The sequence below is a fragment of the Physcomitrium patens genome, chromosome 4 (assembly GCF_059467195.1).
Source record: "Physcomitrium patens ecotype Gransden chromosome 4, ASM5946719v1, whole genome shotgun sequence".
NCBI lineage: Eukaryota > Viridiplantae > Streptophyta > Bryopsida > Funariales > Funariaceae > Physcomitrium > Physcomitrium patens.
In genome coordinates, this window is record NC_143413.1 from 10,912,165 (window position 1) to 10,965,390 (window position 53,226).

A 53,226-nucleotide genomic window follows, 5' to 3' on the forward strand; every position below is an offset into this window, starting at 1 on the left:
AAAGAAAGCCCAACATGTGCTTTTCTTATAATTTCTTGCAAAAATAACCTAAGTTCATCATCTGTCACCTCTTCTACTCTTCTTTTTACAATTCTTGTAATTTTTTTGTAGAAGACCTTTGCAAAGAGCATCCTCAACAAGACCCTTCTTCCATGAATTCCCTCTCTTCATCACTTCTTGAATTCTTGTCTTTCCTATCTCCAAAGCCTTTGCAATTCTTTCATAACTCCAATGTGCTACATTGTGAAGGACGTAAAACATCTTGTTCAATTCTTCTCTTGCTTCTTTCTAGTTATGTGAGGGCACCATTGCAAAGACAATTAGCTACATTGACTCTATCAAGTGTGATACAAAGACTTATTCCACATGATTGTACAATAAGAAAAAAAAATCATAAGAATGATAATAATTTTTTTTAAAGTTTCACAAATCAAAAACTTAAAAATAAATAACAATCTTTATTTTATATTTAATACAATATAAAAATCTATTTTTACATATATTTTATCCTCATTATGATAATGTACATATTTGTCTTTTAAATCAATTCAAGAAGCCACATTCCATTTGAGATTTTCAATGCATATTATAAATCTTTGTCACATTATGTAAAGAAGTTTGTGTAGGTTAGATTTCAACTTCACTATAAATTATCTTTTTCATATGCCCTCAGCTAATTCCCTCCACTTGTGAAATTCCATGCATAATACAGCTTGAGGAAGAATTAATAGGAGTAATTTTGTGTAACAAATGAGAAGCAAGAGTAGCAAAATTTTGCACTACAATGAAAAAATGAATGGGAAGAAAAAAGAAAAGAAAAGAAAGAAAATAAATAAATAAATAAATAAAAATCTATTACATCATGTTGAGTACAAGAAATCTATTACAAAAGATGATATGTTATTAATGTCAAATATTGTAATTTTATAAATTTCTGATAAAATATATACAAAATTGATAAAAATAAATAAAAGAAAATCGTAGCATAAGCATTAAGAGCAGTCTGTGTACTCAAAGAAGAGCCTCTACAATCTGCAACGCAGCTTTGACGTTAGCCATGTCACCTTCTACCAAGACTTATTTCACTAGAAATTATCCTCTTCTTATGCCCTCAGCTGGTTCATTCCACTTGTGAAATTCCATGCAAAATTCCACAATTGGATTTCACAAGTGGAATTACCACTGAATGAACAGAGAAAATTACCACTGATACCTTGAGTTTAATGCACAGCAGCCTCCCATCCTACGTTGTTTCAGCCTTGACTATCAATTTTAACTCGCAGTAATATTCTATTGAAGAAGCAACACTCCATGCTGGTGAAGACAATTAGCGAGAGCTACTGCTTAGTTAGTGGAAGACACTGTACCCATTTACGAAACAGGGGCTACGAATACATTTGAATCCGTTAGAAATGATTTGATATGAATCAATGAACTATGCATGCTGTCATCTGAACTCAAGACCATGTCCTGCAATGAAACAGCATGAAGCCCACGAGTTCAGCTATTTTCTGTTGCAACTGATTGATAAAATAGGACGACTTCACATTGCTTTGGCTTTCTAAGTTGATGTGCTCCATAACTCCAGGAATTAAGAGAGTCAACTGTACTGAGAACAATTAGAAGGATTTCAATTGATATCCACGGACATCTCATTCTTAACCGTTTAACACACACAAATAACTGATTAAAGAAACAAACATATATACATGAGCCACATGCATGTGAATGCAAGAGAGCAATCTACCGCCAGTTGAGAGTTGCGCTTTGCATTATGACCTAAGTGGCCCTTAGGCCTTCCATGCGATCAGCACTCACAGTGATTATTGGCCACATGAAACTCTTGCTAGCTTGTTTGTACACGTACACCCGTCACCAACCACAGCGGCAGGGGCATAACAGCAGTATTTGAATCCATAATCTGGTGTTGGAAAGACATCCTGTGAGAATATCTTGCGCAGGACCGTACTCACAGTGAACTTCAACAACAATGATGAAAGCTGCACCGTCACACTTGCTTCTCATCCGGAATGGGCAGACCAAAACGCAGAATAATAAGGAGACAAGCGCAATTGAAAGGAAGTGAGCGCCGCGGCAACCTCGACTCAAAGTTACACCGCACTCATGGCTGATTAACTGCATCTACTTACTGCTTGTGCAACACAAGTAACCCTAGCATGGAAGAAATGTGCTTGAAATTTAGTACCAAGGGATTCATCACATGGACAGCCAGCGACTATCCCATGACACGTGAAGTTGATTGAAACGATTGCCAAACGGAGGGAATGGTGGGAGGACGGCTGTTTCATCCAAGGACATTACTCCTGGCCTGTGTGAACGCAAAGCCACGGTTCTAGGACGTTTCCGATTAGGATAAAGAAGCGGAATACTCAAGCATGCATTCTCATGTGCGCAAAAGAGTTCTAAGATCCATTACTATACTAGAAAGTGATATGTTTGAATCAGAGAATCAGCCTCTGCATGGATGAAAGAGAAGTTGTAATAGACTCGGAGCACAACACGTCTTTAGGTCTACGAGGGTCTAAGACGAAACATAGCTTGGTCGCAGCAGAAACACCCCACACCACAAGCGTTGTTTAAGAGCAGAATTCTTTCTCAGACCAACTCACACTGAAACATGAAATATGCGCACCGCACCAAAATAGTGTCGAAGTGACTAGAATTTAAATCTCATACACGAATACATTAAGCAACTCAACCCCAACATTCACATAATTTCGAGAAGTTCAACTGATCCATCCACACAAACATAGTAAACGACACGCTAAGCAAAAGAAACTGCTCATTGCCTCATGACAGACCTTAATCATATTCTTGGGATGTTACAAACACTACTGCGGAGAAGCATAGCACTACTTGTGTCAGGCCAAGTACGAAAGACACGAACCCAACAATAAGGAGAAAAACTACACCGTGGCCGCCCAAAATCTTTCCTTAGCCAGCCAACAAACAAACGACGGCGTAGCTCAACTGCAACCGAAACCCTCCTCTGCTTCAATTCCGCCTCCCCAAGTCCTATAAGCCCGAGAATCCTACGACTGCTCCGTAGGCATGGAACGGATAATATCAGAGTCACCGGGGTCGGTGATGCTCAAGGTACAAACCCTAAAGTATTTCCCGCAAGCCGTGCCCAAATCTACATTGTTTCCACTGTAGTGATGCACACCGGTCTTGGAGAGCATGGCGTAATACTCAATCTCGGACTTCCTGAGAGGAGGGCAATTGTTGGCGATGATGACAAGCTTGCCTTTGCCGCCCCGGAGAGACTTCAGCGTCGTGGTGTAGCCCAGGGTGTACTTCCCGGACTTCATCACCAGCGCCAGCCGGTTGTTGATCGACTCCTGAGCCTTCTTGGTTTTCTTGGCGGCCACCATTGTTGACGGGGCTGTGGAAGAAGACTCGCGCTTGTGAGGCACTCCGGGCTATGGCGAGACAGCAAAAAGGACCACTGTGACGAGGTTCCTGCAACTTAACCAAACCCTAAACCTCGCGAATTGCTTCTCCCTGAAACCCTATTAGGCCCCTACCCGTGTTCCGCGGTTATTGAAAATGCTTTCTTATACCCGTGAGGGTATCGAAAGGGCGGGTATACTATTGGAGGGTATATTGTGGAAGGGTATAAGATTGGAAGTTCCAAGTTACAAACTGTTTTTTTTTTCCGAAAAGAAAAGAAAAGAAATTCTTGTTTTAAAACCCTCTCATATCTTTACTACCATAGTTTTTAACTAAAAAGATATGACATTCAGTGAGAATAGTGACGATGGCATATTCAAGGTTTGAACTTATAGATTAACGGAAGAACAGAATAAGTGAAATTGAAAAACCATGTATTTTACAAATAATAATGAAACTAAACAGGCATTATCATTTTTTTTGTTGAAACACTTTTGAATTAAATATTGTGAATGATAACATATAAAACTAGGATAATTTATTTAATTTAAAAAGCATGTTTTTTTAAGAAAAAAAGAAAAAAAATCTTTTGGAATTTAAAAAATATATATTTTATGTGCTTGGATCAAATATTTCAAAATAAAAAACATTCAATTATACAAGTAAGAAATCCGAAATTGAATAAATCATTCTTTTACATTGAATAAATCAATTCTATTTGTGTCTTCAGAATTTGTTACCTATAAATAGCATAGGGAAATTTGTAATTATATACATTACCAAATTTTATATCTATTGATTTTCTTGAAAATAGTACTGTAGTAAATGGTATTCAAACACCATGTTTGCAAGGTGTTCGAAACTTTTCAACACCAATAATTCTCAAGATATCACACCATAATCCAATTAATAAACATTACCAAATTACTTATAAATGCTAATATTAATTAAGAAGGTTTCATCAACTATCTAAATATGAATGGCAAACTGGAATCTCTTGAATGATTAAAAAAATAAGCACTCAGCATAGTTTATTTTATTTTATTTTAATTTTTAGTGTTTGAGTGAATGAAAAAAAAAAAAAAAAAACAAAACAAAACAAAACAAAAAACAAAAAAGAGAGAGAAGTATGCATTAAAAAGTGTGAATTCGAATTTATTTGATATAGTCTTTAAATCTTAAGTAAACCCACGTATCAAGAGGCAAACACATACAATCACACGCACTTTTTATTATAAATATAATAAAAAATTGCTATTGATTGGATTCAACCGGTCCACTTGGATTCACATAATGAACGCCAGACCCCCTTTCCAAGGCGACCAAAAGACCGGCCCACCCAAAACCCGCAAGAGCCTCCTCTCCCCGACCACAGGGGATGGAGTCACCGTCCGATGGACGCCGCACAGCGGACACAACCACACGCACGAGAGAGCGCATCTGTCACGTTCGATGTTTGCTTTGCTGTTGTTGCTGCTACGCTGGCATTCGGTCTCGTGGAATGGCATTCTAGAATCGGAGCTGTGTCTCCTCGAATCGACCGCTTCTTTCGATGCTCAGAAGAAGGGACTTGATTGTTGCCATTTTGCGTCCGCACCCACTTTGAATTTCACACTCGTTTTTTTTTTTTTTTTTTTTTTTTTTTCTCTCTCTCTCTGTTTAATATATATGTAGATATAAACACACAGGTCGAGGATATGGACATGAGTCGCAGCAGGGGTGGTCCGTGCAGTTGAGAAGGCATGGTTATCGGCGATCGGGCCATCCCTTGTGCGGTGCCGCTACGAAAGATAGTGCTATAGCCGATGCGCCCTTTCTTTATCCTTGCGATGCGGAAATACTTTCTCTGTGCTGGGGCGTGCACGTGAGCGCTACGGATGCGGGACTCACTCCGCCACATGAGTTGGGAAGTTTGCAGTTTATAAAAGGCGACGGGAGGGAGGGTGGTTGTTCGGAGATGAAATTTGTGGGCAGCTTTGCTCAACGCTGCCGACTTGCATCAGCTGCTGCGTTGAACTCCGGCCCCTGCTGTTCCTCAAGGTTTGTCTCTGCTCGTCCGTCTTTCCTTTGATCCCGTTTCCGCATTTCCTTTTGTTTTGCTTTTTGTTTATTGTTTTGTTTTGTTTTGTTTTTTGGTTTTTTCTTCTTCTTCCTCCCAATCCTGCTGCTGCGTGCTGCTGCTGCTGCAAGACTCGAGCGTCGTCGTGGGTTTTCTGTCTTGGTCGAGATGGGAATCCAAGGTATTTGGTTTGGCTTCTTAATTGCTTGGGTTGTTCACAGGGCACGTGTCCGAGCTTGAGCCTCTCGCTGCGTTCCTCTGTTTTTGTTTTTGTTTTCTTTTTTGGTTTTTTAAGCATGAGTTTTACGTGGTAGGATGTGGTGGCTTGCATGCATCGTACGCTGTTTTCAGTTTGGTGGTGCTTCCAATTGGGCGCGGTGTGGGAGTAGTTGGATTGCGATGGGATGGATCTGTAGAAGATATGCAACAAGTAATTAAGTGGAACCTTTGTATTGTTGGAGCAGTGTGGGTTCAGTTGGGTTCCGTCGTTGAGCTGCCGCCTATCGCCTTTGTCTTAATTGCTGATTCTTTATATTGGAATGAGCTGATCACAAAACTTCTACATTGCATTATGCTTGAGTTTGATTTGATGCGCAATTCGTACACTTGTGACGATGAATATGCCTTAGAATCTTCTAACTAACCAATTGTTCCGAGGTTTCCTGACCAAGGCTTTTAATTTCTGTTGCTGTTGCAAAGAAGTGTGTAAGGGAGTAAGTAGCTCACAACACTGAGTTTAACACTGATTTTCCTTTTGTGTTTTGAATTGCTAAGAACGTGTTACCGTTTTTAGGTCTGGTTCAAGAGATTACTGAAGTGGTTATCTGATACTTGCATCCAACATGAGTATCTGATTGCGGCTGCGTCGGTGCTGGAAGTTGAGAAGAGGGAATAGAGCAGCATGGCCGGGTTAGCGCGTTTTAGGAAGGGGGCCATTAGCGCAGCCCTGGCTACAACTGCCGTAGCCACGGTCGCATGGGCAGGATCGCAGGTTAGCAGCAGCGATGCAGTGGTGCCACGGAGCGAGGCGGCTGCCGCGGTGGTCCAGCGAATGGAGGCGGCCGACTGGAAAGCTCCTCATCGGAGTGTGCAGGAGGCGAGTTTGCGCGGTTGTACTGCGGCCAATCCATTGGATATACTCGTAATTGGAGGTGGTGCCACAGGTTGTGGAGTGGCGTTGGATGCAGTTACTCGAGGTTTGCGAGTTGGATTGGTAGAGCGTGACGACTTTGCCGCTGGGACATCGTCAAGGTCCACTAAGCTCGTGCACGGAGGAGTTCGGTATTTGGAGAAGGCGTTCTGGAAACTGGATTATGGACAGCTGAAGCTCGTGTTCCATGCTCTGGAAGAACGGGCGCAGATTTTACAAAATGCGCCCCATCTCTGCAAACCATTACCAACCATGACCCCCTGCTATGAATGGTGGGAGCTTCCTTATTATTGGGTTGGCCTTAAGGCGTACGATCTGGTAGCTGGGCGTCGGATGCTTCACCTCTCTCGTTACTTTTCTAAGCAAGAATCGATGGAGGCTTTCCCAACGCTTGCTCTCCAGAACAGCCACAACAAGACACTCAAGGGGACGGTGGTGTATTACGATGGCCAGATGAACGACTCTCGTTTGAATGTAGCAATTGCGTGCACTGCAGCGTTGGCGGGTGCGGCCATGATGAACCATGCCGAGGCAGTTAGCCTTAAAAAAGACCCCAAGTCGGGGAAAATCATAGGTGCCCGGATTCGGAACAACCTAACCAACAAGGAGTTCGACGTTTATGCCAACGTCGTCGTCAATGCAGCAGGCCCCTTTTGTGACGAAGTGAGAGGGCTAGCTGATGGCAAAGCTTCACACATTATATCTCCGTCCAGCGGGGTTCACATTGTACTTCCTGATTATTACTCCCCCGACAACATGGGGCTGATTGTGCCCAAGACAAAAGACGGCCGAGTGGTATTCATGCTGCCTTGGCTTGGTCGCACAGTGGCTGGCACTACTGACTCTGCTGCTACTTTGACAATGAGCCCCGAGCCACATGAAGAAGAAATACAGTTCATCTTGGACGCCATCAGCGACTACCTCACAGTGAAGGTTCGGAGGTCAGATGTCATGTCGGCGTGGAGTGGAATCCGCCCCTTGGCTACAGACCCAAATGTCAAAGACACCGACACAGCTTCCATATCCCGGGACCATGTCGTCTGCGTGGACCCCGATGGCTTGGTCACCGTCACTGGTGGCAAATGGACAACTTACAGAAGCATGGCAGAGGATGCTGTGAACGCTGCCATCAAAAGCGGATCACTACGACCTGGTCAAGACTGTTTGACTCACCAATTACCATTGATGGGTGCATACGGATGGGATCCTGCCTCCTTTACTGTGCTTTCTCAAACTTATTTGCGTATGAAGAGAAGCTACGGTGGTAAGATTGTACCTGGAGCTATGGACTCTGCTGCTGCCAAGCATCTCGTAGACTCCTATGGGGGCTTGGCTGCACGGGTGGCACACATAGCTCAGGCTGAAGGGCTAGGCAAGCGGCTGGCGCACGGTTACCCCTACTTAGAAGCTGAGGTAGCGTACTGTGCTCGCCATGAGTATTGTGAGTCTGTTGTCGATTTCATTTCAAGGCGTGCGCGGCTTGCGTTTCTCGACACCAACGCTGCAACACGCGCGCTGCCTCGAGTGATTGAAATCCTAGCAGCGGAACATGGGTGGGACCGTCACAAGAAGAAGATGGAGTTGGAAGCTGCCAAGGCTTTCTTGGAGACATTCAAGGCTGCTAAGAATGCACAATTCGATGATGGCAAGCATTCTAAAATGCACGCTTGATTGATTTGCAGATTGTAGATACGTCAAGCTTCGCATGTTTGATTGTGCGAGATCTCACTTGTACAGAAATAGCTCCCTCCTAATACTTTATAATCTGTTCGGACCTGATTCTGTCTCAAAAGTGTAACACCACGATTTATTGCTACATATTGTCATGTAGTGTAGCTTTGTAATGCGAAGGTCATTGGAAGGAATGTATCTGGCCTGTGAGAACTGCTCGTCTTCTGGACGAGGAATTGAAGAATTGAATCATAAAGTTGCATTAGGTTTTGCATACGTACTGGAAAACAATTCCCTTCTTTAAAAATCATCGCATTTGATCCCAAATCTAAGCGGGTTATCTCTGAAGTAAAACCGTGGAATTCATGATTAAGGAACGTTAAGCAAATACATACTGTGGCACATGACATGGACAATAAATACCAGGACAGTGAATCTTATACGCACTAATGAAAACCCCGAGGTTTGATTCCGCGAATGTTACACTTAGGTTGTACACATAATGCCGAAACTTGGATAGCTTGTTGCAATGCACATGATTTACAGCGCTACAGTTCTCTTCATTTAAAACCGACTGTACTTCTACCATGACCTATATTCCAAGTATGCGGGGAATACTGAATTCAATATCTGAACTGTCATTAGTTACCATCTGAACCTTCAGCCGAGGTTTGCATTGCAGCACGTCCGCCAGCCATTCTCTCAGCCTTCAGCCCTCGCTCTCCTGCTCAAAATTATCCCACGACCGACACGCGCAGATAATGAGTATTGGTGATAACAACCATCACTTGATCTTTATGAGGTCAACAATTACTTCATCAATCAGTCTAGACCTAAGTTATCCAAGGCAAACGATACCAAGGAAATGCGAAAAGGAAGTGACAAGAGTTCTGACACGTACCTGTCCGAATACGTATAATGTCCGATACAGGCGACACTGTCACAATCAAAGAGAAGGCAGAGCTGACATAGGTGAGGGAAAGGTATACTTCCAATACGGATTAGATGAACACGAACCCACTTCATCTATGGAAAGGGTTAGTCATAAACATGGCTCTCTTGAGCATCCTTTATTTCTGACCCTTCACAAAATTATCGATAAACAGAGATTATTTGGATTCCATTTCTTCAAACTCGATTAATCTCCGCAAACTCTTCCGAGCTTTGTGAAGCTTCATAAGAATGCCACATATCACACGCTAGAAGCTAAAGTGGGGCCTTGTAACTGCTTAAGAATGTTGCGAGGCAACTGAGATAAATCTCAAATAGCCTGCAAGAACAAGAATGAGCTTATTCTATACAAAAATGAACGTCAAAATAGTGCAGCCTTACGTACCAAATATTTTGCCATCTCCTATTTCACCAGTTCTGGCTTGGTCGATTATTGTATCAATTACCGCCTCCACCTATGTAAGATACGGTGGTATTGATTTCAGTCATGTAGACCATCATTAACATCAAATGTAGTGTTCATGACCCCGCCATTTAAAGAACATGCCGAATACCTATTAAGTGAAATAACTTACACAGAAAAAATACCTGGTCTTTCGATACGACGATTTCTAGCTTAACTTTTTTGAGGTAACTGTCACCGGCATATTCTGTGCCTAAAAATACAAAAGGCAACACGGCTCTTTAAGCACTAACTATTCGATCGTTAGGAAATTAAAAAGATATGAGGGTGATATAAGATAGCTCTCAAATGCACACAGTTGTATATCAGCAGACATGAGACAATAAGGGATCACATAGGTGAAACTCTCCAAAATCAGAATCCCTCAAGTACTGAAGGAACAAGACATTACCAGCTTGTCGCTCGCGGGATCCGCCCTGAGCTCCAAATCCTCGTACGTCTGTTACCGTGACACCTCTAATTCCCATTTTTAAAAGGGCCTGCAGACAAATAATAACAGTCAGCAAAAATTTACTTCGTCAACGTCGAAGTACAACTAGTTTAGCTCGCTGTGATCTAGAACATTATGCAGGAATTTAAATATTGTCGCATCAAATCTACAAGATGCAGGGTTCGAGGTGACCACATCAGTCCATTACTAAACTTGCCATCATACTGTCTATTGCACATGTTATTTGAAAAGCAGCACATGCAATACTATACTTAATCTACACTTAAATGTGTGAAGGTTAAGTTTCTGCTAAGGAGCTAATGAGACATTCGGGAAAAAAAGATTTGAAGGTGTACGGCGCATACAGATGAAACAGGAGAAAGCCGCCAAGGTCTTCAATATGTTTACCCGAAGTAAGATAACAGCCACACGTGTATATGCGCAGATACACAAAGAAATGGTTTTAAGTCTCATCTGTGACATTAGTGCAGATGTAGACATTGATTCATAATGCTTAGTGCAATCTAAATGGCCATAACTACGAATTTATTAACCTCAACTATTTCGACATAAAACAAATACAGTAAGGTCCTCAATCTTCGTGATAAATCTACTACAATCGAAATAAAGAAGTTATATCATGAATCACTTATCCCAGTTTACGTTCATTAACTCACTTAAGAAATATCTTAAAATCTGTGAAATGCTAAAAAGATAGACAAATCGCAAAGAAATTGGTTAGTCTAAGATGAGACCTTAATACTGCTTCGACTTTGTAGAAGTCCACACTTGGTTGATAATCTACGCATTCACAGCAATAGATGGAAGTCAGCAGCAACGAGCTAATAATTCTCAAACTTTCCGCCCTGGTAATTTTTCTCAGACATGTTAGGTTCAACTTGCATCTACAGAATCAAGACGCAGTTGCTTCTTTGTCCCTTTTCAACACATTGCCGGCCACTCGAGAAAACCTGCAACTCCGAATTTTATTCAATAACTTTTACCTTTCGATTGATCATCGAAGTCATACTCTTCTAAATGCACTTGTACCACACCGGAGACTCTCTTCCTCCAATTCGGGCTCTTTGGATCTGCACATGATATAAGAATCAAGAACTCAAAAACATGATTCCAAATTTCTTCATTAAAAATCAGGACTTTTCCTGCGTAACAAGGTCGAGCAGAATGAGAGAGAACATGTGCAACTTGAACAAGACTAAGTAGGAACAGTCTAAAACGCAAAACATCTCCAAGTGCCAAGGCGGTTCTGTAAAAACACTAACACCAAGACAACTGCACTTACATATCAGATATTAACAGACTAAGAACAGTTGAAGTTTACCAAGAATCCAATATCAAAATAAGAAATGGTCAAGACAGATTCACGTGAGGCACGAGAAGTACATGACAGAAATTACGACGCATGTCACAGGTGTCATTTTGATAAGCCTACTACATTAAGTTCAAAGGAGAGTTCAATTGTTGTGCATGTTTCTTTAAGCTAGAGAGAAAATGGCAAATGCTGCCAATCGTTAGATACATAATTAGATTGAATAGTTTCGTCGCTACCCGATGCAGCACCGGTTCACAGAACAAAGTAAACGTAAGAGTGCGCATTGCATAATTTTGAATTAAGCAGAACACGATACCATTCCGACATTAATGACAGTTGTTCTCAGACTTTTCACTCCCATTCCTACATTCAACATGTTCTTAAAAAACGCAGCACACAACATCCGAGTATTGAACACTGAAAATTGTGAACCTACTTACAGACGTTTCAACAAAGAAAATAAAATCACTCGACCCACGATTCACAACGATTCGAATGATACGAGAGCAGAAGTTGAAAAGAACGTAGGTACAAGTTAATGGCCCTGATTTCACAATTAAATGCATCCTCCAAATTTCTTAAACGGAAGAGCCACGCAGAGCTGCAAAACCAACCAGATGCAGAAGCAACCCTGGCTCCGAAGAACGGAAGACGTTTCGAACTGGACGAAGCTCCATTCCAGCAGGGAATTCGAACGCATGCATCCGACGAAGCACTAATCGAAGCAGACGCAGGGACTGCAAAAGCGCATGCATCCACCGATCGCCCGCGGAGACAGCTAAGCGAGAGTCGCGGCTGCAGAGCCATGGTTCTATACAACTAGCCAAATCCTCGTCTCTGTGTTCGTAGTTATGGTGGTCTAAAGATTCCTATCCCCCGGCATCTTAACTTATCATTACCAAACATTCACCTCGTCTCCTTCGTGGCAGCCCCGGACTGCCTGCATGCATCCAACTCCGAGTCACAGCTCTGGCGACTCCCTCTAAAACCCGAGGAAGAGACAGAGAGCGAATTCGGAAACGGGAACCCAAGGCCTTGGGCGCTGTTCCGCTAAATCTTCACGTCGACGAAGTTTTCATCGACATGACCTCACGTCCCACACCGAGAGATCCTCGAGTTTCAACGACTTAGGGCTTTGTGACGAGGCAACTTGATGAAAGCTGACGTTGAAGAAAACGTTCTGATCTGTATAGGTAATTCCTATTGGCTCAGGAACGCGCAAAGCAGAGATGCCATTTGGCGGGGCAAGCATTGAGGGTGTTCTATGGTCCTCCCTCTTTAAATGTGGATCGTAAATTAGCCCAGAATATCGAGGCCATTAAACAAGTTAGGAAATTAAACAACCCCTCCGGGATAATGTATGTTGCAACTTAAGGCTCGTCAGGGTTGGATTTAAAACTTCTCAAGGACTGATGTTTGTTGGTTTGAAATTGGAGAGGTTTGCACTTCAGAAAAAAAAGTATTGTTCTTTGTGCGTAGAATTTTTTTAAATATACAATTTTTTTCGATAGAAATATAGAATTTACTCCTTATTTGATTTTAAATTAATTTTTGGTAATATATATGTGTATTACTTTTTCATAATGTGTGGTGAAAATTTAAAACAAATTCATGGCATTCCAATTATTAACAAGGTCTAATTTAAACCATTCTTTTTTTTTCAGTTAGATATGTGCACATGTGTAAATAAATAAGAATGTATATATATATATATATATATATATACACATTTACTTACTCCCCTACATACTACTACAAAACAAAAAGCAATATGTTAAAAAATTATAATCAATTAATCTATTTAAAAGTAACATTCTACTATTGAATTTGTACAAAAAATCACAACAGGATACAACTTTTTGTACATTTAATCTTTGAGTTTGTTTTAGTTTCAAATAAGAAATAAAACTATGATTGATAAAATGTTTTTTAGCAATCATCAATACATCTACAAATTGATGCAATTTTCATGAAAAAGCACAGCATATCATCACAATACATGTAAATAACTGAAATATACGTATATATATACATATATATATATATACATATATATATATATATATACATATATATATAAACTAAAAAAACCCCCACGTTGGAAAACTGGCAAACCACAGAAAACAAATCATACCTTGAATACACTAAATATTCAAGTATTTTAGTAAAAAAGAAAAACAGAAGCGCCAAAAGGATCACTTGTATGGGGAATCAACAAGCATAATTACTACATACTAGTGGAAACTCATGTAGTTAGGCATGGAAAAGCTGTAAAAGCTTCTAGGAGCAATCTCTTCTGGACTATGGGGCCTCTGAAAACCATGTATTCATGTGCTCCCACATTCCTTGCATTCCTCACTTTCCCTTCTTCCCAGCCACTGAAAAGGCTTCTTCGTCTCATACCCAAACTGTTGTATGTAATAGATTTTAATCATGTAAAGTTAAAATATTAAACTTGAAGTTTATATTTATTATCATCACAGAACTCAATTAGAGCTGATCTTTCAATCTTCCACTTAATTTTTATGTCAAAGTATACAAATTAAGTAACCATTAAACAATTGTAATTGTTAAAAATTGGACATGCTTAACATCACAACTTGAATTTATTTTTATTTTTATTTTTTGTAAAAATATAAAACCTGCAATAGATTAAAACACAGTAAAAAAAATTATCTGTGTACACTCCAACATAAGAAAAGAACATTGTGAAGCAGAAGTTGAAGTTTCTCAAAATAAAGTGTAACCACACACCTATAATATCTAATGTAACACACATGATATGACAGTCTTGAACTAAATGCTTGATTTTTTGTAAGAATAATGGAGGTTGACACTAGATTGAGACCATAACAATGCATTTGTACTTGTATTTATATTTTTATAAAAAGTTTGTATGACAACAAAATCATTTATTAGTTAGTGATACACATTTTGATCCAGTTTTGATGAATGTATATCACTTAAAAAATATGTAAATACATTAAAAATAACAATAAAAGAACAAAAAAAATATAATAAATTATTATGTTATAATTATGTCAGAAACTAGTTTATCATAGAATTTGTTGCCAACAGTTTGATTGTTTGGTACTAAATTTATACATTTCAATATATTTTAATACTTTTTTATAGTATTTTTAATACTTTTTTTTGAGGTGTGTGTAAAGAAAGAGAAATAGATTCTCTCTCTCTCTCTCTCTCTCTATATATATATATATGATGTTGCAAAAACATGTGCTTTTGGACAAAATTCTCTTCATTAGAATTAGATAGTATTAATTGACCATCTTTACAACGCTGGTTAATCTTCTGGATTTTATTTTCAAAGATCCATTTAACTTCATGTCTTGTTTCCACACACACATCCAAACAGACTAAAACTTGTCTCTTGAAGTTAAATAATACTATGCTAACAATTGAGAAAACCACCCAAGTTTCGAGAGGCTAAAAATATGGAAAAGAAAAAAACAGAGAAAGAAAGTTGAAAATTGGAGGAATCAAGAACAAAAAGGAGAAGCAGGTAACGGAGGCGGTGCGGAAAGGCCATCCCATCCAAGTGATAACATAAAGGCGGTGTGAACAGGCTCTGGAACAGACTCATGAGAGAGGCGGTGGACACAGAGCAGGCCAATGCTGTGAGAGCAGCAGAGGCAGCAGAGCCCACTCAGGAGGTGGAGCTGAAGCAGCCGCATCGTTTTCATCCAATTTACGAACGAATAAAGCAACACGAGATGGATGGATGATCGGAAGCCGCCCTCGGCTCTTGGCGTTGCCTTTTTAACCATGAAAGTAAAAGGCAGGAGGTCAGAGTGTAAATATTGAGCTTCTCCCGAAGAATACATAGCAAACGAAGAGGACGCGTTGCATGCGGTAGAGCGGGGAGGGTGGGGCAGAGCTTGTGGTGGGATAGCATAGCATAGTATAGCATCGCAGCTAAGCAGGGGAGGGCAGGGCAGGACAGGAGGAGGGCAGGAGGAGGGCAGGAGGAGGGCAGGAGGAGGGCAGGGGAAAGGGAAGGGGAAGGGAGAGCACAGAGAGAAAGGGAGTGTGCGGGAGGGAGGGACAGAGGGAGACAAGCAGTGCGGCATTCATCGACGAGAGAGGGAGGAGGTCGGGGACGATGGGGTGCTAGAAGGGGGTGATTGGAAATGTGGAGTGAGGACGGGAGCGTTGTGGTGCAGGAGGAGCGGAGGAGGGGAATTTGAAGGGGGAGCGAGTGATTGTGGGATCTTTTAGGGTTTTGGAAACCCTCATGGAGGAAGTTGCAACATGGTGCGGATGGCTCAGCAAGAGTGGCAGCAGCAAGGGGCCAGCAACGCGCGGCGTCGAAGCTTGGAGACGGCCATGAAGGAGCAACAGGCTCGCACCAAGGTGGCCGTGCGCCATCTGCCGCCGAGCTTGAGTGAGGCCGTGTTTCAGGACCAGATTGCGGGGAAGTATGCAGGGGCGTATACTTGGTGGTCTTATCATCCGGGGAAGAACAGGTGGGATGCAGCATTGGCCAATGTGCTGTGTTGTGTATGAGGAGTCTTGTGTGTCCCGCGTGTGTGTCCGTAGCAGTTCGAAGCGATGTGTTTACTCTGTATTGCATCCTGCCCTCATTGAATTCGGGCAGAGATCAGGGCAGAAATGGTCTGTCAGTTCGCGTGGCGTTTGTGACGGACGTTTTTTCGTAGAGAATTAGCGGATACCACCAGGGTTGTGGTTTTGTGCAGGTCGAGCAGAAAAAGGCGACAGTATGTAGCACATAATCCGCGCAACCAATTTGTGAGTAAATAGTGTTCTCTTTTAGAGAGTCGTGCTTTGTCTTCGCGTGGATGGGACTTGGACGGACCGTTTCGGTGTAGTTAGTACTCGCAGCATCGAATCCTGCACAGTCCCTTAAGGGTATAGGTTAGATTTCTTCATGCCTACGATGGTTCCCTTGAAAAGACTCGATTGTTGACTTTCTGGTGCGTGTATCTCCCCGTAGTCTTTTGCAGATGAAGCGGGCAGTGATTAGCTGTGCAGAGTTTATTTTCAGGCTAGAGGTTGTGTTCTCTTTGTTTTTTCTTCATGAGCTCTGTCCCGCCGCCTGAGGTCCATTCCCTCGAAATCATTGTAATCCTAGGTGGGGAAATTCGTGAACGTTGCGTTTTTTTATTCGAAAGTTTCTAGTTGTATTGGTTTCGCGATTCCGCAGGTTCTACTTCCTGCCGTCCTCGAGATAAACAAATTTTTCTGAATGGGTTATTAAAGTGAATATTGCTGACCGGGGTAGGATGCTGTGGGTGCTATTGCTTGCAGCCACAAGCGCCAGGTATATTCGCGTGCGTATATCAATTTCAAGAAGCCGGAGGATGTAATCGACTTCTACGAAGACTTTAATGGACATGTGTTTGTGAACGAAAGAGGTGTGTTAGTCTCACTCTGGCTTGAATACGTGGTTGTCCGTGCAGTGATGGATTTTTGTAAACACTGGAATGAAGGGATTTTCCATTTTTTCTGTGTTGGCCATCACAAGTTGGAGGTGGAAAGTGGATGCGATTATACGCTTGTGTCGCGGTTTTTAATGCTTGGAGATTCATCAAGAACTGAGAGATTAGAGGAGTGTGGTATGCTAGATGCCTGGAGTGTGTTCGTGGTGGTCTTGTCTGTGGCTGATTGGCTATACTTGCGAATGAACAGGGGCTCAGTACAAGGCCTTGGTCGAGTATGCTCCTTATCAGCGTGTTCCCAAACCTCGATCGAAGAAGGATGTCCGGGAAGGGACCATATTTAAAGGTGCGACAATGATTGTTATTACGACTGTACTAATTAATGCCCCCACGATCCCGACAGAGCCGTTTGATTTCTCTGTGCCCCAGGAAGCATTCCGACTCGAGAATCTGAATCATTACAGTGAGGTGGGGAATAGGAGCTGTAGTAGTATCCTAATAGGGCTCTGTCCTGGTTGTGCAGATCCAGAGTATTTGGCTTTCGTGGAGCAGCTCGCTAAACCAGCGGAGTATTTGCCGAGTGCTGAGATTCAACTTGAGCGCAGAGAGGCTGAAAAGGCTGCCTCCTTGGGTAAAGCAGCCAAGGGCACTTTCTCGTAGTTTTGTTAGCTGTGTCGAGGATTACTAGTTAAAATCAGTGGCCTAGTGCTGTTAGGGAAACTTTGTGATGGCCATGCTTCAGTATTCCGTCTCGTTTATCCGAGCTACTCTAGATTTGCAGTTGTGGATTTAGTCTGAACTCTGGAGGAGGATAAGCTTGGTTTGGTTTGGTTGGGAGAGGACGATAAGCTCTCTGGGAGTCCCTCAGCTGGTATTGGTGCGAGGGTGCTGATTTTCTGCTTTTCTGTCTGTTTGCAGTTTCTGGTACGAGTAAGGATGCCGTAGTAGTGACCCCTTTGATGGAGTTTGTGCGATCGCGCAGAGCTGCAAAATCTATACCTCAGGTAATATTGCCGTCTTCTGTTAGCCTGTTTGGCATGGCCATGGGGGATCTGGAAGGTTAGTTGAACGTTCGTGGCAAAAAGAAATACAGGGAGTGAACAGTGTTTGTAATGAAATGCCGGATCTGCTGTCTTGATGTTCAGTGGGCGTTGTTCCTTTGCGGTGGTCTTTGTATGATTAGGCCGATAAGCTACTAAAGGTAAATATGTTTGTGTCGGTTCGACTCAAGACTGATGCATTGCGCTTGGATTGATAGAGGGGGATGGCATCAAGCGCGAAGTTGGCTGCTCGTTCTGCAGGTGTATCAGCCAGTGCATATAGTCTTGCTTCGCAGAAGCGCTCTTCTGAGAAAGGCCGGTCTGGGTCGAGTTCGGTAAGTGGTGCATGGTGCTCTCTGCAAGGAGTGTTGGAGGTCAGCTTGTTATTTGGTGTGCATATATTTTGTAGCGAAAGGGTCATATTCTCATCATGATGCCTTGTTGTTGAATGGCGTGCTGTGTCTATTCGAGCCTCTGATGTTGTGGAGATAGAAGCGAGTTGCGTGTATGTGTTGTGATGAGATTTTCATGTTCGCAGTACGCGAGTGACAATGCGTCGACCAGTAAGGAGTCTGCTAGTCACGGGCCTGCTCCTCGAGATGAGCTACAGCGGAAAGAAAGAGAGACTTTGATTGAACGAAAGAGGAAAGAAGCAGGTGAAGGGAAAGAGAAGAAGTCGGTGCGTGAGGCCGTTGCAGCTGCTATCAGAGCAAATTCTGGTAGTCACCGGGGCGAAGCTAGTAAGGAGAAGTCAATCCTTTTGAACAAGGACTTATCCGAGGCATCATCTGGTACGCGCATGTTGAAGTGGCATTATGCCCTGAATCTGTGCTCGACTTGGACTGCCTTGATTTACGATCGTGGTTGAATGTGAGAGTATGATGGTTCTTGTAGGTCATCTGAGCATATTTGGACTAGCACCTTGTCGCTGGTCTTGGGAGGAATTGCTGTAATTCATTCCCATGCCAATGTATATAGTTTATGGCTTATGAGCAGTATGAGGGAAGAGGTTGTTCGTAATAGTCTGCATGGTTTTGGACTTGCAGAGGGGAGACCTCTGCGAATCTTGTCGGGTAGTGGGGAATCTGGATCAAGGACACATACAGCTGGCAAGGTTTCCGCTGTGAACGGGTCGGGCGAGAATACAACGGTAGCAGACTCTAGGGAAGGCCACAAGCGGGAGTACAAACGGAAACAATTGCTGATTGCTAGGGAAAAGGACAAAGAACCGGCAGTTGTGAGTATAAACGGAACATCGAAGGCTATGTTGTTTGTTTGATACTTGTGTAGTAAAGTCAGAGGACGAGTGGGTCATGCATCATTCACTCGGTTGTTTAAGGGCATTTAGCATTTTGAGGTTCCTAGATGCTTTTGGGCATCTGGGATCGATTTAACGAAAATGGAGAGTACATTTCAGAGATCACACTGGATGGCGGTTCATGAGATTCTGTGTCTGTTGTATAATGTGATCAGGAGTCTGGGCAAGCGGCTCCGGCTGCGAATGGTGTGTCAGGGAATAATCAGCGTCATCGGTCGTCTGGGTCTACAAAAGTGGCAGCAGGAGCTGTGCAGCAGGCGCAGTCGGTCACCGCGTACCGTGCAACATCTCCTGGAAAGTCCGGTTCCTCCGGTAAGCAGAACCATAGACAAGAGTCTGGAGGGAGGATCTCTCCGCGTGGTTCCTTACCGCAAGGCAGTTCATCACCAGGGGCAGGTTCGGATCATCAAGCACAATCTCATGCGAGCGGCACGCAGGTGGAAAGAGTTGGAAAGCGACCTCCACGTCCTCAGGCGATACGGTTGGCTGGAAAAGACCAGGCTGTTTCTTTGTTGTCGTCTGCGGAGGCGGAGGGTCAAGGAGGCAACGGAGAGGAGTGGTCTGTGAAGCATGTTGGGAGTGATGGAGTTGCGGTGACGCCATCGTCATCAGAAAAGCAGGACGCGAGACGGTTGAGGAACAAGGACAGGCCTGACAGGCCTGTGTGGACCCCTCGTCGTCGCGAAGGTGTGACGGGCAAGGCTGATGGTGCAGCGTCTACAAATGGCGTGACCTCTGCATCTGGTGGTTCATCAACAGACGGTGCACCGCCGACTGCCCAGTCTGGGACGGACGTGGGTTTTAAGAATGATAGAACGGAGCGATCAAGCGGGCGGCAGAACGGGAAATCAGGATCCGAAGTGCGCAGTTCAGTCTCCCATCAAACATCAGGTGAGAGATTAGATAGCAGAGAATTGCCGATTGTGCACACATGGCGAATGGATTGTTTGTCAATGATATCAGTCAAAGTTTATGTCTGAGCGGGTGCCTGTCCTTGTTCTTTTCTGATAAACTATTGGTGTTCGGCTGTTCCATTTTTTTTTCGAGTGTTTGAGTTTGTTGCTGGGAAGGTCCCTTGGCACCGCGTAACCTTTTAATTTCACGATGCAGGTGGCAGCGGGAATGGTACATCCGGCAAGTTGCGCTATGTAGAGACAGGGGGTGGCATCGTGCGTAGTGGGCGAGGAAGTTCAGCATTAGGATCTCAGGATGGACAAAGTGGTAGCCAGGGGGATGCAAAAAGCGATGGCGCAAGCGGCGACGGCAAAAATCAGGATGGGAAGGAGGCTCGGGAGAACGGGGAACCGCTTATGCAGAGCCAGGAAGGGCGCCAGCAGGTGGTGGCGGATGATAGGAAGAAGCAGGATGGTGCTCTTTGGAGTGAATCTGGTAAAAGCTGTTGCCTAGCATGTAATTGACTAAAGAAAGTTTCTAATTTAGTGACGGTAGTCGTTTATGTGAGGGAGTTAGACACGGCTGAGTACAGGTGGCTTTGGAAATGAGTGAAGTAGAGATTGGCTTTGTCTAGTTGAGGTTGATATTTGTGAAGCTAGATGTCTATCGAGTCTGTAGTAGATGAGAAATTGCATTGTCGATGTAGGGTGGTCGTGGAGCATTGACGTTAATCAAGTTACCATATGATGTGGCATGGGGAGTTGACTTGAGATGAGAGGAATTCATGTGTAGCGCATCATTGGTCGTAAAGCAGGTGGGAATCATAGACAAGGAGGCAGGCGTGATAGAAATGGGCAACAAGGAGCAAAAGAAGGAGATGGTGGTGCTCCGGGAGCGGATGTGATAAGCAAATTGGTGAAGAGAGGTCGAGGTCCTCCAGCATTGGGAAGCAACGAGGTACACTGGAAGTCATTTTCTGGATTTTGTATGAATCATATGGACTAACTGGGGTCTGCTGGTTGGCGTAGAAGGATGAGATTGCAGAGGTTCTTGACGATGTCAGCTGAATGATACACGATGTCAGCAGAGAGCTTGGGGTATGAAACACGATACGTAACGTGGCGATGTGAACAACTATAAGCTCGATTTTTTTCAATTCGTGTAACAATTCACATACCGCATGGTGGTGTAAGGGCTGGGTTCGTACGAAGGCCAGTTGGTTTAATTTTTTTTAGATTGTAGTCTTGGAGTTGAAGGATGACTTGATAGATTAATTAGGTGTGTGAAGCGAAAGAGGCCTGGAGCGCACTGCAGGACTTAACAACATCAGAATGTTGTGGTGGAATGCCGAAGGTTATAGATAGAGCCTACGAGGCATATTTTGGTTTCATATGAAGGCAGTTGCACGAAAGTCTCGTTTGGGAATACAGTAGTCGAATCATAGGACTTGGGTTATGAAAATGAAGGGGTCGGTTGTTTGCAATTAGCAGGAAATGGAAGAGGTTGGATTTTTTGAACACATTACTGCCAGTGGCTTAGCAGGTGTTTTTGTTGCTTTGACACAGAAGCAAGTTCAAGTATGGGTTGCCGTTCAAAAGACAGTTTCGGGATGATAGTCTTATGTCTACATCTGGTAAGTATAGCAATTTCATCCACCTTTTACTGTGTAGATTTTACGGTTGAGTTTAAGAGCTTTTCTGCATCGTTGATTGATTGCGAAAGTTCTTGACTGTTGCTGATGGGTTGTCTGCAGCATGGATGCGGAACAAATTGGACATTATGGACGGCACGGTGATGCTAGCGCAGAAAGAATAGCTTCACCTGGGTGCGAGAGAACAGTACTATTGGCTCACGGACAGTGATCCCGAGAACATCAGGACGCGTATGTCGCAGAAGTGGTAGGAACCTCAACACAAGACAATTCAGTGATGGAGGTTGTTTGGGCGTGGAAGTTTTCACAAGACAATAATTTGTGGCAATTTGTCTACTGCACAGCTTGAATTAGCCAGTGTGTAGACACTTGAAAAATTCACCTAGTTTTGCACTCCTTTCCCGATTTTGGCGAAACTAGGAATACTCATCATCCCCAGTTCTTGGGACTTCACGGATAAGCTTATCTTCTGGGGCTAGATTTTAACGTGTGACGTTAATAGAGCCCATCGGGATGAAGCAAACGACTGGTTTGGCCTTTGCTAATGGAGGGTTCGAAAGTTGCCCAGGGACGTGAGCACTTCGGATATTCAGAAAGTACTCCCTGGAGGTTGCACTCAGCGTCATATGAAGTTTGATAACTTTCTTCCTGTAAGTTAGTTTGGCTTTATTTCAGAGGAAAGTTGTATTCGATAGGAGCGCGGAGGCACTGGAGTATTTTCGAAAGCTTTTCCTGCATATATGGATTAGTTTTGAACAACCGTATGCAAGATAAATGGTGTAACTTGCAAGTATCTGCAATACAAATGTTATGTTCTTTGAACTGTAGGATAGATAGCTAACACCGAAAAGTACAGTTCATCACCTTGACTCGTGGGAAGATCATATTCTTATACCACTCTTGTTTGAAATGTGTTATGCCTAATAAAAGTATGTTACGATCAATGTGAGATTTAGTGTTACTACTTCTCAATTGTGTTTTGAACTCGTGTACGGGATGTTTAGGATTTACGCTTTTGGTACTAGCAGCAGTGCATTGAGGGTCACCACCACCGCATCGAGTGATCATTATCAATTTGGGAGCTGGTTTGATTCACTTGAAATATAATGAATGAATATGTCATGGCATCACTGATTGCCGTTGACACCGGATTTTGGCTTCCAGGTCAATTTTGTTAAGATCTCAATGTAACATTCATATGTGATTAAATTACTGTATTCAAGGCTGCAGCCAATAGTGATTTTTTTGTAAAACTATTTTGCTGCTATCAGGAAATCTGCAAGTCTATCATATGTAAACCTTGTGTCGCTCCAAGAGGTGCATGCTAAACTAAATTGGGTGAGGTAGATAACATGCAAAATTGTTACCCAGTTTTTGTACCCATTTCTAAAACTTATTTTTACTTCCAATGAGACTTACACTGACAGCAACATTACCAAGTTGGAAGACAAGTAATATTTGGAAACTTGCGAAAAATACTTCAGCAAATTGCTCAGTTCATGTGAACAAGGACCCCACATGTAAGCATCATACTTATGAAATTCAGAATTTGAGAGTCATACAGAGTATTTTATAACACAACAGCCAAAGTATTAAATTTAAGTAGATATCATCTAATACCTGAAAATAATAAGTTATTATTAATGAATCCAAACAAAAACACATCGAAAATTATGCAATTTTGATAATGATACGCAGTACTCTCAGCCCTAAGTACCAAACCACATACAGCTATATGAAATCATGAACTGTGTTACCCTCTTTAGGTCAGAATCTTTCAACCTACCACAGAGTTTGAGCTTGAAGACGTGGAAAATCGAGAGACCCCATGTGAGAGGCGACCCTCGGATGTGAAACTATGAAACCATGAAGTCATCAACAGAGTCAAACGAGGTCTCTCTCTACTTGCGACGAAATACTGCTGGACCCAATGGGCTTGGTCACAGTGCACTTGACTAGACTTTATCGACGTCGAACAGAGTGTAACCGGTTTCTTAAGCTTGCAGCACCGTCAGACGTCGAAGGAAGCCTCGGGAAATTGACTTCCGACGCTTCCTCACAACCGTTACGACTTCCTCTCCAATCTGCCCAAAGTCTGTCTAAGTTGATTTAAGTGCCTGCTAATGACTGGTGAGACCGAAACTTGGCGGTTCAGCATTTCACTTGACGAGGCATCGTGAAACGCTTGAATGGAGTGGTTGTCACACTTCCTACTCTTGACTGTCTATGTTCACCTGAGGTCCTTCACAAGGCGGACCAAGCAAAACCGCATCATTTTTAGGTCTTCAGTCAGCTTTTTCCAATGGCTTGAGGAGGAAGTTTTTGAGGTTAAAGGGCTAAGTTTCAATGTTAATTTCCATCCTGTACGTCTTCTTGTCAGTTTGATTGGCCACCATTTCTAATAAACATTCTGTTCCTACTCACAACGAATCTACAATTTTTTGCCATTTGGGTTCTTTCGGGATTCGTGCTTCTGATGTGTTTCACTGCCCTGACTTGGCCGGAACCTGCAGGTCCCTATACTTGTGCATAATATATCCGACAGAAGTTGGACTTTAAGTGAAGAAGATTGCATAGAATCTGGTTAGGTGAAGAATTCTATTACTCTCATTTACTAAAAACTCACAAAAAGATACAAGCTCAAGCAAGCTGGCACTTCCGCGCATACAAAGCTACACGCATCTACAAATTGCATGAACCACGAGTGTAGCGAAAGGTGTGGCCAGGAGAGGCAGAAGCGAACAGTGAACGGTTGATGGAGACCAGTGAACTGGGAAGTCAAGTAATGCTCAAGACCGTCGCTAATTTTAATTCCGTGTTGTTCGTCGGGGTCATTTGATCACAAATGCACCCATTAAAGGTGGTCATTCTCCGCCAGTATCCGGATACTTTGGTAATCAAAGTCAGGTCGTTCAATTCTATAATGTCTGATTGACAATTGGCAGATGTGAAAACTTTGTACACAATGGCGCAGTTGGCAGGACAATCCGCCACGTTGAATTTGTAGTATTGACGAGTTCAAATGCATCACCAGAGAACCAAAACCATGCAATTTATTGACAGCTGGATCTTAGATCACATCGTTCGTTCCCGTCTTTAATGTTTGACTTCGTTTCGAGGAGGGTCAAATTCTTTACAGGGAAAACTGGAGGCAGGATCAGCGGACCCATCTCGTCTAGGGATACTCGTAAAGCCAGACACTGCACGCGGGACGTATCCCGTAACACTTCCTACACTTCGAAGAAATAATTACGCTACTATTCTTTCACCCTCACCTACGCCTCTCTGCTAGAGGCAAAACTAATCTCGATCCAAGTAGGTCGATCGATCAGCTTGTGTCGCAGCTTTATAGCGCCCCACTGGTCAAAATGGCAAAAGTGTCATCGCAGAAAGACGACTTCGACGCTGCTTGCAACTAGTATACAAACCCACGACAAAACAAATTCGCGGCCGTCAAGTCATTATGAAGAATCCAAAGTGTCAGAAAATACAACATCGTCCAGATTCCACTCAGCTTGCAAGTCCATCGCTCCGAAGAGCAACGTCTACAGAGATGGAGTCAGCTTCTAGCTCGGCACAGATTGCGGTGAAGGCAGTGATTTCGGTAGACTAGACATCCCCCCCCCCCCCAAATAAAAACTACGCCTTTTATGTAGTTATTTTTGTTTCTTGTTGATAAACAAGTTTCAATAAGTTATTTTTTAGGTTTAGTATGTCAAAATTTTAAGTTGGAATGTAACTTTTGAATAATCAAGTTTAATATCAATAAAGGGTATATGCATTGTTGCAATTGATCCAAAAATTGTAACAAGTAAAGTTTGGAATCTAACAGTTTTTTTAAGACTTTTTGATTTGAAATATTAAAATTTTAGTGATAAGACTAATGGTTTTTAATTTTTTCAAGTGCCATTTGATTTGCTTTTTTTATTTCTCCATATTGAAGATATATTTAAATATAAATAAATAAATATAAACATACATATATTTGTTTTTGAAGCTCCTTTCTATATTGTATTTTGCATAATAAAATTTTAAAATCTCTCTAAACATTTCAATTTTTCTTAATAAATATATTATTGATAAAAATTATAAATATTTGATGAAATATTAGTGCTAATTTATAATGATATAATCAATAAGATTTATAAATCTTATTGATGTTGTAAAAATGGAATTTATTTTGTATAACAAATTACCTTGCTTACTTTAATTTGATTGAATTAATGAAAACTAAAACAAAGTTTCTTCTACTTAGTAAAGAAGAGTTGAATATATTAATTATCATTTTCTATTTAAGGTCTAAAATAGAATATAATTTTAGTTAAATACACTAAGTGATTAAAAATTTTGCAGGTTGTGTGTTGGTGTAATAAAATAGTAGAAATAGCTAGAATTTATTTTTTTGTTTATAAAAAAAAATTAGAATTAGATATTATAATTAAAAAAAGATAAAATATTAAAATTTTTAACAATAGATTGTAGATAAAATCATGCATATATTTGGATAAAATAGAAAGCAAGTTTTATATTGTAGTAATTAGAAATAGTTGGTAATTATAAACCAAACTAATATGCAATCATATGTGAGTGTAGAAAAAAAATCACCGTATAGATTTATTATCAATGTTGTTGAACAAAATTCATATTACATTGGACAAAAGAAAAAAAATCTTATTAGATATTTTATTTATTAACATAATAGATAAAAAAATATGTATAGTAGGAATTTGATTTGTATTGATAATAATATTGGAGTTTTATTAGATTGTACTTTGGATGATAAATAAATAGAGAATGAATGGTCAACTTATTTTTGAAGGCAATGTAGCAACTATTTATTATATAATAAAAAAGACAAAATAAAACTAATATCTAGTAATCAAATATTATCTATCTATCTATATATATATATATATTTAATAATTTGTAATAAAGTCACTTTAACAGATGTATTAATTGAATTGGTTAATAGCACCTATTTTTTTAAAATAAAAAATGATTTTTTAATCCAATATTCCAAGTATCCAAAATTATGTTATAAATTAGATTTTTTTAATTTTTTTAATTTTTAATTTTTTTGTATATATATTTTGTGTATTTCATTGGTTAATTAATTAAGATTAAATATAAGATTTTTTTTGTTACATTGATTCTCTAAACATAATAAAAAATCTTTGCCAATAGTAAGAAATTCATCAAATTTTAAATAGTTTAATTTATAAAATAATATTTCTTTTAATTTTATTTAATATGTTTGATTAGGTAATTTATTTTCTTAAATTTTTATAAACATTTTGAACTTTGTATTCAAAATAATGAATGGATATAATAGTGAAGTGACAAAAGTTGATCATTTGGACATATAAGTGATCTAAAGAGTGGAAAATTTGATAAGAGATGTTTATATTATTATTAAGACTTGTGAGAAGGCTTAAAAGTAAAATTGAGGATCTTTTGAGAATAAAAAATATATATATATATATATATATATATATATATATATATTGTATTTTACAAATAGAACATTCTAGGATTTTGAAGAAGCACCACTTTTTTGCTGATTTTGAGAGCTTTAGAATTCTTTCTTTTGATCTTTTTTAATTCGTATCTTTCATAGACATGGCTTCAAAAAAATGTGAGAGCTTGAGGATCATTGAAAAGTTTTAAAGAGAGAATTTTTATCATTGGAAGATGAAAATAAAGCTTTTGTTGGTTTTATTGGATCTTTAAGATATTATAGATGAATATGAAGACCCTCTAAGCATGCATGCTGATATGAAGGAAAATAAATAGTTAAAAAGATGTAAAAAAAAGGTTTTTGGCATAATTATTACTAATTTAGATAAAACCAAATTTTCCTTTATTATTCCTTGTAAAGAATCAATAAAAATTTAAAAGTTCCTTTAGAATATTTACAAGAGGAAGAACTTGTCCAAAATCAACTTTTCAAAGAAGAAGTTCTTTACATATAAGATAGAAGAAAGTAAAGATCTTATGGCTCATATCAATAAGATAAAGATTCTTATAAATTAATTAGCAAGTGTTGATAAACTTTTAAAAGATGATATTGTTATGACATTGCTCATGAACCTTTTCAACTCCTACAACTACTTTATTATAACATTGGATTCTAACAAATTAAATAAACTCATTATGAACTATGTGACAATAAGACTTGTCCATAAAGTGATGAAGAAGAAAAAAAAATAAGCTTCAAAGTAAAGATTTGGATATCTTTTTAAGGCAAAGTAAGAGAAGTTATTATAACCAATGTGGCAATGTAAAAATTTTCTATGTTTATAAAGAAGTATTTTGATTTGTTTACAATTACTACAAGATTAAGAAAAAAAATAGAAAAAATATCAAAATTATACATGAAGAATTTGAAGGAGATGATTATGCATTTATGGTAGGTGAAGGTACTTCTATGGCTTCCATATCCAAGTAGATTATTGATTCAAGTTCCACCAAATACATGACAACTTACAAGTATTTATTTGACACTTATAAAGATATTTCATCAACAAGACTTTTGATGGTAAATAATGATAGAGTGCAAGCTATTGAAATAGATATTATTTTAATAGAAATTTTTGTAAAAGGCCAAATCAAATAAATCAAATTGAAAGATATTCTACATGTCCTAAAGATGAATAAAAATATTTTTTAAGTAAGAAAATTTATTTTTTATAGATATAAAGTACAAATTGATATGAATGGATGTTTTATGAAGACTTTAAATAGATATGACATTATCAAAAGGCTTTAGAGATAGAAATCTCTATTTCTCTCATTATAAAAAAGTAAATGGAGTTGAAGTGGCCCCATTTGTTGAGTTTCTATAAAATCAAGTCAAATTTGGTATTTAGCATTTGATATTGATGTCTAGATTATTTGAATGCCGAGAGTATAAAAGAGCTCCAATTCATGGTAAGTAGCTTGGATATTGGTCAATTATACAACAACATAATATCTCTTGCTTGTAAATATTGTATTCAAGGTAAACAACAAAGGACTTTATTTCTAAGTGGAGTTGCAATATATTCAAGGAAGTTATTAGAAATTATAAAATTGGATTTTTGTTGAAATATGAAGATGCCATCAATGAAAGGAGAAAGACAATTTTTCATATTTATTAATGATTTATTTAAATAAATATAGATTTTTATTTTTAAAGCCAAGAATAAGTATTTTTTAAAATATAAATATTTTTATAGACTTGTAAAGAAGTAGTATGAATGTAAGATCAAGGTGTTGTATAGAAATAATAAAGGTAAGTATTTTTTTAAAAAATTAAATAATTTCTTAAAGTTTTAATTTATTAAAAGCCAAATCTTTATTTCTTAAATTATACAATAAAATAGAGTTGATAAGAAAGTAAATCAAATTATTAAAAAAATGATAAGAAAAATACTTCATATTCAATATCTTAGATATGAGGTTTGAATAGATATTATGGTGAATATAATATATACAAGTTATAAGTACCTTTCATGGATATATATAGGTATTCTAATAAATACTTATATTTTTAGATAGAAGTAGATAAAAATAGATAAAATAAGTTAATTTCTATCAAAGACATGAATTTTGAAGAAAAAAAATCCTCAATATACTCTTATATCATTGAAGAAAACTAAAAAATCACTCAAAAGGTGATATAATATTAAATTAGAATGGCTATTGCCAAAAACAAGAAGACTAGAAAGACTTGAAATAAGACTAAGGACTAGAAAGGCATTGATAAGAAAGAAGAAGGCTTCATTCTTGCCTCCATATATATACTTAATTAAGAGCTACGTGGCGATGTCCTATAAGACCTCAAAAATATGTTGACTTTGCTAGCCACATGTCTTAACTTATAAGGCAAGTTATCTAAGTATGTGCCACATAGTTAACTTGTTCTACAAGCTATTAATTTTTTGGCAAAGTTTCTATCCTACAAATACATCTAAAGTCAAAACCACATCTACAAAGCTTCTAGGATGCTTCTCTAAAAGACTTCAAGAAATTAATCTATATTTATTTACTTCTATCTAATCATATAAGTAACTATTTAGATAAATATATATGTCTATGACATTACCTCTGCTTTTAGGGATGAGTTCCACAAAGAGAACTCATTATCTTTCATAGATCTTGTAATTCTTTATCTTGGTTTTAATAGATGTCATCGATGAAAGGCCTCAACCTTCTTTACTACATTTACAATATTCTTTCTTGAATCCCATGTGTATTTACTAATATCATATCGATGCTAGTAAACAAGATATTCTGACCTATTTTGGCGCTACCTTGAATCTAAGATTTCTCCCACCTTGAACTCTTAATTATTCTCTAATTCTATAGGAGAAGGTGGCATTTGTTTTCTTCTAGAGACATTCATTATCTTATGTGGTTCAATAAGAGACATATGAAATGTATGGTGGATCTTCATAGACTCTGGTAGATGTAATCAATAAGCAACAAGATTGATTTGTTCAAAAATAAAAAAAGATTCTAGCCTATAATACTCCAACTTATTATAAAGATAAGTAGTCTTGATATTGCAATGAAGTAACTATACCTTGTCACTTATATTGAATTGTGGTTGTTCCTTGTGATAGACATCCCTATAGGTCTTTTGTCATTCTTTAACTTCTTTTAATTGTGTCTTTATTGTTGCATGTATCTTTGATAAAAGATTTGTCAAATCTTTTGCCACAAGATTATCAACTTTTAAAAAGACAAAAGTATCAAGTTGTAGATGATAACCATCATTGACAAAGAAAGATTTTTGTTGAATAGAAGAATGTACTAAATTATTATATGCAAGTTTTACCAATGGCAAAAGAGTTCTCCAATCATCTTGATGATAATTGATGCTATACCTTAAATGTTGCTCCAAAATTTGATTCATCTATTTCGTTTGCCGATCAGTTTGAGGATGAAAAGCCAAAGAGAGCTTTATATCCACTTTTAAAATCCTAAATAGGATCCTCTAAAAACTTGATATAAATTGAATCCACCTATTTGACATGATATCCTTTGACAATCCATGATAGTAATAGATAATATCAATGAAAAGCTTAGCTATTTTTTACTTAAAATAGATTTTATATATGATAGAAAATATACCATTTTGATAAAGAAATATATGATTATAAATATAAAATCATATAAACTTGAAATTGGAAGATTTGTAATAAAATCCATAAAAATAGAAGATCATAGTTGTTTGGGTATAGGCAATGGTTGGAAAAGTCCATAGGATTGATAATGAGGAGTTTTTGATCTTAAAAAAATGTCACATGATTAGACAAAGTCTTTTATTACCTTCCACATTTGTGGCCATCAAAAATCTTTAGATTTAAGCTCTAAAAACTTATTGTATCCAAAATGCCTTGCTGTTAGAAAGTCATGACGTGCTTGAAGAACACATAAACATGCTTCTCCTTCTAAAACATATAGACATCCTTCAAAATAAAGAAGGTTGTTTTTGAATTCAAACTTTGAAACGTCATGAGACTTAAAATAAAGATTCTTGATATCATAAATAAGAAGATGAGAAGACATACTTGATTAAATTTATTTAATAAAGGTTGAATCAACAATCAATGTTGATTTTATTGCTCAAAGATGAAAATATTCTAGCTTCAAGAAGAGTGTTTTTTGTTGATCAAAAGATATGTCTTCTTCTTTTGATACAAGTATCATAGACATATACATGTAAGCCAATAATTACATGTATAAATAGATAGAAGTAAGTAAAAGTAGATAAAAATAAGTTAATTCTATAGTATTTGGTATAGAAGCTTCCTAGAAGCTAGATAGATACTGCTTTGACTTTATAGGTGTCTTTAATTGACTTTTTGGATTAGAAACGTGGTCAACAAGTTGGCCATGTGCCACACATGTTGTTAACTTGAAGACCAAGCTAACTATATGGCCCACACGTAGAAAAACTTGCCTTGTAAGTCAAGGCATGTATCCTATAAAGTCAACACATATTAGGGGTCCTATAGAACGTCACCATGTAGATCCTAGTTAGATAGTATATATAGAAACAAGAGTGAAGCCTTCTTCACTCTTGTCAACTCCATTCTTGCTTCCAATCTAATTTCAAGGGTATCTAGTTTTCTTGGCTTTTGGCAATAGCCATTCCAGTTTCTTTCTTAATATATATATCAAGTTATTTCTATTTTGTCATCTTTTTTTGAGAGAAGTATCACTTGTTTATTTATCTTTATCATATTCTTGTCTTTGACAGATTGACAAGAGTACACTTATAATATCAAAGCTTTGTCTAATCTTGATTAAGAGTGGATTATCTATTTTCTTGATAAGACATAAGCATATTAGAAGTTGCGGATTACCCTCTTCTAAATTGATATTATCTTTAGTATTTTCTTTGTTCTCAAGTCCTCTCTTCTATTTGCCTTGAGCGATATTAGACATCTTTTCTTTTCTAAGTATTATCATGACAAAACTTGCTGAAATGAAGAGTGCAATGGTACAAATGCAAGAGCAATTGAGGGAGTTAATACTTGCGATGCATCAACTCAATTTATCACCACAAAGAGCAACAAGATTGGCAGGAAGTGAAGATATAAAAATGATTGGAGCTGCTTCAACATCTGCACCAAATCATGTCTCTTTTCCTATGGTAGAACATCCTTCCAATATTAGAGAACCAAGAATTACCCTATCTGAGAAGTTTGATGGCACCAGATCAAAGTTTAGAATATTTATCAATCAAGTGCAATTTGTGATTGAACTTCAACTCCAAAGCTATCCAACTCGAGGATCGTAAGTTAGATTCATTGGTATGCTTCTTTTAGGTTCAGCATTATCATGGTTTTTATCTTTTTTTGAACGACGAGACCTAATATTGGATAATCTAGAGGTTTTTTTGGTAGAGTTTTAATCCATGTATGGAGAACATGATGCAATTCATGTTGCAACCAACAAGATCCGTATTTTACGACAAGGCAATCGATCAATAACGTTATATGCTTCATAATTTTAACAACTTGCAACTGATATTAAGTGGGATAATGCTGCATTTATTAGCCAATTTTTCTACGGATTATAATATGAAGTAAAAAAAATTAATGCTCAACTTACTTGATACTCAAACATTGAGTCAAGCAATTGACTTTGCTATGAAGTATGACAATCATCTTTTTGAATTTCGATCCAAAAATCATATAAGTGAACCTCAACGTAATTATAATTCAATAACAATACCAAGATCTCTTCAACACATACATTCGAAAGTAGAGGATATGCAAATTGATGCAGTACGTTTCAAATCTCTTATTGAGCAAGAAAAGACTCATCGTTGTTAAGAAGGATTGTACTTATATTATGGAGAACCTAAGCATACTACTCAATATTGTCTAAAGAAGTGATGCAACCATAAAATGAGGAGTATGGCGATCAAAAAAGATAGCATGTCGGAAAACAAATTTGTCTAGCTACAATAGAAACTGTGCGGCTCGAACCTTGTACAATGCCTAGTGAAGGTCCTATCCTCACCTCCGAACCCTCTCCATGTTTTATGATAAATGTTATTTTAGGACCTAAAGATCTCAAAGCCTCTACCTTGCTAGATTCAGGAGCCTCAGCTTATTTCTTAGATGAAAAATTTGCTAAAAGACATAGCATAGTTTTACTAAAGAAAACTAAATCTGTTCATATAGAAGTCATAAATGGTCATCTGTTGTCTTCAAGAGATGTTACTCATGAAACCCTTCCTATAGAAATAACAACTAATGGTCATAGTAGCTTTATAATATTTAATATCATTAGATCTCTTTTTAATCTAATTATTTTAGGTTTATCATGGCTAAAAAAATATAACCCTAAAATAGATTAGATTTCTCGTAGTCTTCACTTTTTTGAAAGTATAATTAAGAGTGTAGTTAATCAAGTAGAAAGTCATAAGTCTAATATAATTAAATCTATATTTGTAGGTACAAGTGCTTTCTTGCATGCTGCAAAAGAAGGATCACCTTGTGTCATTTATGCCACACCTCTTTTTACTAGTGGAAAATCTTCAAGTGGAATTCTAAGCCAATATCAAGATTTTCAAGATATATTTGAGAAAAAGAATGCGGATACTCTTCCAGAACATTATTTTTATGACTGCTCAATTGACCTTCAAGAAGGAGCACAACCGCCATTTGGACCAATCTATAATTTGTCTCAAAATGAGTTAGCTGAACTCAAGGAGTATATTGAAGAGAATTTGGCCAAAAACTTCATATGCCATTCTAAATCTCCAGTAGGAGCTCTAATTTTATTTGTGAAGAAAAAAGATGGATCATTGTGGATGGGTGTTGATTATCGAGGACTCAACAAAATTACTATAAAAAATAGGTACCTGCTACCTTTGATATCTTGACTTCTTGATCACTTAAATTAAGCTAAGATTTATACAAAAATAGATCTATGGAGAGCATACAATTTGGTATGCATCAAAGAAAGAGATGAATGGAAGACTACATTTCAAACAAGGTATGGACATTTCGAATACAACATCATACCTTTTGGACTTACAAATGCATCAGTAGCATTCCAAAATCTAATGAATGATGTCTTTCGAGAGTTTTTAGATGATTTTATTGTCTGTTACCTAGATGACATCTTAATCTATTCTAAGAGTTTAGAAGAACATGAACTTCATATTTGCCAAGTATTATAAAAACTAAGAGATGCAAGACTCTATGCCAAGATAGAAAAGTGTGTATTTCACACTACTCAAGTTGACTTCTTAGGATACATCATTTCAAATGATAGACTTATGATGGATCCTAAGAAAGTTCAAACTATTATAGATTGGAAGATTCCAAAAATAGTAAGAGATGTCTAATACTTTTTGGGATTTGCCAACTACTATCGAATCTTCATCAAAGACTTCTCTCAAGTTGTAGCTCCACTTACACGTTTGACTTACAAAGACAAACTTCAATGGAATCAAGAAGCAAAAGTAGGATTTGAAGCTTTGAAGACAGCCTTTGTTTCTGCACCAATCTTATATCACGTCGATTTTTTTAAGCCATTTTTTTATAGAAACAGACGCATCAAACTTTGCTTTGGATGTCGTATTGTTCTAAATGGGAACCGAAGATAAACTTCACCCAATAGCTTTTCATTCCAAAAAAATTTCAGGAGCCGAGATCAACTATGAGATCCATGACAAAGAACTTCTTGTAATCATGGATTCGTTTCAAGAAAGGTGCTATTATCTAGAAGGTACTTTTAGCCCAATCACAATATATATGGATTACAAGAACCTTGAATATTTTATGTCAGCACATGTTTTGAATCGTCGCCAAGCTCATTGGAGTATATCTTTGTCAAGATTCAAATTCAAGATCACTTGTTGACCTAGAAAATAACAAGGTTTGTTAGATGCACTCTCTAGACGATCTTATCTTGCACCAAAGGAAGGAGATGCTGCTTTTGATCAACAACAAATAATTCTCTTCAAGCCAAAGCATCTTCATCTTTGAGCAATGAAATCAACACTAATTATTGATTCAACTTTCATTAAGCAAATTCAGTCAAGTATGTCTTCTGATCCTCTTATTCGTGATATGAAGAAAAATCCTTCAAAGTCTTATGATACTTCGAAGTTTGAATTTAAGAACAATCTATTATATTTTGAGGGACGCCTATATGTTCCAAAAGGTGAAGCTCGATTACGTGTTCTTCAAGCTTATCATGACTTTCCAACAGCAGATTATTTTAGGTACAATAAAACTTTGGAACTAATATCCAGGGACTTTTTGTGGCCACAAATGTGGAAAGCAGTCAAAGATTTTGTACAATCTTGTGATATTTTCTCGAGATCAAAAACTCCTTGTCATCGACCTTACGGACTTCTTCAGCCATTATCCATTCCAAAACAACCATGGTCTTTTATTTCTATGGATTTCATCACGGATCTTCCAATCTCAGGTTCTTATGACTCTATATTTGTGATAGTGGATCGTTTTATCAAGATGGCATATTTTGTACTATGTACAAAATCTATCACAGGTGAAGAAATAGCTAAGTTCTTTCTTGACAATATCTATTTCTATCATGGATTACCCAAGGATATTATATTAAATAGGGGAACTCAATTTATATCAAGATTTTGGCAGATTCTTTTTAAATTTCTAAAAGTGGATATAAAACCATCTTTGATATTCCATCCTCAAACTGATGGACAAACGGAGCGTGCTAATCAAGTTTTGGAGCAATATTTAAGATGTACCATTAACTACCAACAAGATGATTGGACAACTCTTTTACCATTGGCAGAGTTTACTTACAATAACATGGTACATTTTTCTACAAAACAAATACCTTTCTTTGCTAATTATGATTATCATCTATGACTTGATACTTTTGACTTTTCAAAAGTTGATAATCTTGCTACAAAAGGTTTGGCAATTCATTTGTCAGAGCTACATGCAATGATGAAGGTGTAATTAAAAGAAGCTCAAGAACAACAAAAGGTCAATGCGGATGTCTATCAAAAGGAACAACCACCATTCCACATGAGTGATAAGGTATGGTTACTTCGTCATAATATTAAGACTACTCATTCTTGTGACAAGTTGAACTATCAAAGGTTTGGACCATTTTCTATTTCTGTACAAATCAATCCACTTACATATCATTTATATCTATTGGAGTCTATGAAAATCCATCTAGTATTCTACATGTCTCTTCTTGAACCATACAAGACAGTGGACATACCAAAAAGAAGACAAGTTCCACCTCCTCCTATAGAAGTGGACAATAATGAAGAGTTTGAAGTGGAAGAAGTCTTAGATTCAAGGTGGCACCAAAATAAATTAGAATATCTTGTCCATTGGTATAGATATGATATTAGTGAACGCACATGGGAGCCAATAAAGAATCTTACAAATGCAACAAAGGCGGTGGAGGCTTTTCATCGACGACATCCATCAAAATCAAAATAAAAATCTTTTTTATAAAAGAAACAAGTTCTAGACAAGATAACATTGTACTTTCAATCCTTGTTTGTAGCTTCTTTATAGTTGTAACACTCAAAAGATAGAGAATCAACAAATGATAGATTTGACTCAAGAGCCTTCATTTGCTGACCTGCCAGATGAGACATTACGATTGTCATAACTTTCAAGACAACGCAATCGAGATGAAGATCTTCAAGAATGACATATTCTTCTTCAAATAGATGGCGAAATACAATGCGTTTGGTATCACGACCTTTGAAGGGACTCCCAATGTTTGGTGATTTTACTAGAGATAGGAACAACTCCTGATGGTGTTCCAAATATTTTATTCGAAGGAAGTTATGAAGGCCTCAACAATGATCAAATAATTGGGTGATCTTCCTGCCCTAGTATAGGACACTATTGATGGTTGAGAGACCTTATCAATCATCTTCAAAGAAAACAAAGATCAGAGTATGTGGCAAATATAATTTGTCGCATCATAGATTTCTTCAACATATGATTACTGCTCTTCGTGGAACTCATCTCTAGAAGGGGGGGTAATGTCACGGACTTACACATGTAAGCCAATAATTACATGGATAAATAGATAGAAGTAAGTAAAAGTAGGTAAAAGTAAATTAATTCTATAGTATTTAGTATGGAAGCTTCTTAGAAGCTTTATAAATACTATTTTGACTTTATAGGTGTCTTTAATTGACTTTTTGGATTAGAAACGTGGTCAATAAGTTGACCATGTACCACACATGTTGTTAGCTTGAAGACTAAGCTAATTATGTGGCCTACAGGTTGAAAATCTTACCTTGTAAGTCAAGGCATGTGTCCTACAAAGTCAATACATATTGGAGGTCTTATAGAATGTCCTCATATAGCCCCTAGTTAGATAGTATATATAGAGACAAGAGTGAAGCCTTCTTCACTCTTATCAACTCCATTCTTGCTTTCAGTCTAATTTCAAGGGTCTTTAGTTTTCTTGGCTTTTGGCAATAGCCATTCCAGTTTTTTTTTTAATATATATATCAAATTATTTCTATTTTGTCTTTTTTCTTTGAGAGAAGTCTCACTTGTTTATTTATCTTTATCATGTTCTTGTCTTTGATAGTAAGATAAGAATATTTAGAAAAAATATTTGATAAATTTTATTATTTTCTAAGTCAATATGTCATCTTGAAATCAAATCTTCATAATGACATGCTCCAACGAGTTTGGCAATGATTCAAAATATGTACTCACATGAAATACTTGAGATTTCTATAATTTGTATATATTATGATTGGATTTGAAGTACCTTCTAGATAATGATGCCATTCTTAAAATGAATCCACAATTACAAGAAGTTCTTTGTTGTAGATCTCATAAATAATCTCAGTTGCCAAAATTTTCTTAAAATGGAAAGCTATGAAATGGAGTTTGTTATCTGCTTCTATTTATGAGAATATTGCACCGAAGACAAAGTTTGATGCATCTATTTCCATAAAGAGTGCTTTAAAAAAGTTGATATAATACAAAATTGGTACAGAAGTAAATTCTTTCTTCAAAGCAAAAAACGATGTTTTTGCTTCTTTACTCCACTTTAATTTGTCTTTGGAAGTCAAATGTGTAAGTAGAGCTACAACTTAAAAAAAAGTCCTTGATAAAGATTCAATAATAATTGACAAAGTCCAAAAAATATTGCACATCTCTTATTGTTTTTAGAATCTTTTAATCTATGATTGTTTGGACTTTCTTTGAATCTATCATAAGGCTTTTATTGGAAATGACATATGCCAAAAAATCAACTTAAGTAGTGTAGAATACTCACTTTTTTATCTTTGTATATAATCTTGTATCTCTTAGTTTTTGTAAGATATGATGAACATGAATTTCATGATTTTCTATATTCTTAGAATAGATTAAAATGTTGTCCAAATAACAGACGACAAAATTATCAAGAAACTTACAAAAGTCATCATTCATTAGATGTTAGAAAGCACGTGGTTAAAGAACAATCTTCAAATTATTTCTTTCTTTGAGGCAGATCAGATTTTATGTTCTTTGTAGATCTATTTTTGTATAGATCTTTGCTTGATTTAATTGATTAAGAAGTTCTAAAATCAAAGATAGAGGATACTTATTCTTGATGGTGATCTTGTTAAGTCTTCAATATTCTACACACATTTGCATATTTTTTTCTTTTTTCTTTACAAATAAGAGAGGAGCCCTAGTTGGAGATTTAGAATGAGAGATAAAATTCTTAGCCAAGTTTTCATTAATGTACTCTTTAATTGCAGCCAACTTATTTTGTGAGATTATAGATTGGTCCAAATGGTGGTTGAATTCCTTCTTGAAGATCAATGGTACAATCATATGGACAATACTTTGGAAGAAAATCTTTATTTTTCTTTTAAAAAATATCTTGGAAATCTTGATATTGGCTAGGAATACCACTTGATATCTTCTCACCATCAACAACGGGCATCGCATATATAACAAAAGATGGCCCTTTATTGCGGCATACATGAAAGCTTTTGCACATACTAATAAGGATTTGGATATACTAGACTTATGGATTTCTACTTGCCTAATAAGACTTTGGGCTAAATTATGGAAAAAATTAAGATTGTAAAAAATTCAATCTATTAGAAGATTATATCTTTTTAACCATGATAATCCTAAAATAATTGGATCAGAAAGAGACTTAATTATATTAAATATTACTAAACTATTGTAACCACTAATTCCTACTTTTACAAGAATAATTTCATATGTAGTATTTCCAGAAGATAATGAACGTCTATCTATTACTTCTACATGTACATGTTTGATTTTCTTAACTAAAGATATATCCTATTTTTTGACAAAGTCTTCATTTATAAAACAAGTTGAGGCTCTTGAATCCAACAAGACTAAGACTTTGTGATTTTTTGGTTTTAAACAAACTTCTATTGTAAAATAAGGTGAAAGATTAGAGAAGAAAATAGGACCTTTGTTAGATGCTATATATGATTCCAACGACATGGTTCCTATTGTAACTAGAGCAACTTGTTTTTTGATACATTATCTTTTTTGGCAATCTTGCTTTTCATTTTGTAATTGTATTGTTTGGATAATATTGAACAATATGTTTAGCTTCTCCACAATATAAGCATAAGCCTTCTTGACATCATTGACTCTTTTTTTGCTCTGTGAGGAATATAAAAGATATTGTATCAATTTGCATTGGTCTTGGCTTTGATAAATAAGTTTATGAAAACTTAGGAGCTGCTATTATTATTTTATTTGTTCCTCTCTAGTCATATCTTTGTTCTTGATGTCTTTTAAATAATAGATTGTCACATGCAATGGCTTGAGCAATAAGTTGTTTCAAAGATTCTATCTTTAATAATGTCAATTTTAAGACTTTGACATTATCCTTCAATCCATATCAAAATTGATTGATAAGGGCTTTGTCATTCCAGTCTATGTTGCAAGCAAGGTTTTAGAATTCAGCAGTATATATAGTGGTTGACTTTGATCTTTACCGTAAAGATAAGTATTTGGTCTTTGCTATTCTTTCTTAATCACTTTTTTTGAATGTGGTTGTAAATAATTTTAGAAATAAATTAAATTATAAAAGAGTCACAAATATTTTTTCATTAAAGGTACAAATCAAGAGAGAACACTTTTTGATAGAAGTGCACTTATAAATCTGACTTGAGTAAATTCATTAAAGAATTGAAAAAGGTGCAATCTTAGATAGAGCTTGATTTGTTGCAAAAATCCTTGAAATTTTGATCTTGTTCGATCAAACTTCTCATGCATGGTAATCCTTATCCCTATCATACTTGTAGAAGCAAAACTCCTTAGATTTGGTTGTGAGATCGATCTACTTACTTCTTTCAATTGCTTGACTTCTTACCGCAGACTTTGAACTTTTTTCATAGGCGTTGGTATAGTACCTCTATGATTCATATTAAAAATACATGAGATTTCTACTCTTAGAGTCTTGACAAGCTCATGAAGAACTGAAATAGTTGCAAATCTATTTTCACTTCCACTAGCAGTAGCATCCATAAACTTTCCTTTTATAGATAATTTAAATAAATCCAAAAAGTTAAATGAAAGGAGGATAATTTGTAACCATTAATAAATATTTTTACAAAGAAAGATAATTCACTTTCTTTAAGAAAAAGATCAATATTAAAAAATAAGATTTTTTGTTTAAAAGTGGGTAGTTCACAACCTTTAAAATACACCGATTGAAGTAAAATAATCCACTCACTTTTAAAATAAGATAGAAATAGTATATCAGTATTCTTGTCAAACTGTCAAGGATATGAATCTCGAAGAAAAAAAAATCTTCAATACACTCTTGTGTCACTAAAGAGAATTTAAAAGTCACTCAAAAGGTGATGTAATATTAAACTAGAATGGCTATTGCCAAAAACAAGAAGACTAGAGAGTCTTGAAATAAGACTAAAGACTAGAAAGGCATTGACAAGAGTGAAGAAGGTTTCTTTCTTGCCTCCATATTTACTCTTAATTAAAAGCTACATGGTGATGTGCTATTGGATCTCCAAAACTTGTTGATTTTTTTAGCTACATGTCTTAACTTGCAAGGCAAGTTTTTTATGTATGTGCCACATAATTAACTTCTTCTACAAGCTATTATATGGAGTTAACATGTTCTATAAGCTACCAACATAGGGATAACTTGTTAGCCAAGTTTCTATCCTACAAATACATCTCAAGTCAAAATTACATCTACAAAGCTTCTAAAAAGCTTATCTAGAATATTTTATGAAATTAATCTATATTTACGTATTTCTACCTAATTATATAAATAAATTTTGAAAAAAATATATATATCCATGATAATTTCATAATATCTTCTAAAAAAACTTTTTAAAAGCTTTATAGATACTACTTTGATTTTATATGTATTTATAGTTGATTGGTAGGTTAGAAACTTGATCAACAAATTAACCACATGTTGATAGCTTACAAAATAAGCTAACTATATAGCACACATATAGAAAACTTACCTTGCAAGTTAAGATACATGTCTTGTAAAGTTAACAAGTTTTGGATGGTCAATAGGACATCACCATGTAGCTTTCAATTAAGAATATATATAGAGGTAAGAATGAAGTCTTCTTCACTCTCGTCAATGCCTTTCTAGTCCTTAATCTTATTTCAAGACTTTTTAGTCTTCTTGTTTTTAGCAATAGATATTTTAGTTTAATATTATATTTTCTTTGAGTGACTTTTTAGTTCGTTTTAGTAACACAAGAGTGTATTAGGGATTTTCTTTCTTCAAGCTTTATATCCTTAATAGTTTGACAAAAGTACTAACTTATTGTTTTTGTCTTGTTTTAGAAATGAGAAGATTATCTCACTTCTATTATTGTGGTTTGAAAGTTGTAGACTACCCACCTTTAAATAAACAAAAAAAATCTTATTTTTTTAATTCTAATCTTTTTTATTTTTTTATTTTTACAGAGAGTAGATTATTCTTCTTTGTGGAAATTTTTATTTGGTATTAGAGGTTGACGATTATCCTCAATTAATTTAATTTTTTGAATTTATTTGAGTTGTGTATGGAGGAAAAATTATAGATGCTATTCTCAACAGAAATGAGAATAGATTTGTAATTATTGTAGATTTTTATGAAATTTTTAATATTCTAAAAGTAGATATTTCATGTATTTCTAATGTGAATCATAGAGGTACTATGCTTATCCTTATGGAAGAAGTTTAGAGTCTATGGCAAAAAATTGAGCAGTTGAAGGAAGCAAATAAATCAGCCTTACAACCAAATCTAAGAAATTTTGCTTTTATAAGTATGATGTGAACAAGAATTAATATGTTTGAGAAGTTTGATGGAACAAGATCAAAATTTTGAAGATTTTTATAAGAAGTTAAGTTCTATCTAATGTTGCATCCCTTCCAACATCTTGATGGATTTATTCAAGTTAGATTCATAAGCATTCTTTTATTACGAAGTGCTATCTTTTGATTTATATTTTTAATATAAAAGAATTTATGATTTATTTATGATTTAGATTCTTTTTTAGAAGTATTTACAACTACATTTAGAGAAAGTGATCAAAAAAGAGTAATAGAGACTAAGCTCTTATTTTTATAACAAGGATCACAATCAGCCACCATATATGTTGCTAAATTCCAAAACCTTGCTTGCGACATAGATAAGAATGAAAATGCCTTTATCAAACAATCTTGATATAGATTGAAGGATAATGTCAAAGATTTGTTATTGATAATATCAAAGGTTGAATCTTTGAAATAATTTATTGTTCAAGTCATTACATGTGACAATTGATTATTTAAAAGCTGTGAAGAAAAAAGATTTGGCTAGAGAAGAAGAAATTAAATAATGATGGCATCTCTCAAGTTTTTAGAAATTTATTCATTAAGGCCAAAATCAATGCAAATGAATACAATATATTTTAAATCTCTCATAGAACAGAAAAAGACTTGATGATATTAAGAGGGCTTATGGTTATATTATGGAGAAGCTAAATACATTCTTTAGCATTATCCAAAGAAACAATGCAACTACAAAATAAAAAACATGGTTGCTAAAGAAGACAATAGGTTGAAAAATGGATTTTTTTAGCTACAATAAGAACCATATAGTTAAAATCTTGCATAACTTTTAATAAAGGTTTTATTCTCTCCTTAGATCCTTCACCTTGTTTTACAATAGAAGTTTATTTAGAATCAAAAAATCACAAAGTCTTAGCTTTGTGAGATTCAAGAACTTCAAATTTTTTTATAAATAGAATTTTTGTCAAAAAACAAGAGATATTGTTAGTCAAAAAAACTAAACCTATACATGTAGAAGTCATAGATAGTTGTTTGTTATCTTTTGGAGATGTTATGCATGAGAGAGTTTCTTTAGATATAATAATTAAAGATCATAATAGCATAGGAATATTTAATGTAGTAAGATCTTTGTCTAATTTGGTTATTTTAGGATTATCTTGGTCAAAAAAGTATAATCTTTAGATAGATTGGATTTCTTGTAACTTTAATTTTTTTGATAATTTAATCCAAAATTTTGTTAGTCAAGTAGAAATACATAAGTCTAATGTATGTAAACTTTTACTGATAGGTGCGAGAGCTTTCATGCATGCCATAAAAGAAAGGTTATCTTTTGCTTTATATGCCATGCCCATTTTTGATGGCAAAAAGACATCAAGTGGTACTCCTAGCCAATATCAAGATTTCCAAGGTGTTTTGGAAAAGAAGAATGCAAATACTCTTTAAGAGCATCATCTTTATTGTTCTATTGATCTTCATAAAATGAGTTGGTTGCATTCAAAGAATATATTGATGAAAACTTGGCTGAAAATTTCATATATCATTCTGAATTTCCATCTCGAACTCCTATCTTATTTATGAAGAAAAAAGACGAATCTCTGCGGATGTGTGTGGACTATCAAGGACTCAATAAGATCACTATTAAGAATAGGTATCCACTATCTTTGATTTTAAGACTTCTTGATCAATAAAATCAAGCAAAGATCTATACAAAAATAGATCTATAAAGAACATATAATTTGTTATGCATTAAAGAAAGAGATGAATAAAAAAATTTATTTTGAACCAAATATGGATATTTTGAATATAATGTCATATCTTTTGGACTCACGAATATAGTAGTTGCTTTTCAATATTTAATGGATGATATCTTTTGTAAATTTTTTGATGATTTTGTCATTTATTATTTGGATGATATTTTAATGTATTCTAAGTATATAGAAGAACATAAAGTTTATATTTATCGTATGTTGTAAAAATTTAGAGATGCAAGATTATATACCAAATTTAAAAAGTGTATATTTGAAATTACTCAAGTTGACTTCCTAGAATACATCATTTCTAATAAAAGACTAATGATGGATTCAAAAAAGGACTAGACTATCATGGATTAGAAGATTCTAAGAACAATAAGAGACATGTAATTCTTTTTGAGCTTTGTCAATTACTATAGGATCTTCATCAAGAATGTTTTTCAAATTGCAACTCTACTTATACATTTGACTTATAAAGACAAACTTGAATAGAGTAAAAAAAGCCAAAGCGTACTTTAATGCTTAAAAAAAAGATTTTACTTTTGGACCAATCTTATATTGTATTGGCTTCTCTAAAGCATTTTTTATGGAAATAGATGCATCAAAATTTGCCTTAAATGCAATATTATCACAAATAGGAATAGATGATAAATTCCATTTATTATCTTTTTATTCCAAATTTTTTTTAGCAGTAAAGATTAATTATGAGATCTCTGACAAAGAACTCCTTACAATTGTAGATTCATTTTAAGAATAACATCATTATTTAGAAGATGCATTGAGTCTAGTCATAGTGTATACTAATCACAAAAACCTTGAATATTTCATGTCAGTACGTATTTTGAATTGTCACGAAGCTCATTGGAGTATGTCTTTATCAAGATTTGATTTCAAGATCACTTATTGACTTGAAAAAAAAAGTTTGTAATACATCTTTTTTAGATGTTTTTATCTTACATAAAAAAAAGATGTATCTTTTGATCAACAAAGAATAATTCTCTTGAAGCTGGTACATTTTCACCTTTGAGTAATAAAATCAAAATTAATTATTGATTTAATCTTTCTCAAGTAAATTCAATCAAGTATGTCTTCTAATCCTCTTGTCTATGATATCAAGAATAATTCTTTTAAGTCTCATGATACTTCCAAGTTCACGTTCAAGAACAACCTACTCTATTTTGAAGAATGATTATACATTCTAGAAGGTGGAATATGATTACATGTTCTTCAAACTTGTCATGACTTTCCAACAACTGGATATTTTGTATACAATAAGATTTTGGAGCTAATAATGAAAGATTTTTGGTAGCATCAAATATAGAAGGTAGTCAAAGACTTTATACAATCATATGATATTTATTCAAGATCCAAAATTTCTTGCCATCGATCTTATGGACTACTTCAGCCATTACCTATTCCAAAACAACCATAGACTTTTGTTTCTATGGATTTTATCATAGATCTTCAATCTCAGGTTTGTATGATTCCATATTCATGGTAGTAGATTTTTTTACTAAGATGGTACATTTTGTACTATATACAAAATCTATCATAGATAAAGAAATGGCTAATCTTTTTCTTAACAACATCTATTACTATCACGGATTTAGTAAAGATATTATATTAGATAGGAGGATTCAATTTATATTAAGATTTTGGAGAATCCTTTTCAAGATTTTAAAGATGGATATAAAACTCTCTTCGGCTTTTCATCTTTAAATTGATAGAAAAATGAAACAAGTGAATTAAATTTTGGAGTAGTATTTGAGGTGTACCATCAACTATTATTAAGATAATTAGACAAGTCTTTTACCATTGGTAGAGTTTGCATATGATAAATTCAATACATTCTTCTACTCAAGAAACATCTTTCTTTGCCAATTATAGTTATTATCCATGACTTGATACTTTTGACTTTTCAAAAGTTAATAATCCTAGAACAAAAGATTTAACAAATCGTTTGTCAAAGCTACATGCAACAATAAAGGTACAAATAAAGAGAGCTCAAGAATGAAAAAAAATTAATGTAGATGCCTATTACAAGAAATAATCACAATTTAATGTAAGTGAAAATATATGGTTATTTCATTGCAATATCTAGACTATCTGTCCTTATGATAAGTTGGATTATCATAGGTTTAGATCTTTTCTTATTAATAAACAAGCCAATCCTATTACTTATCAATTATACTTACTGGAGTCTATGAAGATCCACCTTGTATTTCACGTGTCTCTTTTTATGCCATATTAAACAATGAATATTTTGAGAAGAAGACAAATACTATTTCCTCCCATAGAAGTGGATAATAATCAAGACTTTGAGGTAGAAGAAGTCTTAGATTTAAGGCAATGTCAAAATAGGTTAGAATTTCTCGTTCATTGATGTGAATATAATATTAATTAATGTACATAAGAATGAATAAAGAATCTTATAAATGTAGCAAAGAAAATTGAAGCTTTTCATCGACAACATTGATCAAAATCAAGATAAAGTATAACAAATCTTTGCTATAAAAGAAACAAAATCAAAAGAAGATAATACTCTATATTCTATCATTCATTATAGGTTCTGTATATTTGTGACACTAAAGAAATGAAAAATCAACGACCAATAGATTCAACTCAAAAGCTTTCATTTGTTGACTTATGACATGAGATATTATTATTGTCACAACCTTTAAGACAACAAAATTGAAATGAAGATCCTCAAGAATGACATATCTTTTCTCAAATAGATGGTGAGATACAACATATTTGGTATCACAACCTTAGAAGAGACTTTTGATGTTTGGTGATTTTATTAGTGGTAAAAATTACTCTTGATAATGTTCAACATGTTTTATTTGAAAGGAGTTATGAAGGCCTCAACAATAATCAAATAACATGGTGGTCTTTTTGCCTTAATATGGAACACTATTGATGGTTGAGAGGACCTATCAACCATCTTCAAAGAAAACAAAGATTAGAATATGTGGCAAATACAATTCGCCACATCTTTGATTTCATCAACACATGATGACTGCTCCTTATGGAACTTGTTTCTAGAAGAAGAGGTAATGTACTTAGATATTATAATAAATATCTATATAATTAGATAAAAATAGGTAAAAATAAATAAAAATAAATTAATTTCATAACATCTTCTAAAGAAACTTCTTAAAAGCTTAATAGACATTACTTTGACTTTAGATATATTTCTAGTTGATTGGTAGATCAAAAACTTGGTCAACAAAATAATCACGTATTGGTAGCTTAGAGAACAAGTTAATTATGTGGAACACATATAAAAAACTTGCCTTGCAAGTTAAGATACATGTCTTGCAAAGTCAACATGTTTTGGAGGTCTAATAGAAGAGTGCCATATAGCTCTTAATTAAGAATATACATAGAGGTAAGAATGAAGCCTTCTTTATTCTTGCCAATTCTTTTCTAATCTTTATTCTTGTTTCAAGACTTTTTAGTCTTATTGTTTTTTACAGTAAATATTCTAGTTTACTGTTATATCATCTTTGAGTGACTTTTTAGTTTCTTTCAGTGACACAATAATATATTAGGCATTTTCTTTCTTTGAGATTTATATCCTTGATAGTGCCTTATAAATGTATTCACATTATGATTTTAGAAAAAGCTTGAAATGAGAAGAGAAATTGTATTTTATACATAAGAATTTTTGGATGTATTACTTATATAAAAATATTAGATTTTATGACATCCAAACTTAATGCAAAAGATACAAAATATATATTTTTTGGATATTGTAAAGATACTAAGGCATATAAGTTAATGTATTTAGATATTAATAAAGTCATTAAAAATTGTGATATTGAGTTTTTAAAGCACAAGAATACTTGTGAGTACTTGGAGATATGTCAAAATAGAAGTAATGGTGTGTTTATAGATACACCTTTAAATTCAAAAAAAAAAAGAATAAGATAAAAACCATAAGAATAATAGAAATATAGGTGATGAGCCTAAAAAGATCGAAAAGAAGGTTATTATAATTTCTAAGACCAACAATGAAAAAAATCAAGATACTGAAGATGATGATCATGAGGAATATCAATCTTTGAGTTAAAAAAAAAAAAAAAAAAAAAAAAAAAAAAATTATAAAAAAAAGAAGGATAAAAGAGACAATGAAATGTATGAAAGAAAATATTCTTTAAATAATAAAAAAATATCCTATAAAAGAAAATAAACCACTTGATAAATGGTAGAAGACTTTTATCTTTTTTTAAGTAAAAAATATGTCAATGTTGTAATTCTTGCTAATCCATTAAATTTTCTTGATGCAATAAAGTCCACAAATACTATGAAATTAGAAAAGGCCATAGAATTAGAGTATTAATCATTCATGGATAATAGAGTATAGAAATTCATTTAATCTCTATTAAATGAATCTTCTATTCATTGTAAGTAGGTGTATAGAATTAAAAAAGATGCAATAGATAATATTATGAGGTACAAGGCAAGATTAGTTTCCAAAAGCTAATTATAAGTTGCTATTCTTGATTTTAATGAAACATATGTTTTTGTAGCCAAATTCACCACTATAAAAGAGATTTTAAAAATTATAATAACAAAAGACTTAGAATTGCATCAATTAGATTTAAAGATAAATTTTATAAATAAAAAGTTAAAAGAAGATAATTACATAAATCAATTTCAAAGATTTTTTCAAGAATGTAAATTTTTTCTTATTTATAACTTAAAATAAATCTTTTTATAGCCTTAAGTAATTACCAAAGACATAATACTAACATATGCACATATTTTTTGTAAATGAGAGGTTTATTATTTCATATATGTGATGCAATCAAAAGAATTTTTATTAATTATCATCCTCTATATTGATGATTTAATCATCTTAACTAATATTTTAGAAATAATAAATTACTTATAATAAAAATTAAAAAAAGATTATGAGATGAATAATTTGAGAGAATTCTACTATTATATAGTAATAGAATTTATAAAAGATTTAGGTAAAAAGACCATTATAATGAACAAATGTAAGTTTATTGTAGACGTATTAAAATAATTTAATATAGAAGACTATAAGTCTATTGAAATACCTTTAGAAGGAAATTTAAAATTGATGAAGTTTACAAATGAAGAACTTATTAAAATTAGCAAGATATTTTAAACAAGATAATAATAAGCTTATTTATATATAAAATAATTAAGACAAAGATGGATCTTATATATTATCATTAATATATATCTACTGTAATTATTACCTAGATAATATGAATAAGTAGAAGTATGTAAAAATACATTAATTTCATAATATTTTCTAGAGAAGCTTCAAAAAAGCTTTTCAGATGCTATTTTGACTTTACATGTGTTAATAGTTGATTGGTAGGTTAGAAACTTGGTTAACAAACTAACCACATGTCACATGTATTGGTAGCTTGTAAAACAAGCTAACTATGTAGTATTCATATAGAAAACTTGCGTTGCAAGTTAAGCTACATATCATGTAAAGTTAATATAGTTTTGGAGGTTCTATAGAATGTCGTCATATAGATCCTAAGAAGATAGTATATATAAATGTATGAGTGAAGCCTTCTTGACTATTGTCAATTCTTTTTTTTACTTCTCTAGTTTCAAGAATCTCTAATTTTCTTATCTTTTGACAATAGTGATTCCATTTTTTTTTTAAATATACATACTTTTCTATTTTTTCATTTTTTTTGATAGAGTCTTACTTGTTTATTTTCTTTCACCAAGTTCTTGTCCTTGATAAATTGATAAGAGTACAATTACAATATTAGAGCTTTATTTTTTCTTGATTAAGAGTGGATTATCTCTTTTTCTTAATAAGACTTAAGTATATTAGGACTTGCAAATTATCCTCTTCTAAATTGATATTGTCTTTATTATTTTTTCTTTATTTTTAAGTCTTTTCTTCTATTTATCAAAATCTAAGTAATATTAGAATCTTTCCTTCTTTAAGTGTTACTATGACAAAGCTTTTTGAAATGAAGAGTGTAATGACATAAATGCAAGAACGACTAAGGGAGTTAATACTTACAATGCATTCACTCAATTTATCACCACAATGAGCAACAAGAATGATAAAGAGCAAAGATATAGAGATGATTTGAGCTACTTCAATATCTGCTCCAAATCATATTCCTTCTCTTATGATAGAACACCCTTCTAGTATTGGAGAACCAAAGATTGTACTACTTGAAAAATTTGATGGCATAAAATCAAAGTTTTAAAGATTTATTAATTAAGTATAACTTGTAATTGAACTTCAATCCTTAAGCTATCTAATTCTAGGATTGCAATTTACATTCATTAATACAATTCTTTTTAGATTCAATATTATTATAATTTTCATCTTTTTTTGAATAATGAGATTTAATAACCGATAATATAGAGGCTTTTTTGGCAGAGATTTGATCCATGTATAGAAAAAATTAGTTTTGACAACTTGTAACTAATATCAAGTGAAATAATATTGCACTTGTTAGCCAATTTTTCTATAGATTACAATATGAGGTAAAAAAATTAATGCTCAATTTACTTGATCTTCAAATATTAAATCAAGCAATTGACTTTGCTATGAAATGTGACAATCATCTTTTTGAATTTTGATTTGTGAGTCGAACAAGTACACTTCAACATTATTATAATTAAATAACAATGCCAATATCTTGTCAATATATAAATTTGAGGATAGAAGATATACAAATTGATATGGTATATTTCAAACTTCTTACTAAGCAAGAAAAGATTCATTGTTGTTACATAGGATTGTATTTGTATTATAGAGAACCTAAGCACACTGCTCAACATTATCAAAAGAAGTGATACAACCACAAAATGAGGATTACAACTATCAAAAAAAATAATATGTTAGAAAACAAATTTTTCCAGCTACAATAGGGACCGTGTGGTTGGAACTTTGTACAACACGTAGTGAAGGTTCTATTCTTTCTTCAAAACCCTCTTTTTATTTTATAATAAATATTATTTAAGGACCTAAATATCATAAAATCTCTATCTTGTTAGTTTTAAGAGCCATTACATGTTTTTTAGATGAAAAATTTGATAAAAGACATAACATATCTTCAGTGAAGAAAACTAAACTTGTTCACATAGAAGTCATAGATAGTCATCAATTGTCTTCAAGAAATGTTATTCATGAAACACTTCTTATAGAAGTAACAACTAATGGTCATAGAAGCTTAGTAATATTTAATAAAACTAGATCTTTTAATTCAATCATTTAAGATTTATTATGGTTAAAAATATATAATCCAAAAATAGATTAGATTTCTTATAGTCTTGACTTTTTTAAATATATAATTAAGAGTATAGTTGGTGAAGTATAAAGTCATAAGTCTAATACAATTAAACATATATTTGTAGGTGTAAGAGCTTTTTTGCATGATATAAAAGAAATATTACCTTATGTCATTTATGATGCACCTATTTCTAATGATGGAAAGATTGCAATTGGCATTCCAAGTCAATATCAAGATTTCTAAGATATATTTGAAAAAAAAATGCAAATATTCTACCAAAACTTTGTTCCTATGACTGTTCAATTCACCTTAAGAAGGAACTCAATCAACGTTTGGACTAATTTAGAATTTATTACAAAATGAGTTGGTTAAACTTGAGTATATTGAATAAAATTTAGCCAAGAACTTTATATATCATTTCAAATTTCTAACAAGAGGTTCAATTTTATTTGTGAAGAAAAATGATGGATCATTGCGGATGTGTGTTGATTACCAAGGATTGAATAAAATCACCATCAAAAATAGATATTCATTATCTTTGATATCTAAACTTCTTGATCAGTTGAATCAAGCTAAGATCTATAAAAAAAATAGATCTATAGAGAGCATATAATTTAGTATATATCAAAGAAAGAGATGAATGAAAGACTACATTTTGAACAAAGTATGGACATTTTGAATACAACATCATGTCTTTTGGACTTACAAATGCAACAACAGTTTTTCATTATCTAATGAATCATATTTTTTGAGAGTTTTTAGATGACTTTGTTATTTATTACCTAGATGACATCTTCATCTATTCTAAAAATATAAAAGAATATGAATTTCATATTTTTTGTATGTTATAAAAACTAAGAGATGCAAGTTTCTATGCAAAGATAATATATATATATATATATATATATATATATATATATATATATATATATATATATTTTACACTATTCAAATCAATTTCTTGGAATAAGTCATTTCAAATGATAGACTTATGATAGATTCTATAAAAATTCAAACTATTATAGATTGAAAGATCTCAAAAATAATAGAAGATGTCTAATATTTTTAAAGATTTGCCAACTACTATTATATTTTTATTAAGAAATTTTCTCGAGTTGCAGATCTACTTATACATTTAACTTGTAAATACAAACTTCAATAGAATCAAGAAGCAAAAATACTATTTGAAGCTTTGAAAATAGCCTTTATTTTTGCACCAATCTTAACTTTTCTAAGTCATTTTTTATAAAAAAAAATGCATAAGACTTTGTTTTAATTGTTGTATTATCACAAATGAAAATAAATGTTGAACTTCACTCAATAGCTTTTCATTTAATTTTTTTTTAATAGCCACGATTAACTACAAGATTCATAACATAGAACTTCTTATAATTATAGATTCATTTCAAGAATGATGCCATTATCTAGAAGATACTTCTAATCTAGTCACTGTTTATATCGACCACAAGAATCTTAAATATTTTATGTCAACACATATTTTGAAGCATTGCTAAGCTTATTGGAGCATGTTTTTATTAAGATTTGATTTTAAGATCATTTATCCATCTAAAAAATAACAAGATTTATCAGACGTCTTTTGTAGAGATTCTTATCTTATATTAAAAGAAAGAAATAC

At 34.8% G+C, this 53,226-nt stretch overlaps 4 protein-coding genes across 8 annotated transcripts; 2 read left to right on the forward strand and 2 right to left on the reverse strand.

Moving 5' to 3' along the window:
• Positions 1 to 2,786: 2,786 nt before the first annotated feature.
• Positions 2,787 to 3,518, reverse strand: LOC112281903 (large ribosomal subunit protein eL30). The gene has a single exon (XM_024518919.3). It carries the CDS (start codon positions 3,393 to 3,395, stop codon positions 3,054 to 3,056), a length of 342 nt encoding a protein of 113 aa, XP_024374687.1. The 5' UTR covers positions 3,396 to 3,518; the 3' UTR covers positions 2,787 to 3,053.
• A 1,794-nt stretch (positions 3,519 to 5,312) lies between these two features.
• LOC112281333 (glycerol-3-phosphate dehydrogenase SDP6, mitochondrial) lies at positions 5,313 to 8,621 on the forward strand. Of its 3 annotated transcripts, none has more exons than XR_016502613.1 (2): positions 5,313 to 5,454; positions 6,248 to 6,385. XR_016502613.1 is itself a non-coding variant. In XM_024517720.3 (2 exons), the coding sequence occupies exon 2, from the start codon at positions 6,375 to 6,377 to the stop codon at positions 8,292 to 8,294; it is 1,920 nt and encodes a 639-aa protein (XP_024373488.1). In that variant the 5' UTR covers positions 5,315 to 5,454; positions 6,267 to 6,374; the 3' UTR covers positions 8,295 to 8,621. The 3 variants fall into 3 exon arrangements, 2 of the variants coding, with proteins under 2 accessions (XP_024373488.1, XP_024373491.1); XM_024517720.3 differs by having other exon boundaries at positions 5,315 to 5,454; positions 6,267 to 8,621; XM_024517723.3 differs by lacking the exon at positions 5,313 to 5,454 and adding an exon at positions 5,826 to 5,903 and having other exon boundaries at positions 6,267 to 8,621.
• Positions 8,622 to 8,731: 110 nt separating this feature from the next.
• On the reverse strand, positions 8,732 to 12,458 carry LOC112281334 (nitrogen regulatory protein P-II homolog). Its single transcript, XM_024517725.3, has 9 exons — positions 12,086 to 12,458; positions 11,143 to 11,229; positions 10,894 to 10,939; positions 10,504 to 10,531; positions 10,100 to 10,187; positions 9,834 to 9,901; positions 9,631 to 9,700; positions 9,196 to 9,231; positions 8,732 to 9,018 (listed from the first exon to the last, which is right to left on the reverse strand). Exons 1-9 carry the CDS (start codon positions 12,276 to 12,278, stop codon positions 8,936 to 8,938), a joined length of 699 nt encoding a protein of 232 aa, XP_024373493.1. The 5' UTR covers positions 12,279 to 12,458; the 3' UTR covers positions 8,732 to 8,935.
• A 3,059-nt stretch (positions 12,459 to 15,517) lies between these two features.
• LOC112281420 (uncharacterized) lies at positions 15,518 to 22,738 on the forward strand. Of its 3 annotated transcripts, none has more exons than XR_016502614.1 (13): positions 15,518 to 15,958; positions 16,761 to 16,867; positions 17,142 to 17,237; positions 17,415 to 17,522; positions 17,810 to 17,895; positions 18,150 to 18,266; positions 18,470 to 18,722; positions 18,978 to 19,168; positions 19,405 to 20,140; positions 20,360 to 20,638; positions 20,958 to 21,240; positions 21,709 to 21,776; positions 21,897 to 22,738. XR_016502614.1 is itself a non-coding variant. In XM_024517918.3 (13 exons), exons 1-12 carry the CDS (start codon positions 15,744 to 15,746, stop codon positions 21,754 to 21,756), a joined length of 2,382 nt encoding a protein of 793 aa, XP_024373686.1. In that variant the 5' UTR covers positions 15,518 to 15,743; the 3' UTR covers positions 21,757 to 21,776; positions 21,897 to 22,738. The 3 variants fall into 3 exon arrangements, 2 of the variants coding, with proteins under 2 accessions (XP_024373686.1, XP_024373687.1); XM_024517918.3 differs by having other exon boundaries at positions 20,955 to 21,100; XM_024517919.3 differs by having other exon boundaries at positions 20,958 to 21,100.
• Positions 22,739 to 53,226: the final 30,488 nt, after the last annotated feature.

Coding starts and splice junctions, on each gene's coding strand:
- LOC112281334 (XM_024517725.3), bottom strand. CDS start 12,278: ATGGCTCTGCAGCCGCGACTCTCGCTTAGCTGTCTCCGCGGGCGATCG. Junction 9,902..10,099: donor ATCCCGCGAGCGACAAGCTG/GTAATGTCTTGT, acceptor TTGTATTTTTAG/GCACAGAATATGCCGGTGAC. Junction 9,232..9,630: donor AGGAGATGGCAAAATATTTG/GTACGTAAGGCT, acceptor TGATTGTGACAG/TGTCGCCTGTATCGGACATT.
- LOC112281420 (XM_024517918.3), top strand. CDS start 15,744: ATGGTGCGGATGGCTCAGCAAGAGTGGCAGCAGCAAGGGGCCAGCAAC. Junction 17,523..17,809: donor TGAAAAGGCTGCCTCCTTGG/GTAAAGCAGCCA, acceptor GTCTGTTTGCAG/TTTCTGGTACGAGTAAGGAT. Junction 18,723..18,977: donor CTTATCCGAGGCATCATCTG/GTACGCGCATGT, acceptor TTGGACTTGCAG/AGGGGAGACCTCTGCGAATC.
- LOC112281903 (XM_024518919.3), bottom strand. CDS start 3,395: ATGGTGGCCGCCAAGAAAACCAAGAAGGCTCAGGAGTCGATCAACAAC.
- LOC112281333 (XM_024517720.3), top strand. CDS start 6,375: ATGGCCGGGTTAGCGCGTTTTAGGAAGGGGGCCATTAGCGCAGCCCTG.